The sequence below is a fragment of the Pithys albifrons genome, chromosome 7 (genome assembly GCF_047495875.1).
Source record: "Pithys albifrons albifrons isolate INPA30051 chromosome 7, PitAlb_v1, whole genome shotgun sequence".
In the NCBI taxonomy this organism is placed as follows: domain Eukaryota; kingdom Metazoa; phylum Chordata; class Aves; order Passeriformes; family Thamnophilidae; genus Pithys; species Pithys albifrons.
Window position 1 is genome coordinate 58,415,533 of NC_092464.1, and position 69,829 is coordinate 58,485,361.

At 52.2% G+C, this 69,829-nt stretch overlaps 4 protein-coding genes and 2 pseudogenes across 4 annotated transcripts in view; 3 read left to right on the plus strand and 3 right to left on the minus strand.

Annotated features, from left to right (window-relative positions):
- The first annotated feature begins 3,544 nt into the window (after window positions 1-3,544).
- On the plus strand, window positions 3,545-12,933 carry LOC139674682 (olfactory receptor 14J1-like). Its single transcript, XM_071561288.1, has 3 exons — window positions 3,545-4,495; window positions 10,304-10,355; window positions 12,272-12,933. Exons 1-3 carry the CDS (start codon window positions 3,545-3,547, stop codon window positions 12,931-12,933), a joined length of 1,665 nt encoding a protein of 554 aa, XP_071417389.1.
- Window positions 12,934-22,400: 9,467 nt separating this feature from the next.
- Window positions 22,401-23,683, minus strand: LOC139674683 (olfactory receptor 14J1-like; annotated as a pseudogene).
- Window positions 23,684-33,304: 9,621 nt separating this feature from the next.
- Window positions 33,305-35,221, plus strand: LOC139674684 (olfactory receptor 14J1-like; the record flags this gene model as incomplete). The annotated part of the gene is made up of 2 exons (XM_071561289.1): window positions 33,305-33,766; window positions 35,201-35,221. Coding segments are annotated over 2 exons (483 nt in total), but the record flags the coding sequence as incomplete, so codon positions are not given.
- A 5,949-nt stretch (window positions 35,222-41,170) lies between these two features.
- Window positions 41,171-41,848, minus strand: LOC139674685 (olfactory receptor 14J1-like). The gene has a single exon (XM_071561290.1). It carries the CDS (start codon window positions 41,846-41,848, stop codon window positions 41,171-41,173), a length of 678 nt encoding a protein of 225 aa, XP_071417391.1.
- Window positions 41,849-55,919: 14,071 nt separating this feature from the next.
- On the minus strand, window positions 55,920-56,505 carry LOC139674686 (olfactory receptor 14J1-like; annotated as a pseudogene).
- A 10,667-nt stretch (window positions 56,506-67,172) lies between these two features.
- Window positions 67,173-69,829, plus strand: part of LOC139674687 (olfactory receptor 14C36-like) — a 16,249-nt gene continuing 13,592 nt past the window's right edge. The window contains exon 1 of the mRNA XM_071561291.1: window positions 67,173-68,099. Coding sequence (XP_071417392.1) covers window positions 67,173-68,099 — 927 coding nt within the window. The remainder of the gene's footprint in view (window positions 68,100-69,829) is intronic.

A 69,829-nucleotide genomic window follows, 5' to 3' on the forward strand; every position in this document is an offset into this window, starting at 1 on the left:
TCTTTGGATCAGTAAGACTGTGCAGTGTCACACAGGGCCATTCATTCCATGAGTTTCCACAGTGTCACACTGGTCCCTTGTGCTCCACAAGGACCTGCACTGTTATAATGGCCCCCTAAATCCATGAGATTCCACAGTGATCCTTGGATTCCATGAGGTTCTGCAGTGTCACAATGTCCCTTTTGTTCCATCGTGCTCTGAGGAGTCACAATGATCCCTTGATTCCATGGGACTCTGCAGTGTCACAATTACATGAGGTTCCACACTGGTCCCTTGTGCTACTCAGGGCCCTGCACTGAGACAAAGGTCCCTTAAATTCATGAGATTCCACAGTGACCCCTTGATTCCATGAGGTCCTGCAGTGTCACAGTGGTGGTGTCAGAGATGGTGGAGCCTTTACTTTTGTGGTCAGAAATAGAATGAGAAAGAAATAATGTCACCAAGGGCAGCTGGGGGAGGTCCAGACTGGACTTGTGCAGAAAGGAATTTCCCTCCAAGACAACTGCTCCGATACAAAACCTCACCAAGAAAGAGTCTGGATCAGCCCAAGGCTTTGTGTGCCAAGGCAGAGCCAGGGAGGAGGGAGAGATGTCAGTGCAGGAAGGGGCCAGCAAGGTGGGGCAGCCGGGGGATGCCGACAGCCTGCAGGGATAGGGGCAGGGCATGGACACCGTAGGACAGCCTGGGCTGGAGAGGAGACAGGGATGTGCAGAAGCTGAAAGGCCCCAAGAGAGCCAAGTTGTGCAGGCCTTTGGCCATGGCTGCTGTGTGTGCCCCTGATGGCATGAGGAGACAAGTGAGCCTTGCAGCCCTGGGGCCTCATTGCCTCCTTGTCCCTGCTCAGCAGCCTGGGAGGTGCCACCCCATCCTCCTGCCCTTGGCATTGCACATCCAACATGTCAGTGCTCCAGGAAGAGCCCTGGGGAATGAGGGAGGGACAGGATCCCTCTTCCCGGGGTATGGGGGTCAGGGCTTGGACCTTTCAATTCTGAAACACAGCCAGTTTAACTCAGCATCAGAGACATCTTTGACTTGCTTGTCCCTACTTGCCATCACTGTCTGCAGTTTTATGATCTGACTGGAATCTGGGGACACTTTCTCAGTCGTGTCCCTCAGTGGGACCCATTAGCACTACAAGAAACTTCAGTGTTTCAATCTCACTGATACTTCTTGAGAAGTTGTTTGAAGTTACTCTGATGGACTGAGTCTGATGTAAACAACACAAACCCCCCAGAGGGCCATTAAATGCCCTGGGCTGTTGCTGTGCTGCTGAGCTGGGCCGGGCTCCTGGCACACAGGGAGCTCCTGGCAAGCGGGCAGCGCTGCAGAGAGACAGCTCTGCCCAGGAGCAGCTCCTGTGCACAGCCCAGCAGGGCTCAGGGCACTGCCAGGGCAGCTCAGGGACACCAGCAGGGCACAGACAGAGCTTAAAGGGGCTCAGCATTGGGAGGATGACTCAGAGCTCATGGAGGAGAAATCTTTGCAGTGCTGGACACGGTGAGTCTGTGGGTGCAGGGCAATGCAGGGGCAGCTCCTGGAGGCATCTCCTAAAGCTGGCCCAGCCCCAGCTGATGGGATGTGTGAGGAGGGGGCTGTTGGGAGGCACTTTGGAATAGCTGTGGAGCCTGGGGGTGCAGCCAGGGGTGCCCAGGGCTGTGGGGCAGGGCAGGGTCCTGCAGCCCAGGGTGCTGAGCTGGGGCAGGGACTCTGCTGCCTGCCAGGGTCAGCTCTCAGCCAGCCTGGGGAGCTGCTCACAGGGCTGGGGGAGAAGGGCTGTGGGTGGAAGGAGCAACCCTGAGCAGGGCAGGGTCCTGTTGCTGAGAGGGAACTGTGTGGGTCAGGGATGCTCACAGCTCCAGGTCTGTTTGGGGATGGGTCTGGCGGATGCTTCCCAAGAAGATGGTAAGTCAGGGATTACAGAAATGATAGGAAAATTTCTTGAGTATGTTTTCAATTTTCTTACTTGGAGAAGGGTGAGATGGTTTGGCAATGAAAGAAGAACAATAGGAGTTGCAGTCACAGAATCAGACAATCTTCTGACTTGGAAGAGATACACAAGTAACCTCAACACAATGTTTGAACATGTACTGAGACTGCTGATGTGTAACTTTGAGTCAGTCAGTTTTCTGGGAGCCTCCTGAAGTGCCTCAGCTGTGGACAGCACAATGATCACCTTTTCTGGGCCCATCAGGGATGGTCTGAGCTGCCCTTTCCCACCTGCAGACAGAACATGCCCCAGGCAGTGCCCTGCAGACAGGCAGGTTCCTGTAGGGCCAGGGTGAGTGCACAGAGGTTGGGATGGGACTGGGAGTGCTGACAGGGAAAAGGCACCTCTCAGGAGGAAATGTCCAGGCAGCAGGGACATGATCAAAGCATGAAGGGGAGCTAAAAAGAGAAATGCTGTGGGAAGGAGGGCACTGTTGGTGTCTGGCAGGTGGCACAGCTGGGTCAGGGTAACACTGTCCTCAGGGCCTGCTGTCTCTTCCCTGGCCTCTCACACAGAGCACCACAATACTTTTCCCTTGTCTCTCCACTACTCTGATATTGTTCTTGTTGCCTTGTTCTCTCAGTGAGACTCTGGGATTTGCAGCTCCTGAGTCTGGCACTGCCCTTGTGAATCCAGCCATGCAGGTGTGTCCTTAGGAATGGAATGTCCAAGCTTTCCTCTAACTGGTGAGCTGTGAGCCAACCAGTCTGTGTGACAGGGGAATGAGGTGACTATCCTTTAATGACATACCATCCTCAGGGCACTCAGGTATCTCCTTGTAATGTCCTAACGTTCTGTAGCACACTGATGTTACCTGAATGCCCCATGGTGATGTACAAAGATGTTACAGCTGCGGAAATGCTGCTGGGTTTGTCAAATGAACTTCGTACATCTTTGGCAGAACTGAGTCTTCCTCAGAGACCTTAAGTAAGGCTGAGACATTTAGTGATCCCTCTGCTCCCAGCAGGGTCTGGTTTCTACTCAGGGTAACGTGTGAGGGTGATTGACCTCTGATCCTCGAAGGTCAAACACATGGCAGTGGGGAACAAGCCTGTCCAGCCACTCACCTTGTCCTAAGCCACAGGAATCCCCTTGCCTCCCACACCTCTCAAGGTCTCCCTCCAAGTGGAGTAGAAAGGCATGGAAAGTGGGTAGGAAAAAATTCCCTAAATCCACTTTGTTCCACCCACCTGGTTTAGACCTGGGAGTGGAGATGCTAACTAACATGTCTGCGTTAGGAGTGATTCCATGTGACAAATTCTGAATATCCAGCCTAGTCCCTCTACACCATAGCCACAAACCCACTGCAGTGGGGCAGGGATGGCTCCTTCAGAGCCCACACACACAGGCCTGTCTGCTCATCGCACTCCCAGACAACAGAAAGGGAGCTCAAGTCAGGGAGCTGGGAAAAGGTTGTCCCCATAGTAGAAACGAGGGTGGATGAGTCAAAGTGAGAAAGTCTACAGGAAATGGCATCAGATTAGCTTAAAAGCAGCCTGTCCTGACTTGTCACTGTCTTTTTCTCCATGAACAGGTCCTTGCACCCCGAGGCAGCAAATGCCCAACAGCAGCTCCATCAGCCAGTTCCTCCTCCTGCCATTGGCAGACACGCGGCAGCTGCAGCTCCTGCACTTGTGTCTCTTCCTGGGCATCAACCTGGCTGCCCTCCTGGGCAATGGCCTCATCATCACCGCCGTAGCCTGCGACCACCACCTGCACACCCCCATGCACTTCTTCCTGTTCAACCTGTCCCTCACAGACCTGGGCTGCATCTGCACCACTGTCCCCAAAGCCATTCACAACTCCCTCTGGGACACCACAACCATCTCCTACATAGGATGTGCTGCACAGCTATTTTTTTTTATGTTGTTCATAACAACAGAGTTTTCCCTCCTCACCATCATGTGCTACGACCGCTACGTTGCCATCTGCAAACCCCTGCACTACGGGACCCTCCTGGGTAGCAGAGCTTGTACCCACATGGCAGCAGCTGCCTGGGCCAGTGGCTTTCTCTACTCTCTGCTGCACACAGTCAATACATTTTCCCTGCCCCTGTGCCATGGCAATGCTCTGGGCCAGTTCTTTTGTGAAATCCCCCACATCCTCAAGCTCTCCTGCTCACATTCCTACCTCAGGGAAGTTGGGCTTATTGTGGTTAGTGCCTGTTTAGCTTTTGGTTGTTTCATTTTCATAGTTTTCTCCTATGTGCAGATCTTCAGGGCTGTGCTGAGGATCCCCTCTGAGCAGGGACGGCACAAAACCTTTTCCACGTGCCTCCCTCACCTGGCCGTGGTCTCCCTGTTTGTCAGCACTGGCACATTTTCCTACCTGAAGCCTGACTTCATCTCCTCCCCATCCCTGGATCTGGCCCTGTCAGTTCTGTACTCAGTGGTGCCTCCAGCACTGAACCCCCTCATCTACAGCCTGAGGAACCAGGAGCTAAAGGATGCCCTGAGGAAAATGATGACTGGATGCTTCTCAGCAGCAAGAACCTGCCAGTTTTCTTCTGTACAGTGTTCACAATAAAACTCATGACAGGTTCAGCTTTCCTTCCCAGGTTTTTCTTAGTGGTCAGTGGGTTCTTTTTGTCATCATGTTGTGCTCAATTAAGTTATTTTATTCCTCCTCTTACCTAAATCACTGTATTGTTTAATTTGACTCTTTAAATATTTAATTGAGTAATTGTGCTATCTTTTTATTTAAACAAAATAAAAACTTTTGCAGTAGCCTTGCTTATCTAGGATTTTTCCTTTGAGACTTTCAGGCACCTACTGGGCAGTTTCATGTGTGCAGAGAAGGGCAAAGAGTCCCAGCACAGCAGCACTGCCAGGGAGCACCAGCACTGGGCCTTTGCTGACCTGCTCTCTTTCCACTTGTACACTCTCCTGCAGAGCCCCTGAGCTGGACTAAGGCCTTGGTCCTCTGCCAGCTGGGACACAGACCTGCTGCATGTCCATCCTGGCTCACAGGCAGGGACAGGCCATGGGCACTGCTGGGACACAGCTGGGCTCCACAACAGCAGCTCCATCAGGAAAGGGATTCTCCTTAGCTCAGGACATGCAGTCTTAGGGCTTTTTGCAAAGTCACTCTCAAGAACATGCCAAGGAAGAGGTTCTATAGAGACTCCTTGTTTGCTTGTTCTCCAGGGGCTCTAAACCTGCATGTGAACCAGCAAATAGAGCCCTGTAACTGCAGGGGCTACAGCAGGAAACAGGGAAAATGATCTGGTGAGTGTTCTGTGTTACCCTCAGTGAACACACTGCTGCTACCCATGACAACAATAGCAGTAATAAAAGCTGGAACTATAACAAAAAATCCCACAAGAAGCACATGAGGTGCACAACACCATTGCTCCACTGCTCACCACTCAGTTCCCAATGCCCAGCCCAGCCCAGACACAGATCAGCCCTTCCTGACCAACCCTCCATTAACACCCTGAGCACGGCCCTGCATCAAAGGGAACATCCCTTGGGCCAGTGGGCTCAGCTGTCCTGGCCCTGCTCCCTCCCAGTCCTGTGACCCTCAGGAGATCCTTGGAGGCCATGATTGTACAAACATCTCAGACACTCAGTGTGGAAAAGAAAACACAAAACACCTTAAAATCCTGAAGTATCTTGAAGCACTGAAGAGCCCTACTCAGCGTCAATACTGATAAAGAATCTCAAGGGACTAATTGAAGCACATTATTGGAGGCCATGATTGCACAAACCTCTAAGTGACACCAAATCAAAATCCAAACCCAAAACACCTGCAGTCGGCTGAAGATTTAAGGACCCCCCAAGGGCCAATCCTGACAAAGCCTCCCCAGGGACTTGCCCCAGCAGACCCTTGGAGGCCACGACTGCAGGGAGGCAAAGGCTCTGGGCAGCAGCTCAGGTGCTGAGCGAAGCCTGGCTTGGCTGGAGGCAGCAGAAAGGTCCAGCCCTGACTCCCAGCCCAGGGAAGGCACATCCTGTCCTTCACACCTTGCTCAGGGCTCTGCTGGGGGTATTCGCGTGAGGGAGGATGCTGAGGGCAGGACAAGAGAAAGAGAATCAGGAGGGGAGGGGGCAGGTCAAGAAGCCAATCTTTCAACAAAGAAATTGAAAGGAGTGACACAAATGAAAACAGGAAACCAAAGTTACCTGGTCCCGGAACTCATAAAAAATTTCAAACTTGTGAAAAGATTCCATCTGCCAGCCAGGTGAGTGGATTTCCACCTGGCTGCTTCCATGCTGGGATAGTGGGGCTGATAGTCAGCAGTTGCAAGGTCATAAAGCCCAAAAGATGAGATTCCTTTGCTAGAGATTAGGAAATTGAAAGAGGAATTGGAAAAGAAGGAGAAATTTACAGTTTCTGGAGATGACTCTTCTCAAACCTGAGGGGAAGAGATGCATTTCAGGAAGATGTTGGGAACTACCAAGGAAAGTGGAGCTCTGCAGATGAAGGTATCCAGTACTTGAGGGAATTAGCAGTGCTGGGAATCATCTATAGTGACCTAAAAAGTGAAAATACCCCTGAAGAACCCAGAGGGTGTTCCTTGCACAATGGCCATGAGGAGGTTCAAAGCACTCCTGGATCACATTCCAACAGCCTGATGGCATTGTATTCCCCCCAAATGGATACACCAGGAGATGGCACCCTCCTGGCTCTGAAATACAGAAGAAACTCTGGGCACTTCCTCACCCCCACGGGCCAGCAGCTCAGCTCTCAGGGGCAGCCCAGGAGATCAGTCCTCTCCTGCCCCAGCAAGAGGAAAAGGGAGTCCCAAGCACGGGCCACGTGGTGATCTCTGGTTCTTTCTGCGTGACGAGAAGGAGACAGGAGGAAGTGGGATGGTGAAAAAACTTTTAAGCTGGCAGTCCATGGGGCTGAACTGAGAGGGGAGAGAGCTGTGGAGAAGGGGTCACCCAAGGAGGATGTCCATGGAGTTGCTGCAGGGACACAAGAAGAAAATCAGGGATCTCCCAGATGTAAAAGGACCAAAATCACCTCCTGTGAACTTTGTGAGTGGACTTCTAATCTGGCATCACAGAGGTCAGACAGTGAATATTCTGGTCAAGAACAGGAATAGAGGGTCCCTGCCTTTGTCCAGGAGGAGGAAAGGGATGACCAGGCACACTGCACTGTGTGGATTCGATGGCCTGGCACAGCAGATCCACAGAGGTGTAAAGCTTTAGTAGACACTGGTGCCCAGTGCACACTGATGGCATCAGGGCACAGGAGTGCAGAACCCTCTGGATCTCTGGAGTGGCAGGGGATGCCAGGAGTTGTGTGTGTTAGAGACTGAGGTGAGTTTAGAGGGACAAGTGGGAAAAGCCTCCCATGGAGAGTGGCCCAGACTGGCCTTGTTTTCTGGACACTCTGCTCAAGGTGCTCCAGGAAACTCATCACAGACCAGCCCCTCCAAATGACCATTCCAGGCACTGGTTTGTCACCCACCTCTGAGAGGTGGTTTGTTCCTTCCCAGAGGGACATCAAGTGACTGGGTCAGAAGTGCAAGGAATCCCAGGTCTTTGTCCCCTCAGGCACAGCATCATCTCTGCCACCAAGGGCTGTGAGAAGACCTGTTGTGCTGAGGCTCTGGTGCCTCGTGGCCTTCTGGCACAGCCCCAGGAAGGCTGGGCACTGTTACCCCTTGTCCTGCCCTCAGCATCACCCCCCATGCCAGTGCCCCAGCAGAGCCCTGATCAAGGTGTGAGGGACAGGATGTGCCTTCCCTGGGCTGGGGGTCAGGGCTGGGCCTCTCTGCTGCCTCCAGCCAAGCCAGGCTTTGCTCAGCACCTGAGCTGCTGCCCAGACCCTTTGCCTCCCTGCAGTCGTGGCCTCCAAGGGTCTTCTGGGATGAGTCCCTGGTGAGGCTTTGTCAGGAATGGCCCTTGGAGGGGCTCCTTAAAGCTCCAATGGACTGCAGGTTTTTCAAAGTACTTTGACTTTTGCTTTTGGTTTGGAGTTTCTGAGAGGTTTGTTCAATTAAGGCCTCCAATTATCAGCTGTAACGGGCCCCTTGAGATTCTTAGTCAGTATTAACACTCAGTGTGGCTTGTTAATGCTTCAAGGGACTCAAAGCTTATTGAGGTGCTTCTTTTTGACACCCCGTCTGTGAGAGGTTTGTGAAATCACGGCCTGCAATGATCTGCTTTAATTAGTCCCTTGAGAGGCTTTGTCAGTAACAGCCCAAGGTGAGGCTTGTTAATGCTTCAAGGGACTTAACATTTATTAAGATACTTTCCCTTTTGAAACTGAGTCTATGAGAGGTTTGTTCAATCAAAGCTTCCAATTATCTCCTCCTACCAGTCAGTGAAGAGCCTGTATTGGGAATGGCCCTCAGTGGGACCCATTAGTGCTTTGAGATACTTTGTGATTTTCTTCTGACTTTGACTGGTGGAAAGGTTTGTGCAATCTCCTCTCAGTACCTGAGGTTCAAGGAATGAGCAACAAATGCACCACGGAGCTTGTTAAGATAAAGCAAAACTGAACAGATCATGGCTCTTTCTGAGTTTGCCCTCTAATCAAGGAGACTTAATTAAGTAATTTCCCTAATACAGTTTTGAAGAAAGATTTCAATGAGCTTCTAACAAATGTGTATTTCTATTTTAAATGATATGGATAATTACTTTTCTTTTTAGAGAAGAGGTGATTGCAGCATTCTCTGATTGATGTTGACCAAGGTTCCCTCCTGAAAAGGTTTGGACTAATTGGAGAGCAATCCCTTGAGGTCTGACAGTGTGGACAACCTTGCTCCACACCTCCCCAGCCCCATCATGTCCCTCATCAGTCAACTGGGACCTGCTTTGCTCTGAGAACTGGCTGAACACAGGCAAGAGGGATTTTTCCTCTATTTTTGCAGCAATCTGAAACTCATAAATTTCACCATTGAAAACAAACACACTCCTCGGACTTTCACCTCAAATCCCCCCAGTTTTACCCCAAATCCCCAGGATTCCACTCAAAATCCCATAATTACCCTCAAAATTCCTTTAATTCCACCGAAAGTTACCCTGATTTTCACCTCATACCACAATGGTTCTACTCCAAGTTGCTTTAATTCCAACTCATATCTCTATAAACTCATCAAAGTCCTGCTGATTTTGCCCCAGATCTCCTGTGTCTTCCACCCAAAATTCTATTAATTCAACATAAAACTCCTCTTATTTACCCCCAAATCCACTTAATTTTCCTGAAGATCTCCATTATTTTTGCCCAGAGTTCCCTTAATTCCATCTATACCAATCCCATATCCCCAATCCCATATATTTCACTAAAAATTACTTTAATTTCACCTAAAATTTCTCAATTCTCTTTATTTCCACCTCAAATCTTCTTAAGTACATGCAAAATTTCCTTATTTCTACCCAACATATCCCTAATTCCATCCCAAATCTCTGACCTCCACTCAAAAATACCTTGATCCCTCTTACAATCCCAAGTATTTCATTCCAAATCCTGAAGGTTCCACAGAAATCCCCTTAATTTCACATAAGGATTATTTAATTCCATCCCAAATTCCTTTAATTCCACCCAACCTCTCCTAATTTCACCTCAAATCCACTGAATTCCACTCTGAATGCCCTCAAATCCACAGAAAATCCCTTCCCCAACTCACCAGCCCCCCAAGTGACCCCAAATCCCCCTCAACCCCCAAATGTCCCTTTGGAGCCCCAAATCCCGGGAAGGGCCCATGGGAAGGGGGGGCTGGGGAGCTTTGGGGAGGTTGGGGTGGATTTGGGGGACTGGAAGGCACTTGGGGGGCACTTGGGGGTCCCATTGGGGTGTGAGGGGCATTTATGGGGCACTGGGAAAGAACTTGGGTGTCCGAGGGGACCCTTGGGGGTCACTCGAGTTTCCAGGGACAGAATCTGGGGGTCCAAAGAGGATTTTAGGGGTCACTTGTAAGTCCTGGATGAACTTGGGGGTCACTTGGGGGTCCGGAGAGGTGATCTGGGTGTCCTGAGTGGGTATTGGAGGAGCACTTGGGGGTCCTGGGGCCCTTCTGGTGCAGTTTGGGGTCCGGGGGACACTTGGGGGGCTGCAACGGGGGTGGGACCGACCCGATTGGGCGCGGGGGGGCGGGAGTTGTAGTCCCGTCTGTGATTGGCCAGAGCAGGGGCGCGGTGCTTGACGGGAGATGTAGTGCTGGACTCCATGAACCGCCACCGCCCGCTGCATCCCAATCAGAGGCGGCGCAGACGGAGGGCGGGACTGGACGGCACTGCTGGAGAGTTGAGCAATGGCGGCGAGTTTGGCTAATTTCTGAAAATTTGGGAGCATTTCGGGGGCATTCGGGGACTCGGGGCGGGTTTTGGGGGTCCCTCACCGCCCACCCACCCCCCACAGACCTCCCGGGACCCCCCCGGGGCCGTGTTGGCCGTGACGGTGAAGGAGCCGGGTAAGCCCCTCCCCCCACCCCGGGATGCGCCTCAGAACGCCCCAAATCCCCCCCGAAAATGCCCCTGAGACCCCCCTAACCCACCGTCTGGGACCCCCCAAACTGCCCTGGAGCCCCAGGACGCCCCACATCCCCTCCTGAACTCTCCGGAGCCCCTGAAACACCCCGGGCCGCCCCAAACACCCCAGAGATCTCCTAAACCCCTCCCAGACCCCCCAAACCTCTCCCAGACCGTCTAAACTGCCCAGGACCCCTAAAATGCCCCCATACTCACCTAAATTCAGCTCCCAGACCCCTCAAACCACCGCAGGACTCACCAAACCCCCTTCTAGGGCACCCAGACCTGCACAAATTCTCTCAACCTCCTCCCAGACCCCCACCCAGACCCTCCTAAACCTCTTCAGGACCCCCCCTATTCTTTCTCCCAGTCCCTCCAAACCACACCAGGTCCCCCAAACCGCTTCTAGACCTACCCCAACTATCCCAGGATCCCCCCAAAGCTCCCTCCCAGACCTCCCACAACAACTCCAGGGCCCTCCAAACCCCTCGAAGGAATGCCGAGGGTCCCAGGGGCGGCTTCTGCCCTGAGTCTCTGCTCGGGGTGCTCAGAGACCCCCCTGGGACACTAAAACAGGGAGCCTGGAGAGGGGGGACCCCCAATACCTGTAGGACCCCCAGCAAGCCCATTAGGGGAGACCCCCCAGATCCCAAAGTGGAGAGACCAGAGAGCAGGAACTTCTGGGAGGCTTTTTTGGGGCTGAATCTTTTGTTGTGCAGGGAGGACACAGAGCTGGGGAAGGGGGTTTTCATGGGGCCAGAGGTCCAAGGAAGGGGGGATGTAGCAGCTTGGAGAAGGGAAATGGAGGGTCCAGGGGAATCTGTGCCCAGGAAAGGGGGGTCCATGGGTCGGGGAAAGGGGAATCGTGGGGTAGGGAGATCCAGAGTGTCTAGAGAAAGGGATTGAAAGGGTCCCCCAGTGTTCCAAAAAGGGGGAGTCTGTGGTCTGGGAAATTCAGGAGTGGGGGTTCCAGGGGTCCCAGAGTGAAAAATACAAAAACAGCACAGGAGGTGTGGGGGCTGGAAGAGGTGGAATGGCCAGGAAAGGGTATGCAGGGGAGTATTGGTGCAGGATAAGGGGGTGCAGGGGGATCCCAGTGCCGGGGAGTGGGCGATCAGGAGGGTGCCAAGGTGAAGGACAGGCAGGACTGGGGTGGGGAGAGGGAGTTGGTGGGTCCAGGGGGTCCCTGTGCCCCTAAAAGGGGAGTCCAGGGGATGGCAGGTTAAAGGAAAAGGGAATGTGGGATGGGTGGGAAAGGGGTGTCAGGGTTGTCCTGGATTCACAGAATTAAGGGGTGTGGGGACAGGAAACCTGAGAATGGCCGGGCAGGGGTTTCTGGAGCCCCGGCAGCCTGGAGAGGGAGGACACTGAACAGACAGGAGACCCCCAGCAGCCAGGACAGGGGGTACCCCCAGAACCCCAAAATGGAGAGGCCAGAGAGGAGGAGTTCCTTTCAGTGTTTTCTCGGCTGAATCTTGGAATTTTGGAGATTTATATGGACACAGGAAACTCAACGAGTTCTAGAGATGGTCTTTGGGAGGAGGAACCCCCAACCCAAGGCACTCACACCTTATTTTTCCCCAGAAAACATCATTTCTCCTTCCCAAAGCCTCTCAGGATGGAGGAGGAGGCTGGGAGGAGGAGGAAGATGCCCCGGGACCCCCAGTCAGGTGAGGAGGAAGTCAGTGCCCCTTTGCCCCTCTCTTGTGCTGCATCTTCCAGCCCAGCATGGCCCCGGCTGCAGGACAACCCCGCTGCCGACGCCGTCCTGCCGGGGCCGGGTTTGGGGGGATGTCCTTGGCCTTCCCTGTGGGCCGGAGGCAAATGCCCTGCCTGTCCTTGTTCCTTCCTGCCCCAGGCCCCGAGCTGAGCACGGAGGACAAATCCCCCCGGCAGAACCTGCTGGCAGAGGCTGTTTTCAACGACTCCAGGGTGCAGGAAGTGAGTGGGGAGGAAAATCCACGGAGATACCCCAGGAGGAGAATCTCCAAAACTAGACCTGGGTGCTCTGAGGAGGAAAATCCAACCCAGTGCCCCGAAGGTGGCTGTAGCTTGAGCAGGTGCTCCGACCCAGTGATGGAGCAGCGACTTCACTCAAGGGAGAAGCGCTACAAGTGCTGGGAATCTGGGAAGAGCTTCAGCTTCAGCTCCCACCTGATCCGCCACCAAATGATCCACAGTGGGGAATGGGCGTACACATGTGGGGAATGTGGGAAGGGCTGCAGCTGCAGCTCTGAGCTGATCTGCCATCAGAGGATCCACTCTGGGGAACAGCCCTACAAGTGTTCGGAGTGCGGAAAGAATTTTAGGACCAGCTCACAACTCTTCTCACATCAGCGCACACACACAGAGGAGAGACCCTTCTGCTGCACCCACTGCAGAAAGAGATTCAAACAAAACTCCCACCTCGTCACCCACCGGCGTATCCACACTGGGGAGAGGCCCTACAAGTGTGGCGAGTGTGGGAAGAGCTTCACTGACAGCTCTACCTTGACCAAACACCAACGAACCCACCAATAAGGGAAGCCCTCAGAGTGCCCCAACTGCGGGGAGAGCTTCGTCTGCTGCTCCAGCTCCATCACCCATTGGAGTACCAATGTTGAATGATCCACAGTGACCCACATTGAGCACAGACCTGGTGACCCATGTTGGGTAAAGACCTGGGAACCCACTTTGGGTAGAGTCTTGGTGACCAACATTCCTGGTGACTCACATTGGGAAAACGCCTGGCTGGTGGTCTCCTCATCCTCCTGGTTCCCTGTAGGCACCTGGGTGAACAGAGTGGGAGGAACATCCATCAGGACACAGACCTGACCTTGAAAATCCTGTGGGATGAGGGGATTTGATGGCTTTAGGCCTGTGGCAAGACATCCCTCATTGGAATGTCCAAGCAAACAATGCCCTGTTTGCCAATGTATCAGTGGTTGGCTGAGGGGACTCCACTCTGGTTTCAACCCCAGATTAACATCCTGATGGTGAGGCAACCCCAGGAGTCAAATGGCTGTCAGTCAATCCCTTTATACTCTAAAGGTCCAGTCCCCTTTCACAGGGGCAGGTTTTTCCAACATATCCCTTCTTGGGGTGTGTGTGTGGAGATTCCTCCCTTAGGGTGGGAACCCCCACCAAGGTCACTCCTCAAGGCTGAGAGCAGAGATCTCCCCAGGTCCCTTGGGCTGGGTGTGTTCCATTAATCTCTACTTAATAATTCTTTCTTTTGTGATAGCTTTAGTAGAATTGCTTCATCAGTTGCTCTAGGATGGTGCACTGTCCTGTCTCACACTATACTGCTGGTAGGTTTAGCATTTATATTTTGTAGTAAATGATTTTGATTGACATCTTTTATCTGATCACTTGTAATAATAAATAAACCCTAAGCCTTCCATTATTCCCCTGCCCCAGGGTGCCCCCCCGCCCTCCAGCAGCCCCAGCACCCCACACAGGTTGGGAGCTCAGGGAGCCACCCCAGAGCCCCCTTTTCCAATCCCCCCTCTGCCCAAAGACCCCCATGGGACTGTCCATCCTGTCAGCCCAATCCCCATTTTTCACCCTTCTGCCTATTCCTCCCTTTTCCCATTGTCCCCTCAATCCCCAGCCCCCCCCACCAAGATCAGTTTGCTGGTCACAGCTCACACTTTCCCTCTTCTCCCGCCCTTTGCAGCTAATCCCCCCAGTGTCCATCCACCTCCTGATCAGTTTTGGGGGTCCAACCCTCCCTTTTTTCCCACTTTTCTGACCTCTCCCATCCCTTTTCCCATTGTCCCCAGTCCTCAGTTTCCAGCCCCCTCTGTTTTCAGAGGGGTCCCACTCCCCTCTCGCTCACTGTGGGAATCCAACCACCCCTTTTATCCCCTTCCCCTCAGACCTTTCCCACCATCCACTCCTCCCACCCCCCACCCTGCTCACCCAAGAGCTCCTCACCCACAGCCAGGAGGGTCCCAGCACCACCAGTGCCCTGAAAGGTCCCCCCAGAAGGGGGTTTGGTGGGGACTTTGGTGGGCTCTGAGTGTGTTTGGGGGGTCTTTGCATGTTTTGTGGCAGTTTAAGGGGGTGCAGCTAATTGAGAAGTATTTGGTGAGATTTGATGTATTTCTGGAGGATTGAGAGTTCTTTGAGAGTTCAGGGGATTTGGGGGGAGTTCAGTGGTATTTTGGAACAATTCAGAAAAATCTGGGAGACCTCAGGTATTTTTGGAGTATTTGGGGAAGAATGAAAGTTCTTTTTGGGAAGAATCAGGTAGTCCAGGAGGTTTCAGTTATTCTGGGAGAATTCCTATATTGGGGGAGGGATCAGAGTTACTGTGGAATGAATTCAGGGATATTTTTTGGAATAATTCGTTTCTATTGGGATACTCCCACATGTGAGTCTCTGTCTGTGCATCCCTCCCAGCTCAGATCTGCTCTGGCAGTCCCTGAGCCCTCAGTCCTGCCCCAAACTGCGGCCCTGGGGGCAGCTCTTTGGGTGACGTGGGGCAGCAGAGACCCCCCAAGTGCGGCTCTTTCAGTGCAGGAAAGCCCAGGAGGGGCTGGAATATCCCTTATCCCAGGCCGTGGGACGGAGGGCCTGGCACAGCATCCTCGGGGCTTTGGCAGAAAGGCTGCAGTGGGGAGGGACAGAGCGAGGGGGAGGGACTGACACACACCACTCATCTCTTGTTTGTGCCACTGGTGTGACACCCCCTTGTCCCTCTGAGCCCCGAGACAGATCCAGCAGCTCAGCGCCTGCTCCGCGCTCAGCCCCAAGCCCGGGATGGGCCGTGGGGTCTGGGACACAGCCCCGCTCTGGGGGGCAGAGCCGCTGCTGGGGGCACCGGGGGGACCGGGGAGCCTTTATCCCCCTGGTGCAGCTCCGAGCGCCCGAGGGCACAGCCCTGGTTTGTGGGGCTGAGTCACAGCAACCCACCCAGGGCCGCACTGTGAGCCAAAGTGCCTTTATTGACACCGTGGGCAGGCTCAGGGGCTGTGTCTGACACGATGCAGCTCCCCAGGAGTCAAATTTGGGCCGGTTTAGGAGGGGAATTTCAGTGAGGACACCGGACATTCTGTGGTGCAGATCCATCTGAGTGACATCAATCACTGCACATCCTTCCAAGCTACACAAACATCTTGTGAATCACCTGAGACACACATTTTTAGGGCTTAGGCAAATGGTTAAAAGACTGAATGTCTTGTGTCTATGCATTTCTTTTCTAACTAGACATAGTTTACTGGTTGCAGCCTCCGTCACAGAGAGGTCTTTTGTTTTATTTCTCACAGCTGTAGGATTAATCTTCTTCAAGGTTTTCTTTATCTAAACTTTGCATTGTTAAATAAATATATGTTTTATGGTATTTGTGCAGTTTGTTCAGAAATTCCTGTCTCCTGCGTATCTTCAATAGAAAAAACAGATAGAAAACATTTGTCTTTTCGCAGGATTCAGGCCAGTTCCTTATGAACAAACCCTTCTAAGTCGCTCTCAGCAAGTCCCACTATAGCAAGCCTGGCTTCAGGGCTGCCCTCCCACCCCCAGGTTCCAGCTGGTTTGGGGACTGCAGCCCTGCTGGGGCTCGGGGCTCGCTGCAGGTGGGGGGGGCAGAAGCGGGACTTGGGGGGCTCGGTCCCAGTGTCCCCCCGAGTCCCCTCCTCAGGGGCTGTGTTCCCCTGTTCCCCCCCGTATCCCCCTGTGTCCCCTCCGTATCCTCCCGTGTCCCCCCGTGTCCCCTCCCCAGATCCCGCACAGGGAGCGGCTCCCCGCCCGCTCCTTCCCGCGGACCCCCCGGCGGGCTCAGAGCGAGTTTGTGCCTCGGGGGTGGCCGCAAACATCGCGTTCCTTCCCGGGTGTGACAGGCCGAGAGTGACACTCTCGGGACAGACATCGATTCTTTGTTACTGCAGAGCTGGCCCGGGGCTGCTTCACAAATCCAGCACCAACTGGCAAAGCTTTTTACCATTTCTACATCTTGGCAAACAAAGCTAAACAAACTTGCAGGCAGCTACGAGACATTAAAGCTCAAAAGAACACTTGTTATTTCAGGCGCAGCTCTTTCCCTCCTGCAGGTTCTGGGAAAGGGGTCTCAAAGCACAAACTTTGCTCTGATCCTTCCAGGTGTTTCCTTCTTCTTGGAAAAAGCAGCTCCTGACCCTGAACAAGCTCCTGTGCCCTCGCAAACACTTCAGCTCCCTTTGAACTGTGAGCAGACAGTGACTTCTCTATTTATTTAAAATTTAAACTTGTCTTTTTTTATTCTCTCTTTGTCTTTTTTGCCTCTTGATCTTTTTCAATCTCTCTCCCTCCCCTCTCTTTCCCTCCCCTGCCTTTTCCCCTCCCTCTATTCTTTCTGCCACCTCCTCCCGGCAATGCCTGTTCAGCTCAGGGCAAACCCTGCCCTGCCAGGGCTTCCCGAGGTGCCTCTTGCCCCTCCAGCCCAGGGGCTGCAGAGCCCCAGCCAGGCTGTGCTGGCTCCATGGGATGTGGCACACACGGGGGCTCGGCTGCCTGCAGGTCTCCTCAGCCTCTGCCTTGGCACAGGCGCCCCAGAGGATTCACCTGCAGGGGCCGGGAACGCCAGCCCTGGGCTCTGAGGCTTCTCTGCCACAAAGGGAAAAGAAACCCAGGAGACAAATTGTTCAGGCCAAGAGGAAGCGTTGAACCCCTCCAGTGATCCAGAGGAACAGTCCAAGTGGGGCAATGCTGGGAAAACCAATGCCCTGGGGGAGGGCAGGGGGTGGGAAGAGCATCTCTCTCTTGGGAAGCACCAGTGGGATGGGGATGGAGCCCTGGGATTGGTGTGGAGCACTCAAATTCCAGGCTGTGGTCACCTCTGGAGGCTCAAGATTCATCTCCAGGTCCTCAGACACACCTTGGTGCCTGTGAAGGACCTGCCTCAGCTCTTTTGCCCTCCTGAGCCCCAAGAGGGTCCCTGTCCTGGATGGGGCTCAGGATGGACTGAGGATCCAGCATGGGAGGCCAAAGCAGAGGAAAGAGGACCCAGCCCAGCCTTGTTCTGCTCTTCCCTTCCCCAGGGTCAGACTGGCAAACATCCCACCCGGTGCGTGTTCTTCTCCCTCTGAGTGTGTTCCTGGGAAGCCTCAGCTTCAGCCTGGCTGTGGCCCTGACTGGTGAGTCCCGCCCAGGCACCCCCGTGGGGAGGATCCGGGCCAGGCACTTCCATTTTAGGGGATGGGAGAATCCCAGGATTTCCCCAGCATCAAGGCAGGCTCACCAGGCAAAGCACCCTTTGGGGTGACTCCCTTTTTGCCCTAAACTGTGGTCCAGGCATCTGCTCCTCACTCCATCACAAGATTATCATCCCCCGTTTCTGTCTTGCAGCTGCAAGGAAAAACCCCAGTAAATTAATCCCATTTTCCTGCTTTTTCAGGCTGCCCATGTGTCTCCCTCAGCTTTCTCTATTTCATTCCTTGGAGATGCCATTTCCCTCAACTGGAATTCTGCTGTGTGTGCCCAGACATGTGGCCTGGTTTCCAAGGAAAATGCTGATACTTTTTGGAGGCTGAGGGCAACTGGACCACAAGCCAGGAAAGGTACAAGGCCCTGGAAGTTTCACTGACCATCAGAAGCACCAGGGGTGAACTGGTGAGAACTGGGCTTGAACTCTGTGCCAGCACCAGAGTGGGAAATGTGGGGAAATGAAGAGAATAAACCCATCCCCAAATTTGCTTGGCCCCAAAATGGTCCCAGTGCTGGAGTCTGGAGCCAAACCCATGGGAAAAGCCCCATGTCTGGGTGGGGGATGGACACAGGTGGGAAAGAGGAGGTGGGGAAGGCCAGACTGGCCAAACTTGATGTTTCTTTGCTTTACACAAGTTCATTCTATGCTCTATTACTGGCTTATAATAACATAACTAAGCCCTAAGAGCCACAAAGATGGGCAGTTTATGTGCCACTAAATAGACATGGAATAATCACAAAGAAGTTCCCTCCCAGGGGATTAGCAGGAGGAATACACAGTGCTGCAGGACATGCTCACACAGAGGGTTGCTGGAGCAGTTCTGGGCTTAAATTTTGCAATAGAGAAAACAAACAGCTGGACTGACTTGAGCTCTGATTTGCCTGCGGTGATGTGGGGCTGATGGAAGACTTCCTGAGGTGCAGCTTGTATTCTTCAAGCTGCCTTCCAGCCCCAAAAGCTCAGCAGCCTCTGCAAAGCAGGATGTGAAGCACTGCAGAGCTGCTTCTGTGTGAGCAACGAGGGTGGCACTGTCAGCAAAAAGCAGCTCTGGACAAGGTGATTCAGGGGCTTGGTGTGGGCCTTCAGTCGCCTCAGGCTGAATGGGCTTCCATCGGTACGATATCGGATGGAGATGCCGTTTTCTTCATCGAGCTCTGCCGTGGCTCTTTGGAGCATCCTGCTGAAGAAGATTGTGAATAGAGTTGGTGCAAGAACACAACCTTGTTTCACAACACTGGTTATTGGAAAGGGCTCAGAGAGTGCATTGCTAGACCTGACTTGTCCACACTGATCCTCATGATCCTCAGATTGATCATTTGGAGAAACCTGGGGGGACATCCTAAACATTCCAAGATCTGCCACAGCCCTTTTCTGCTCACAGTGTCAAAAGCTTTGCTGAGGTCAAGGAAAATGACATGGAATCCTTTGTTCTGTTCCCAATACTTCTCTTGCGAATCAGAGCTTAAGTCAGTCCAGCAGTTTCCCTACCAGGAAGCATCATTTCCTCGGACAGTAAGATTGACAAAGAGACAGACAACAGGCCATCAATGGCTTACAGAGCCTTCTGAAAACTCCATAGAAGAGCCTGGTCCAACAAACACCTGAAGAAAAGTACAAAGATCAGTGTCTACAGAGCCATTGTACTGTCTGCTCTTTTCTATGGGTGTGAATCCTGGGTCATCTACCGCCACCACCTGCGGCTCCTCGAACGCTTCCATCAGCGCTGCCTCCGTTCAATCCTAAACATCCACTGGTCTGATTACGTGACCAATGTGTCTGTTCTGAACAGGCAGGGGTCACCAGTATGGAGGCCATGCTGCTGAGAACGCAGCTGTGCTGGGCAGGGCACGTCTCCAGGATGGAGGATCACCCACTGCCTCCCGAAGATTGTGCTCTATGGAGAACTCGCCACCGGCTGCCACAAGAGAGGAGCCCCGAAGAGGAGATACAAGGACTCCCTGAAACAACAGCTCAGCCTTGACCGTATTGCCTGCCCCAATGGTCCACTGTGGCCTCCAATCAGGATTCATGGAGACACACCATTCACGACGCTGCTGCTTCCTTTGGGAACGCAGCACAGTCAGTCTGGAGGAGAAAAGACAACGCAGACAGAACCGTTCCTTGCCAATATGGCCAAAGGAGACGTTCCCCTGTGCCTTTTGTGACCGGACCTGCCTACCCCGTATCGGCCTTTTTAGCCACCAGCAGCTTGCAGCAAGCGTGGGTAGTGCCCTTCCCAAATCTTTGTTCACAAAGCCTGGCCATGAGAATGCTTTTTGCTTCAGGACTGACCCCCAACACCCTTCTTCAATCAATCTCTTCAACAGTGCAAAGTCTCCCTGCTATCAGTCCAAGCTGTTTGTTCTGCTGCCCCTTTCTTCCTTCACTCAGAATGGAAAATTCCATTATTTCATATTTTTTGTGCCCAAGATTGCCCTGACCACCACATCACCCACCAGTCACAGAATCATAGAATGGTTTGGGTTGGAAAGGACCTTAAAGAGCATCTAATTCCCATCCCCTGCCATGGGCAGGGACACCTTCCCCTAGATGAGGTTGATCATCCCCCCTGGCCTTGAACAACTTCTGGGGATGGGGCAGCCAGAACTTCTCTGAGCAACCTGTGCCAGGGCCACAGCACTTTCCCAGTAAAGATTTTCTTCCTAATATCTCATCTAACCGTTCCCTCTATCAGTGTGAAGCCATTGTCCCTTGTCCTGTCACTCCATGCCCTTGTAAACAGTCTCTCTCCATCTTTCTTGTTGTCTCCTTCAGGTCCTGGAAGGCCACAATTAGGTCACCCCAAGACCTTCTGTTCTCCAGGCTGAACAATCTCAGCTCTCTCAGCCTTCCCTCATGGCAGAGCTGCTCCATCCCTCTGATCATCTTGGTGGTCTCCTCTGGACTTGCTCCAACAGCTCCATGTCCTTGCTGTGCTGGGACCCCAGAGCTGGAGGCAGCTCTGCAGGTGGGGCAACATCCAACCAGGTGTGTTCCAGCAAGGACGGTGTGGAACCTCCTGGAACCAACGGGGACATTGTGACACCACAGAACCTCCTGGTATGAAAGGGACACCATGACATGACACAACCTTTGCAAGCAAGAAGGAACCGTGCACACTGAAGAATGTCCTGGAATCAAGGAGCCCGTGAGGCACTTTAGAGCCTGGTGGGACCAAAGACATCTTTGGACACTCAGCACAGACCAGCCCCTCCCAATGACCATTCCCAGCACTGGTTTGTCACCCACCTCTGAGAGGTGGTTTGTTCCTTCCCAGAGGGACATCAAGTGACTGAGCCAGAAGTGCAAGAGATCCCAAGTCTTTGTCCCCTCGGGCACAGCATCGTCTGTGCCACCAAGGGCTGTGAGCAGACCTGTTGTGCTGAGGCTCTGGGGCCTCGTGGCCTCCTGACACAGCCCCAGGAAGGCTGGGCACTGTCACCCCTTGTCCTGCCCTCAGCATCACCCCCATGCCAGTGCCCCCAGCAGAGCCCTGAGCAAGGTGTGAGGGACAGGATGTGCCTTCACCAAGCTGGAGGTCAGGGCTGGGCCTTTCTGCTGCCTCCCAGGCTTTGCTCAGCACCTGAGCTGCTCCCAGAGCCTTTGTCTGCCTACTGTCATGGCCTCCAAGGCTCTGCTGGGGTGAGTCCCTGGAGAGGCTTTGTCAGGATTGGCCCTTGAGGGGCTCCTTGAAGCTTCAGGGCCTGCAGGTTTTTCAAGGTGCTTTCGGTTTTGGTTTTGACTTGGAGTTTGTGAGAAGTTTGTACAATCAAGATCTGCAATTATCTCCTTAGGGTCACAGGACTGGGAGGGAGCAGGGCCAGGACAGCTGAGCCCAACTGGCCCAAGGGATGTTCCCTTTGATGCAGGGCCGTGCTCAGGGTGTTAATGGGGGGTTGGTCAGGAAGGGCTGATCTGTGTCTGGGCTGGGCTGGGCATTGGGCACTGAGTGGTGAGCAATGGAGCAATGGTGTTGTGCACCTCATGTGCTTCTTGTGGGGTTTATTGTTATAGTTCCAGCTTTTATTACTGCTATTGTTGTCATGGGTAGCAGCAGTGTGTTCACTGAGGGTAACACAGAACACTCACCAGATCATTTTCCCTGTTTCCTGCTGTAGCCCCTGCAGTTACAGGGCTCTGTTTGGTGGTTCACACTCAGATTTAGAGCCCCTGGAGAACAAGCAAACAAGGAGCCTCTATAGAGTCTATTCCTTGGCATGTTCTTGAGAGTGACTTTGCAAAAAGCCCTAAGGCTGCATGTCCTGAGCTAAGGAGAAGCCCTTTCCTGATGGAGCTGCTGTTGTGGAGCCCAGCTGTGTCCCAGCAGTGCCCATGGCCTGTCCCTGCCTGTGAGCCCAGGATGGACATGCAGCAGGTCTGTGTCCCAGCTGGCAGAGGACCAAGGCCTTAGTCCAGCCCAGGGGCTCTGCAGGAGAGTGTACAAGTGGAAAGAGAGCAGGTCAGCAAAGGCCCAGTGCTGGTGCTCCCTGGCAGTGCTGCTGTGCTGGGACTCTTTTGCCCTTCTCTGCACACATGGAACTGTACAGTAGGTCCCTGAAAGTCTCAAAGGAAAAGTCCAATGATCTCCAATGATCTCCTCAGACACACAAGGCTACAGCAAGAGTGCTTATTATGTTTAAATGTAAAGCTGGCACAATTACTGAGTTAAAGACGTAAAGACTTAAATAAATGAACTAGAGTGTAATTTAGATGACAGGACGAAGAAAATAATTTCATTGAGCACAACATTATGAGCAAAAGCAAAAAAATATTGACAACCAAGAAAAACCTCGGAAGGCAAGTTGAGCTTTCATGAGTTTTATTATGAACACTGTACAGAAGAAAACTGGCAGGTTAGTGCTGCTGAAAAACATGTAGTCATCATTTTCCTCAGGGCATCCTTGAGCTCCTGGTTCCTCAGGCTGTAGATGAGGGGGTTCAGTGTTTGAGGCACCACTGAGTACAGAACTGAAAGGGCCAGATCCAGGGATGGGAATGAGATGGAGGGAGGCTTCAGGTATGCAAATGTGCTAGTGCTGAGAAAAAGGGAGACCACGGCCAGGTGAGGAAGGCACGTAGAAAAGGCTTTGTGCCGTCCCTGCTCAGAGGGGATCCTCAGCACAGCCCTGAAGATCTGCACATAGGAGAAAACAATGAACATGAAACAACAAAAACCTAAACAGATACTAAGGACAAGAAGCCCAACTTCCCTGAGGTAGGAGTGTGAGCAGGAGAGCTTGAGGATCTGGGGGATTTCACAGAAGAACTGGCCCAGGGCATTGCCATGGCACAGGGGCAGGGAAAATGTATTGGCTGTGTGCAGCAGAGCATTGAGAAAGCCACTGGCCCAGGCAGCTGCTGCCATGTGGGCACAAGCTCTGCTGCCCAGGAGGGTCCCGTAGTGCAGGGGTTTGCAGATGGCAACGTAGCGGTCGTAGCACATGATGGTGAGGAGATAAAGCTCTGCTGAGATGAAGAAGACAAAGAAAAAGAGCTGTGCAGCACATCCCATGTAGGAGATAGTTGTGGTGTCCCAGAGGGAGTTGTGAATGGCTTTGGGGACAATGGTGCAGATGCAGCCCAGGTCTGTGAGGGACAGGTTAAGCAGGAAGAAGTGCATGGGGGTGTGCAGGTGGTGGTCGCAGGCTACGGCGCTGATGATGAGGCCGTTGCCCAGGAGGGCAGCCAGGGAGATGCCCAGGAAGAGCCACAAGTGCAGGAGCTGCAGCTGCCGCGTGTCTGCCAATGGCAGGAGGAGGAACTGGCTGATGGAGCTGCTGTTGGTCATCTGCTGCCTCTGGGTACAGGGACCTGTTCATGGGGAAAAAGACAGGGAGAAGTCAGAACATGATTCTTTGAGCTAAACCGTGGCAAGTCAGGGTAGACATTTCTTAGATAAATCTAAACTATTTCTCAATACCCCTCTCCCTCCTGCACACATCCATCACTTTTCGTATTTCAGGAAACTGCTTCATATCCATGGCTGGAGCCGTGCTTGGTGCTCACTATATTTCCCATGAGGAGCAGCCCCTCTTCCCACTGGCTGTGAGGGTCAGCCCTGCTCTGCTCCACTGGGATGATGGCCATGATGGGGGCAGGGCCCATCCTGGTGTTCAGCTGTGTCAGATGAAATTGCTCCTGAAGCAAAAATTCTCATGGGCATCTGCACTCCCAGTTTTGAGAAGATTTCAGGATTCCAGAAGACAGTTTCAGAGGTTTAGGTGTTTTGTTTCTGACTCCCCTCATCTTCCCTGTGGAGTTCTCCTGGATGTCAGAACCCCTCAGCATTTGTGCTGCCCTGAGGAAGAGCAGAGCAGGGCTTCCCAAACAGGACCATGTCTGTGGCTTAGTGCAGAGTGAGGGGAGTTGCTCTGTCCCTCTGCCTTCTTCCAGCTGCCCTGGACTTGGACCTTCCTCAGACAGAGAGTGATCACACTCTCATTTTCATTTGAAATGCCACCAGACACTGTTGAGAGCAGAGAGATCCATCACAGACCACTCAATGTCTCAGCCTTGCTCAATGTCTCAAGGACACTCATGGCTCATCTCACCAACTCAACAGCATTTCCTGGGTTGGGCACAGCATCTCTGCCCCTCTGCACTGGGGATTTCAGGTAACACAATTGTGCTATGAAGGTGATTTCCATTCTTGAGGGCAGCTCCCACCTTGGAAGGACATCTCAGAGAAGAGCCAAGTGTCCTGACAATGGGGTTTGATTCTGGGAAACACACCTCATTCTCCAGGCACACAGAATTCATTACTGACAGCCCCACAGGTCAGAGGAAAATTGGAATGTCTCATTGCCAGGGACCCACCTGCCTGAGAGGGATCACAGGATTAGTGATTGACTCTGTAGCTTGAACTCCCATTCCCAGTGAACCTGACTGAGAGAAGGAGGAAACAACCCCAGCAACATGAGCAAGTTAAGGAAAAAGGAAATGCACACTGAGGGTCCGACTGGGAGAAGCCAGGGCAGAACCAGGTGGGCACTCAGGGCAGTGTCACCCTGAGCCAGCAGTGCCACCTCACAGACACGAACAGTGCCAGGTACTTGTTCTCAGCCACTTTTCAGATCCCCAGAGTTCCCTCTGCAACTCAAACCAGATGTGTGGCTTGAGAGCTTGATAGAAATCCCTCCTTTCACCTTCCCCTTGAAGTATCCCATGGAAAATATCCTGCAGTGCTCTGGTTCTGTAAGCAGTCCTCACCTATGAAACTCTCACTTGATAGCTGAATAAACCTGCCCTGCCCTGCCCTGCCCTGCCCTGCCAGGGTTTGCTCTTTCCACCCACAACCTCTCTCCCAGCACTGAGGGAGCTCCCCAGACCAGCTGAGAGCTGCCCCTGGTGGGTGGCAGAGCTTCTGCTCTGGCACAGCACCCTGGGGTGCAGGACCCTGCTCTGCAGGACAGTTTGGGGCAGCCTGGGTAGCACAGCCTGGGTTCAAACCATGCAGCCATCCCTAGGAGGAGGGAACCCTGCTGGGATGTCCCTGGGATGGTGCAGCAGAGAGTCCCTGCTTTGCAGCACATCCTCAACTTCAGAACAGAGACACTGTGATATCCCACTTTAGAGACCCCCCAGGCTGTGGGATGTGCCAGCGTTGGGAGATCTTCCCACAAACTGCACATACATTGCCCTTCATGCAGACTTACCTTGTGAAAGCCTGGAAAGATTCCTCTTCTGTGGATCTTCCTCTCAACTTTCCTCACACCCCAGACTGTGTGTAACCTCTCTCTGCCCTGCTTTTCTGCTCTCGGTGTGTGCAGGCAGTGCCCTGAGCCCTGCTGGGCTGTGCACAGGAGCTGCTCCTGGGCAGAGCTGTCTCTCTGCAGCGCTGCCCGCTTGCCAGGAGCTCCCTGTGTGCCAGGAGCCCGGCCCAGCTCAGCAGCACAGCAACAGCCCAGGGCATTTAATGGCCCTCTGGGGGGTTTGGTGCTGAGTCCCTGAACATCAGACCCTGAGGAAATTTGCGGGAACCTCTTGAGAAAGCAAAGTCAGAATCAAACTTTAAAGTTTCTTTTGTTCTTAATGGGTCTCTCTGAGGGACATAACTGAGAAAGTGTCCACAGATTCCAGTCAGAAAACAAAGAGACAATGATGACAAATATGGACTAGGAAAGAAAGCTCATTCTGATGCTGAGGAAAGTAAGAAGTATTTCATTAACCCAAAGGTCACAGCCGTGACCCCCAGCCCTGGGAAGGGAGATCCTGTCTCTCCCTCATTCCTCAGGGCTCTTCCTTGAGCACTGGGCTGTGGGATGTGGAATACCAGGGACAGGAGAATGGGGTGGCACCTCCCAGGCTGCTGAGCAGGGACAAGGAGGCAATGAGGCCCCAGGGCTGCAAGGCTCACTTGTCTCCTCATGCCATCAGGGGCACACACAGCAGCCATGGTCAAAGGCCTGCACAACTTGGCTCTCTTGGGGCCTTTCAGCTTCTGCACATCCCTGTCTCCTCTCCAGCCCAGGCTGTCCTACGGTGTCCATGCCCTGCCCCTTTCCCTGCAGGCTGTCGGCATCCCCCGGCTGCCCCACCTCGCTGCCCCTTCCTGCACTGACATCTCTCCCTCCTCCCTTGCTCTTTCTTCCCAGCTGCCCTTGGTGACATTATTTCTTTCTCATTCTACTTCTGACCACAAAAGAAAAGCTCCACCATCTCTGAAACCACCACTGTGACACTGCAGGACTAGGGGGTTTAACTCAGTGTGTCTGTGGACCCCCTAATGTCTGAGGTAATTGATTAAGAGATTGATGTGGAACAGTTCAGAGTGTATTCTTGAATGAAAGAAGTTTGCAGGAGACCTTTTGGCCAGTAGAATGTTTCCATGGATGCTTAACTGAGCTGACTGACCAGTTCTGAGATGACTTGCTGTGGAAGAAAGTAGATAAAAGTAAAGCTGTAACTGAAAATAAAGTCCTTTGTCTTCAGTGTAAGCCTTCTCATTTAACTGCTGCCTGGGTTTGTCTCTGCCTCCTCTGACCGCCATAAATCAACCTTACCCCGACACAGGACCTTGTGGAATCACGAGGTCTCTGTGGAATCTCATGGATTAAAGGGACCTTTGTCACAGTGCAGGGCCTTGTGGAGCACAAGGGACCAGCGTGACACTGTGGAACCTCACGGAATTGTGACACAGCAGAGTCTCATTGATCCAAAGGGATCATTGTCACTCTGTGCAACCTCATGGAATCAAAGGGTCATTGTGACTCTTCAGATCCTGATGGAAAAAAAGGGACATTGTGACACTGCAGAACCTCATGGAATCATGGGGTCACTGTGGAATCTCATGGATTTAGGGGGCCATTATAACAGTGCAGGGTCTTGTGGAGCACAAGGGACCAGTGTGACACTGTGGAACCTCATGGAATGAATGGCCCCGTGTGACACTGAAGAGTCTTACTGATCCAAAGGGATCATTGTTTGTCTGCAGAACCTCATGGAATCAAAGGGTCATCTGGACCCTGCAGGGACTCAGAGAACCAAAAGAACTTTGGGACTCCGTGGAACCTCATGGGGTGATGGTGGAAATAGAAATCTCAGATAACATTTACTGGAGAAGCTGCCTCATTGAGCTGTGAGGGGCAGAAAGGACCTCTTGCTTTCTAAACTCCTTCTCAGAGAGGAGCCTGGTGTGACTGGATCCAATCTTAGCCTCAGAGTTACACTGCAGTGTAAATTATAGAGGTGTGATTGAATCACTTTTCCCCACAGGTTTTAGTGATGGCAAATCAGATATACTTATGTAAAATGAATTACTTATTATGGGAAATGAGTAGAAAAAAGAACAGACAAGTGAACAGATGAAAGATCTTAATAATTTACTTAAATATGTACTATCCAGTGGAAAAGCTAAAAATCACCTAGTGTCAAAGCAGTTATTTAAAACAGTTGTATTGAAACCAGCAAAAAGAAACTATCATTAAGCAGTGAGTGATGTAACTCTCACACAACTAAAGAGGGCAGATCTCTCTCCTTCCCTTAACCCCTGGGCAGTGACCATGAAGAGCCGTCCCTGCTTCATGGGAGAAGCTCCACACACTTCAAGACAGTCTGTGAAAGGATCTGCCATATGGAAGTTGGACTGAGCTTTTAGAGCTATACAGTGAGGGATTGGTAGTCACAAATTTCCAGGCCAGTGAGCAGCTTATCTGTCAGATCCTGTTCCAAAAAGCAGGATGTGCATTTGCAGTTTAGTGCCCCAGGCTGGTTTTAGCAGAATTCAACACCCAAACAGCCCCTTGGTGCCAGCAGTAACTCAGCACAGAGAGCCTGCATTGTTTGCATTCTCTGAGTGGATTCTGGGCCTGATCAGGGCAGAACATCCTGTCATGGTCCATAAGCCTCTGCAGTGCCACAATGGCCCCTTGATGCTATGAGGTTCCAAAATGTCTTGAGGTTCCTTTGGTTCCAGAAGTCCCCACAAGTCACAAAGGCCCCTTGGTTCCATGAGATTCCACAGTGCCCCGGGGTCCCTTTGGCTCCACAAGGCTCTTCAGTGTCAAAATGGCCCCTTGATTGCAGGAGGTTCCAGTTTTCCAGGGTTCTTTCAGTTCCATTAACCCCTGCAGTATCACAATGGACTTTTGATTCCATGGTGTTCAGCAGCGGCCCCAGGGTAGTTTGGGCTCCATAACCCTCTGCAGTGTCACAAAGGCCCCTTCATTCCTGGAGGTTCCAAAATATCTCAGGGTTCCTCTGGATCCCTGAGGCCCCATTTGTCACAATTGCCCTATGATTCCATGAGGGTCTGTCATCTCATAATATCCCTTGAGTTCCAGAAGGTTCTGTGGTGTCACAATGGCCCTTTGTTTCCAGGAGGTTCCACACTGTCCTTGCTGGAACACACCTGGTTGGATGTTGCCCCACCTGCAGAGCTGCCTCCAGCTCTGGGGTCCCAGCACAGCAAGGACATGGAGCTGTTGGAGCGAGTCCAGGGGATTCCACCAGGATGATCAGAGGGATGGAGCAGCTCTGCCATGAGGGAAGGCTGAGAGAATTGGGATTGTACAGCCTGGAGAAGAGAAGGCCTTGGAGTGACCTAATTGTGACCTTCCAGGACCTGAATGCAACCAAGAAGAAAGATGCAGAGAGAGTATTTACGGAGGCCTGGAGTGACAGGACAAGGGGAAATGGCTTCACACTGATAGAAAGAAGGGTTAGATGAGATATTGGTAAGAAATTCTTTATGGTGAGGGTGGTGAGGCCCTGGCACAGGTTGTTCAGAGAAGTTCTGGCTGCTCCATCACTAGAAGTTGTTCAAGGCCAATCAGAATGTGGCTCTGAGCAACCTGGTCTAGTCAAAGGTGTTCCTGCCCCTGGGGTTGGAATGAGAAGCTCTTTAAGGTCACTTATGACCCAAAGCATTCTGTGATTCTGTGTCTGGTGGGTGATGTGGTGATCAGGGATCTCTTGGCACATTTCATGGGCACAGAGACCATGAAATAATGGGGATTTCCATTGTGGGTGAAGAAAGGAGAGGCACCAGCAGAGCTGACACCTTGGATTGACAGCCGACAGACTTCGGCCAGTTTGGGAAACTGATGGATGGAGTCCCCTGGGAGTCAGTCCTGAAGGAGAAAGGAGTGCAGGATGGATGCAGGTGTTTTAAGAAGGAAATCTCAAAGCTCCAGGAGCTGTGCCTCTGTGGCCTGAGACAAGCCAGGGGGCAAAAAGTGTGGCCTGGTGAAACACAGACCATGGGTTGGATGTCAGGGAATAAAAGAGAGTGTATCGCCTCTTGAAAGAGGGACAGAAATCATGGGGGCACCACAAGGATATGGTGAAGTTATGGAGGGTTAAAATGTGAAGGGTCAAAGACAAACTGGAACTGAATTTGGCCACTGCAGTTAAAGACAGCAAAAAATGTGTCTCTGAATCCATGGGCAGCAAAAGGAGGGCTCAGGAGAGTCTCCATCCTTTGCTGGATGCAGAGGCAGCACAGGGTCAGGGCAGGAGGAAATGGCTGAGAGAATGAATGTCTTCTTTGCCGTGGTGTTTAACACCAAAACTTAGTTGTCTTTTGGATACCCAAGTTCCCTGACAAGAAGTTGGTGATGGGAGTCTGAATGAAGCCCCTGCAATCCAGGAGGAAAATGTGAGTGACCTGCTCTGCCAATGAGACCCCCACAAGTCCCTGCCCACATGGGATGCACCTGAGGGTACTGTGGGAGCTGGAGAAAGAGCTGGCCAAGCCACTTTCACTCATTGCCCAGCACTCCTGGTGAACCGGAGAAGTCCCAGCTGATAAACTGTGATGCCCATTTGCAGACAGGGCCAGAAGGACCTGAACAACTCCAGACCTGTCAGCCCGAGCTCAGTACCGGGTTAATCCATGGAGCAGATCATCCTGAGTGCCATCACACGGCACGTGAAGGAACCCAAGGAATAAGGGTCAGTCACTGTGGGTTTGGGAAAGGCAGATCCTGCATGACCATACTGATCCCCTTCTATGACAAAATGACCCACTCAGGAGATGAGGGAAAGGCTGTGGATGTGTCTCTCTGGAATTCAGTACAGCCTTTGGCACCACCTCCCACAGCATCTCCTGCAGAAAGTGGCTGCTCATGGCTGGGATGAGGGAACTGTTTGCTGGGTGAAAAACTGTCTGATGGCCCAGAGAGTGGTGGGAATGGAACTAAATCCAGGTGGGGCTGGTCACTAATGGGGTTCCCCAGGGCTCAGTGTTGGGGCTGGTCCTGTTTAACATCATTATTGAGGATCTGGACAAGGAGATGGAGTGCACCCTCAGTAAATTTGTGGACAACACCAAGGTGACTGTGATTGTGGGTCTGCTGGAGGGCAGGAAGGCTCTGCCGAGGGATGTGGAGAAGCTGGATTGATAAGGCCAAGAGTCAGATCCTGACCTTGGGTCACAACAACCCCATGGAATACTCCAGGCTGTGGGCAGTGTGGCTTGAGAGCTGCTCAGCAGGAAGGGACTTGGGGCTGCTGCTGGAGAGTGGCTGGATATGAGTCAGTGTGCCCAGGGGGACAAGAAGGCCAAAGGCATCTGGCCAGTGTCAGGAATAATGTGGCCAGCAGGACCAGGACAGGGATTGTCCCTCTGCACTGGGCACTGCTGAGGCCACACTTTGAGTGCTGTGTCCAGTTCTGGGCCCCTCCCTGCAACAAGGACACTGAGGGGCTGGAGTGTGTCCAGAGAAGTGAACAGAGCTGGAGAAGGGTCTGGAAAACATGTTGGTTGAGGAACTGGTGTTCTTGAATCTGGAGAAGAGGAGGCTCAGGGAGGACCTTGTTGCTCTCTTCAAAGACCCAAAAGGAGGTCTTAGTGAGCAGGGGTCTCCCTCTCTTCTGCCAAGCCTATATGGAGGGAAAGAGAGGAAACAGACTTGCCTTGCATAGGTCAAGGTTCAGATTAGATATTAAAAAATTTTTTTACAATGAGAGTTTCTTTAGGCAATGAAATAAGTAGCCAAAGGAGTTGATGGTATCTTGAAGTGCTCAGGTGTTGGTTGGATTTGGCACCTTGGAATATGATTTTGGGAGGATTGTAGTGGTGCTTGGATGACAGTTGGACTAGAAGATCTTGAAAGTCTTCCAGCATTGATGATCCTGTGATTCTCTGACCTGTCATCCCTGTTTACACGTTTCTGCTCAAAAAAATCCTGGGGATGTTTTCTCAGTTGTGTCCCTCAGTGGGACCCATTAGCACTGCAAGAAAGTTCACAGTTTGAATCTCACTTCAACTTTCCTCAGGGTCTGATGTTCAGGGACTCAGCACCAAACCCCCCAGAGGGCCATTAAATGTCCTGGGCTGTTGCTGTGCTGCTGAGCTGGGCCGGGCTCCTGGCACACAGGGAGCTCCTGGCAAGCGGGCAGCGCTGCAGAGAGACAGCTCTGCCCAGGAGCAGCTCCTGTGCACAGCCCAGCAGGGCTCAGGGCACTGCCTGCACACACCCAGGGCAGAAAAGCAGGGCAGAGAGAGGTTACACACAGTCTGGGGTGTGAGGAAAGTTGAGAGGAAGATCCACAGAAGAGGAAGCTTTCCAGGCTCTCACACGGTAAGTCTGCATGAAGGGCAATGTATGTGCAGTCTGTGGGAAGATCTCCCAACGCTGGCACATCCCACAGCCTGGGGGGTCTCTAAAGTGGGATATCACAGTGTCTCTGGTGCTGAAGATGAGGATGTGCAGCAAAGCAGGGACTCTCTGCTGCACCATCCCAGGGACATCCCAGCAGGGTTCCCTCCTCCTAGGGATGGCTGTAGGGTTTGAACCCAGGCTGTCCCAAACTGTCCTGCAGAGCAGGATCCTGCACCCCAGGGTGCTGTGCCAGAACAGGAGCTCTGCCACCTGCCAGGGGCAGCTCTCAGCTGGCCTGGGGAGCTCCCTCAGTGCTGGGATAGAGGCTGTGGGTGGAAAGAGCAAACCCTGCCAGGGCAGTGCAGTGTAGTGCAGGGCAAGGCAAGGCAGGGCAGGGGAGGGAAGGGCACGGCAGGTTTCTTCTGCTATCTAGTGAGAGTTTCATAGGTGAGGACTGCTTACAGAACCAGAGCACTCCAGGATGTTTTCCAGGGGATACTCCTAGGGGGAGGTGAAAGCAGGGATTTCTATCAGGCTCTCAAGCCACATGCCTGGTGGCTTGAGTAGCAGAGGGAACTCTGAGGAGCTGAAGAGGGGCTGAGAACAACTACCTGGCACGGCTGGTGTCAGGGAGGTGGCACTGCTGGTGTCTGGGAGGTGGCACAGCTGGCTCAGGGTGATGCTGCCTTGAGTGTCCAGTGAACTCTGCCCTGGTCTCTCCCCACTGGATCTTCCCTGTGTATTTCCTTGTTTCTTAACTTGCCCTTGTTACTGAGGTTGTTTCCTTGTTCTCTCAGTCAGGCTTACAGGGAAGGAGAGTTCAAGCTACAGAGTCAATCACTCATCCTGTGATCCCCCTCAAAATTTTCTCCCTGGGAATGAGACATTCCAATTTTCCTGTGACCAGTGGGGCTATAGGCAGGGAAGTATGTGGGCCTGGAGAACGAGGTGTTTTTCCCAGAATCAATCTCCTTTGTTAGGACATCTCTTCTGAGGTGTCCTTCCAAGATGGGAGCTGCCCGCAAGAATGAAAATAATCCTCATGGCACAATTGTTTTATCTGAAATCCCCAGTGGAGAGGGGCAGAGATGCTGAGCCCATCCCAGGAAATATTGTTGGGTTGGTAAGATGAGCCATGTGTGTCCTTAGGACCTTGAGACCTTGAGGGAGGCTGAGATATTTAGTGGCCTGTGATGGCTTTGTCTGCTTTTAACAGTGTCTGGCACATTCAGAACCCTCTCCCCTGACTTGTCACTCTTATTTCCTCCTTGGACAGTGCCTCCGCTTCCAGAGGCAGCAAATGCCCAACAGCAGCTCCATCAGCCAGTTCCTCCTCCTGCCATTGGCAGACACGCGGCAGCTGCAGCTCCTGCACTTGTGGCTCTTCCTGGGCATCTCCCTGGCTGCCCTCCTGGGCAACGGCCTCATCATCAGCGCCGTAGCCTGCGACCACCACCTGCACACCCCCATGCACTTCTTCCTGCTCAACCTGTCCCTCACAGACCTGGGCTGCATCTGCACCACTGTCCCCAAAGCCATTCACAACTCCCTCTGGGACACCACAACCATCTCCTTCGTGGGATGTGCTGCACAGCTCTTTTTTTATTTCTTCTTCTTTTCAGCAGAGTTTTCTCTCCTCACCATCATGTCCTACGACCGCTACGTTGCCATCTGCAAACCCCTGCACTACGGGACCCTCCTGGGCAGCAGAGCTTGTGCCCACATGGCAGCAGCTGCCTGGGCCAGTGGCTTTCTCTACTCTCTGCTGCACACAGCCAATACATTTTCCCTGTCCCTGTGCAAGGGCAATGCCCTGGGCCAGTTCTTCTGTGAAATCCCTCAGATCCTCAAGCTCTCCTGCTCACACTCCTACCTCAGGGAACTTGGGCTTATTGTGGCTAGTTTTTTTTTATTTATGGGATGTTTCATTTTCATAGTTTTCTCCTATGTGCAGATCTTCAGGGCTGTGCTGAGGATCCCCTGTGAGCAGGGACGGCACAAAGCCTTTTCCACATGCCTCCCTCACCTGGCCGTGGTCTCCCTGTTTGTCAGCACTGGCACATTTTCTTACCTGAAGCCTCCCTCCATGTCCTCCCCATCCCTGGATCTGGTGGCGGCAGTTCTGTACTCGGTGGTGCCTCCAGTAGTGAACCCCCTCATCTACAGCCTGAGGAACAAGGAGCTGAAGGATGGTGTGAGGAAAATGATGACTGGATGCTTTTTAGCAGGAAGAGACTGCCTGCTTTGCTCTGTCAGTGACACCCAGTTCATTTCATGAGAGACCAAGTCTCTCCTCTTATACAGTTTTCCTTTCTTCTCCTAACTTTACTGTTATTTAAAAAAAAAAGTAACTATTCATTTTATCCCAGTTTGTTAGTCCAGTCTTGTGACCAAGGCCAAGGACTGCCCCAGGCATGCCAACAGATGGGCCATTCCCCACCATGGATGCTCCTGCCCTGGGCTGGGGCTGCACAGGGGGCTGTGGGACCAGCTGTGGGGCAGTGGGGCACAAAGGGGCCATGGAACATTTGCCAGGGGGTGACAGCAGGGCCAGGAACAAACAAACAATTCCTGGGCATGGTCTCTGCTGTGCATGTGGGACTGTGGGGAAGGCAAAGCTCCCTTGGAGTTGGTGGCTGCAGGAAAAGTCAAGAGCCAAAAGAGCCCCAGTGGCTGTGCTGGAGACCAAGGCTGAAGGAGGGAAATGCAGGGCTGCTGTGGGATGGGGAGGGGGATTTAATTCCAGCAGACACTGCTGTGGGGCTGAGGGACTCCAGGGCTTCTCTGCCTGAGTCTTCATTGGAAAGGTCTCTCAGACCTCTGTGCTCAGGGAAAGCTTCAGGGATGAGTAGATCCTGTCTTGGCAGGACCCTCCTGCAATGGCAGAGGGACACATGGCAGTGTGTGCCCCTGCAGGGCACTGCCCTGGCCATGGCACAGGCTGGGAGCTGCCTGGCTGGGAGCAGCCCTGTCAGGCAGCTGTGGGTGGGCAGGAGCTGGGCAGGAGGCAGGCGTGTGCCCTGGCAGCAAGGGAGGCCAGGAGCACCCTGGGCTGTGTGACCAGCACAGCAAGGACGTGGCTTATCCTGGTTGCTGGGGCTGAGGAAAGCTGCACAAAGAGCTGTGGAGTTTAGAAATTGTATCCTGTTTAATTTGTACTGTGGGCAATGAAGGGAGACCTTCTGTGTCTCTAAGTGTCACCAGTTCCTGGTCCCCTAAAGAGCACAAACCTGATGGATTTTGGTTCCACTCCAGTGCCACTTGGATCTTGTCCCACATCCAGAGCACAGAGCTCCCTTGTCCAACAGAGTTCTTGGAAATGAAGGGATTAGAGACACACGACAGGCTGTGGGGTTCAGTTGCAGGGCATGGCCAGGGATTTGGGGTGGTTGTGACCCCAGGGCAAGACCCAGCACTTGGCCTTGTTGAACCTCATCCAACTGACCAGGGCCCATTGATCCAGCCTGTCCAGACCCCTCTGCAGAGCCTTCCTGCCCTCCAGCAGATCAGCAATCCCACCCAGCCTGGTGTGATTTGTGAGCTGACTGAGTGAGGCGCACTTGATGTCCTCATCCAGATCATTGATAAAGGTGTTTAACTGAGCTGACCCCAATACTGATCCCTGGGAATACCCCTGGGTGTAACTCCATTCCCCACCATTCCTTGGGCTTGGCCATCCAGACAGATTTATCCCCAGTGAACAGATGTTGCAGAGAATGTTTGATAAAGTTCCTGTAGCCCCAGAATATTGGGGTAAGTGCATATTTAGCTCTGTACAATAGGTAATTTCATTCACTTTTTCTCTTTTCCTCCCTTTGTGGACCAAGGGACCTTGTGACCACTGAGTGTGACTTGCTTGTGAAAGAGCAAATATGGGCAGAACTGGTGACAGGGAGTGTTTGAGGGGACCTTGGGATTTGGGCTTGACACAGAAAGTGTTTGCCATTGATCTAAGGTGTGGCAAGTGGACTTCAGGGGATGCAAGGTAGACTTAATATACATCAGAGGAAGGACTTTTACTTTTTACTGAGCTGTGCCTTCCTTTGGTTTTGTTTGCTGACAATACATGAACATCCCTGTGTGTCTCCTGCAGCTCTTTCTCCAAGTACAGCAGGTGGGAGTTGGTGCCCAGGAGCTGAAACCTGCAGGTCCAGCCTTTAGTGGAGGAAGCTCAGATTCCAAAAGGCTGCTTTGAGTGCCAGGGATGTGATGAGGGAAATGGTGGGGTGGGGATTAGGGATAAAGTCTGATGGATTATCAGACAAAAAAAGGTCTTGATTTTCATATCTATTCACACTGAATTAGAAGATGCTCTGGGTCAATATCAATAGGGAATTGCTGATAATAATGTATAAACAGGCAAAAATAAACAGGCCACACAAAAGACATATTTTTGCTGTGTGAGGTTTTTTTTTAAAGTATAAGATGTTCACTTTGAATGCATTTCTGAGATCTGTGTAATTGACCACAGATGATTTGAAAATGTAAAAGTAAATTATTCCCAGGGGTTTGATTTGTTAAAATGCCATCAGTGAAAAGAGACCATGAAGGGAATGAGCAGACAAGGATACCATCCCTGGTGCTTGGGAAAAATATCAATTAGGGTTTGCTGCTCTCAGCGTATAAACAGGAAAAAGGAAATGGGACAAAAAGTTATATTTCTTCATTTTTTTGTCACTGTACTACACTGACATTGAATACACTTCTGGTATCTGTCTAATGAAGCAAAAAAGAATTGAAGACTTAATATTAAATTATTCCCAAAGGCTTGTCTTGTTAGGATGTTTTGAATGTTAATGAGCACTCTGGCACTGAATTCCTGAACTGAAGATTTGAAAACTGAAAAAACCTCTAAAAAAGCAAAATTCATCATCAAACCTTCAAGTTCCTGAGAGTGTCAGCAAGCCCCACTGAGGCCATGACTGAAAAGAGACCCCAGAGGGAATGAGCAGACAAAAAGACCCTCCCTGGGGCTGGGGAAGCAGCAGCTCAGAGTCACTGGTTACAGGTGGAAAAGGGACTGTGGAATGTGGCTGTGAAAGGGCCTGATGGACTTTGCCAAGCAGGGCAGCCAAGACCTGCCACCCATCTCTGGTTCCTCACAGGATGCTCCTGGAGCAGAGTGATGTGGGGTGTGGAATGGGGAGTGCAGGAGAGCAGTAGGACACCTCCACAGCTCTATGGAGTGGGTGAGGAGGTGACAAGCCCTGGGGCTGTAAGGAACTGGTGTCTTCTCATAGGCTGTCAAGAGCCAGGAAACTGCCCTGTTGCAGAAAAGCACAGTGAAGAGCCAAAGTGTGTGAGAGCAGGAGAGGGCACAGCAGTGTCCCTTCCACAGCCAGGCCTCCAGGGACACACCTGAAGGAGCAGCAGAGCAGGGTCTGGGCTTTGTCTTTGTTTCCTGGACACCCTGGGCAAGGGGCCCCAGGGCAATTGTCACAGATCACCCCCTGCAAACACCATTCCCAGCACTGGCCTCTCACCCACCACTGACAGGTTGTTTGTCACTCCATGAGGACACCAAATGAGCAGCTCACAAGGCCATGCTGCAATTGTACAGAGGAGACTTCAGCATGCACAGTGTGTATGTGGGGGAGATGAACCCAAGAGAACACAAAGACCATCAGCTAATCCTGGAGATGCTGGGAAGGGCTGTGGGACACACAGTGTCTCGAGGTCACTTCACTGTGGGCCCCACATCCCCTGGAAAACCCCCAGGATGCAGCACTGGGATGTGCTTCTGAGCACAGAGCTCCCCCTGTGTCCATCCCTCAGGCCGTGGGGCATCTCAGAGAGGGGCAGAGCAGGTGACACCCCACAGGGCTGAGGTGCCTCCAGCCCCCAGCAGTGGCAGTGAGAGCCCAGGGAGAGACTGTGACTCCTGCAATGATCTCCCCATGGGTGTAAAAGGGAAAGACTCTCTGATCACCCCTGGGTGCATGAGAATCCCACAATCCCAGTTCAGAGGTGGATGCCTTGCTGGACCTCGACATTTCTGTGAGTGACTCCAGGAACAAACTCCACTGGCCAAGTGAGATTCATCTCTGTGGGCTTGGACAGTTCATTGCAAGTGCTCCTGAACTGCTGCATCACCCTTGCCTGGGATTCTGGGCTGTGCTCTCAAAAGGGCCAGAGCAATCTGAGAGGTTCTGGGGTCCTTGGAAAAGGCAGATGCCAAGCCCATCTTTAAGAAGAGGAAAATGAGAATGGGGAAAATTTCTGCAGTGTCCCAGGGTTGCTTGGAGTCCATGAGGCCCTGGAGTGTCACAATGATCCCTGGATTCCATGAGGCTCCACAGGGTCACAGTGGGCTTCTGTTTCCTTGAGGTTCTGCAGAGTCACAATGGAACTATGATTCCATGAGGTTCCCAAGTGTCAGAATGGCCCCTTGGTTCCAAGGCTTTCCGCAGTGTCCCAGGGTTCCTTTGGTTCCTGAGAGAAGATTGCTGGGTGTGAAATTAGGAGTATCAAGTTATCCTCACAGAAGTTGCAATGGTACACAAATTATAGGTAAAGGTCCATCAGGAGTGTTTGCACAGTCAGTGTTTCAACACCCTCAGCATTACCTGAACTTGGTTTTACCTCACCAAAATCTTTCCTCTCTGTTGGCCAAGCCCCTCTTTCCTCCCCCAAATATCCCATCCCTTTTGTCCCACTTTCATCTGACCTCCCCAAATCCTTCAGCTGGTTGGGCTCAGCTTTGTGACACCCTTCATGATCCCTGAGCATCTGCCTGCCCAGCTTGGCCAGTCAGTTCTGGGAACACACCTGACAGCCCAGCCCCCAAGGGGACAGGATGTTCTGCTGTGCTGGAGAGGACCCTCCTCAGCCTGGCCAGCAGTGCTGCAGGGGGGGATTCCCTGTCCCTCCCCAGCTGGTCCTTCCTGCCCAGCAGCTCCTGCTCCAGAAGGGCTCACAGACACTCTGGGGGACTTTTCACACTTGGGTCCTTGAGCTGCCCTGGGGCATCTCTGGGGCAGTGGCCAACTCTGACTGCTCTGGGAAGTCATGGCCTGAAGCCAGGAGTGTGGGTTTTAGGAGGTAGTTGAAACCTCTGCAGACAAGAAATCCTGGTAATTGTTGAAGACTTCCTTGCCTATCATTATGATGTGCTGTTAATTTTTAATTTCAAGATTTTTTCATAATTTTCTTTTTACTGACAACACCACACACTTGTTCTATTAATCTGATTCACTCTCTGTTTATGTGAAAATATTTGTGCAGCTATTTATCAGAGTACATTTCCTACCAGTGTTTTGAATGCAGAAACATTGCTCAGAGGAGCTACTGAACTTCTCTGGGATGGTTTCATATCCCTAATTTTGCCTCTTCTCTTCTTCCTCTCCCAATTTGCCTTCCAAGATCTCTCCAAGCTGTGTGTGCCTGGGAATGTTTTCACAGTCCTGAGCTCTGGACCATGTCAAAGGGGACAAATGCATCTTCTGGAGAACACTGTCACTCCTGCTCATGGAGCCTCTCTGACTGCACAGGGGAGATTCCCCCAGGCTGTTTCCTGGTGTGGGAAGAAAGGGACATAAAGGCAGAGGAGAGGGATGGAGGAGACATGGACATTTGCAATGGGCATGCTCAAGGCTGGTGAGATGAATGTCCCTGGGACAGGGAGGTTGTTCCTGCAGTCACACCCAGAAATGTCAGGGCTCTGGCAGGTTCCCACACCTGAGCTGGGCTCATGCCCTGCTCACACTCCCAGGGCTGTTCAGAGACACGAGTCCTTCCCTTGCACACACACAGACAGTTCCTGGCAGCAGGTGCAGTGTCTCCCTGGGCTCCTGCTGCCACTGCCCGGGGCTGGAGGCACCTCAGCCCTGCAGAGCCCCCACCCTGCACACTCACACACTTCAGCTCAACACTGGGGTTTCCCTCTCCCTGGCATGGCCCAGTCCAGCCCCTCCCTGGTCCCAACAATCCACTTCCCCATCCCCAGCCCCACAGAGCAGCACAATCATGTCTGGCCCTGCAGCAAGAAATGGAGGCAATGGAGATCAGGGACAGTGACTCTGTGTCTGGAATGTTCAGGAGACCATCATCTCAGGCATCTCCTGCAGCCCCAGGGCCAGCCCCACTCCCCAGGACTGCAGGAGAGAATCAGTGCTGGGGCTCCTCAGGCATCACCTACAGCCCCAGGGACAGGACAGACTCTTTCCATGGCTCCTCTGCACACACAGCCTGTCCTGCTCTTCTCCTGGCACATCTCATCTCCCCACAGAGCCTTTCCCCAGGGAAACACGTCTGTGCTGGCCTGACCAGCCATTCCTGCAGCCCCTCCCCGTGCTCCCCACAGCCCCTGAGCTGGGGGTGCTGCTCTGCAGGGCACAGGGACTGTGGTGCCCGGGGCCATGGGGGGGCTCTGCTGGGCTGTGCTGGTCAGGCTGGGAGGCAGAGCCAACTGACGGTGGTCCCTGCCACTGACCCCCTGCCACACAAGCTCTTGTGTGGCCATGGAGGGTGCTCAGAGGGGCCCTGCCTTGTTCCAGTGCTGGGAGATGGGTTTGGGGGCTGCGCTGGATCCAGACCATGAATGCTTATGGAAAGTAAAATGAATCACAAGACTCCTTTCCCTTAACCTGCTGTATTCCCTGGGGTTGCAGGGCTCTTTTTTTTCAGTTCACACTCAGATGTAGAATATTATCTCTGGGTGACTCCGAGCTGGACAGGCCTGTTCTCATTGGGCTCTATTCACTGTCAGCTCCTGCTCACACTGTTGCTGCAGGTCTCATGTTCTCCTGGCAGCTCCAAAGTGTCTTAAGCAAAGCACTTTCCTGCCATCAGCCCTGTCACAAGCTGTTGAGCCCCAGGAAGGTTAATCTCATCTGCATGGTCTCTGGCCACCAACAAGTAAAACCTGAACCAGAACTAAGTCCTTTGAAAGTCACACTGGGACCCTGATCTCATCACACTGAGCCATGGGCAGACAAAGCAGCACAAGGAACCTCTTGAATGTCTCTTCCTTAGGCATGTTCTTAAGAGCAACTTCGGAGAAAGCCCAAAGCCTTCCTGCCCTGCCCTCAGGAGAACCCCTTTCCTGATGGAGCTGCTGTTGTGCAGCCCAGCTGTGTCCCAGCAGTGCCCATGGCCTGTCCCTGGCTGTGAGCCCAGGATGGACATACAGCAGGATGTGACCAAGCTGGCAGAGGACCAAGGCCTTGGACCAACACAAGGGCTTAGGAGAGTGTGGAAGCAGAAAGGGCAGCTCTGAACAGTCCCCTCCTCTCTGTAAACATGCACTGTCCTGCAGTGAGCTGTCCTTTGTGAATGCCTAAGAAGAAGGATCAAAAAAGTCACTGCACTGTCCTTTATTTTGTGTAACTACTCAAGTGGAACAAATCCTCATTTAGACAATCTCTGGGTCAAACTCCAAAGAAACATACTAGATTATAATGGAGGTTAATTAAAATTTAATTTTGCACAAACTTATCACATGACCCCCACCAAAATACTGAGAAACCAGAATGGGGCTGTAATGAGTTCCAGTCCGAATGCTATGCAGACATCAACAGAAACAACAGTTTTATGCTTCTGGAGAGCATCAAGTCATCATTTTCCTCACAGCATCCTTGAGCTCCTGGTTCCTCAGGCTGTAGATGAGGGGGTTCAGTGTTGGAGGCACCACCAAGTACAGAACTGACACCACCACATCCAGAGATGGAGAGGACATGGAGGGAGACTTCAGGTGGGCAAACAGATCAGTGCTGAGAAACAGGGAGACCACAGCCAGGTGAGGGAGGCACGTGGAAAAGGCTTTGTGCCGTCCCTGCTCAGAGGGGATCCTCAGCACAGCCCTGAAGATCTGCACATAGGAGAAAACTATGAAAACAAAATAACCAAACACTAAACAGGTACTAACCAAAAGAAGCCCAATTTCCCTGAGGTAGGATTGTGAGCAGGAGAGCTTGAGGATCTGTGGGATTTCACAGAAGAACTGACTTAGGGCATTGCCCTGGCACAGGGGCAGGGAAAATGTATTGGCTGTGTGCAGCAGAGCATTGAGAAAGCCACTGGCCCAGGCAGCTGCTGCCATGTGGGCACAAGCTCTGCTGCCCAGGAGGGTCCCGTAGTGCAGGGGTTTGCAGATGGCAACGTAGCGGTCGTAGCACATGATGGTGAGGAGGGAATACTCTGTTCCCATGAATAAAATAAGGAAGAAGACCTGTGCAGCACATGCAGTGAAGGAGATGGTTGTGGTGTCCCAGAGGGAGTTGTGCATGGCTTTGGGGACAGTGGTGCAGATGGAGCCCAGGTCTGTGAGGGACAGGTTGAGCAGGAAGAAGTGCATGGGGGTGTGCAGGTGGTGGTCGCAGGCTACGGCGCTGATGATGAGGCCGTTGCCCAGGAGGGCAGCCAGGGAGATGCCCAGGAAGAGCCACAAGTGCAGGAGCTGCAGCTGCCGCGTGTCTGCCAATGGCAGGAGGAGGAACTGGCTGATGGAGCTGCTGTTGGGCATTTGCTACTTCTGGAGGTGGGGCACTGTCCAAGGAGGAAATAACAGTGACAAATCAGATGAGATACTTTTGAGAATAATCACAGCCATATCCCAATACCCCTTTCCCTTCTGCTCACACTCCCCACTTTTCCTTTTTCAGGAAACTGCTTCATATTCATGGCTGGAGCCCAGCTTGTTGCTCACTACATTTCCCATGAGGTGCAGCCCCTCTGCCCACTGGCTGTGAGGGTCAGCCCTGCTCTCCTCCAGGGGGGTCATGGCCATGGTGGGGGCAGGGCCCATCCTGGTGTTCAGCTGTGTCAGATGAAACTGCTCCTAAAGTAATTGGCATCTGCACTCCCAGTTTTGAGAAGATTTCACGATTCCAGAAGGCAGTTTCAGAGGTTTGGGTGTTTTGTTTCTGACTCCCCTCATCTTCCCTGTGGAGTTTTCCTGGATGTCTGAACCCCTCAGCATTTGTGCTGCCCTGAGGAAGAGCAGAGCAGGGCTTCCCAAACAGGACAATGTCTGTGGCTTAGTGCAGAGTGAGGGGAGCTGCTCTGTCCCTGTGCCTTGTTCCAGGTGCCCTGCATTTGGGCCTTCCTCAGACAGAGAGTGATCACACTCCCATTTTTGTCTGAAATGCCACCAGACACTGTTGAGAGCAGAGAGATCCATCACAGACCACTCAATGTCTCAGCCTGGCTCAAGGTCTCAAGGACACACGTGGCTCATCTCACCAACTCAACAGCATTTCCTGGGGTGGGCACAGCATCTCTGCCCCTCTGCACTGGGGATTTCAGATAACACAATTGTGCTATGAAGATTATTTGCATTCTTGAGAGCAGCTCCCAGCATGGAAGGACATCTCAGAGAAGAGCCAAGTGTCCTGACAATGGGGTTTGATTCTGGGAAACACACCTCATTCTCCAGGCACACAGAATTCACTACTGACAGCCCCACAGGTCAGAGGAGAATTGGAATGTCTCATTCCCAGGGACCCACCTGCCTGAGGGGGATCACAGGATCAGTGATTGACTCTGTAGCTTGAACTCCCATTCCCAGTGAACCTGACTGAGAGAAGGAGGAAACAACCCCAGTAACATGAGCAAGTTGAGGAAAATGGAAATGCACACTGAGGGTCCGGCTGGGAGAAGCCAGGGCAGAACCAGGTGGGCACTCAGGACATTGTCACCCTGATCCAGATGTGCAACCTCCCAGACACCAGCAATGCCAGGTAGTTGCTGTCAGCTCCTGTTCAGCTCCTCAGAGTTCCCTCTGCTACTCAAACCACCAGGCATGTGGCTTGAGAGCCTGATAGAAATCCCTGCTTTCACCTTCCCCTTGAAGTATCCCTTGGAAAATATCCCTGAGTGCTCTGGTTCTGTAAGCAGTCCTCACCTATGAAACTCTAACTTGATAGCTGAATAAACCTGCTCTGCCCTGCCCTGCCCTGCCAGGGTTTGCTCTTTCCATCCACAGCCTCTCCCCCAGCACTGAGGGAGCTCCCCAGACCAGCTGAGAGCTGCCCCTGGCAGGTGGCAGAGCTCCTGCCCTGGCACAGCACCCTGGGGTGCAGGGCCCTGCTCTGCAGGACAGTTTGGGACAGCCTGGGTGGCACAGCCTGGATTCAAACCCTACAGCCATCCCTGGGAGGAGGGAAACCTGTTGGGATGTCCCTGGGATGGTGCAGCAGAGAGTCCCTGCTTTGCAGCCTGTCCTCCTCTTCAGCACCAGAGAAACTGTGATATCCCACATTAGAGACCCCCCCAGGCTGTGGGATGTGCCAGCGTTGGGAGATCTTCCTACAAACTGCACATACATTGCCCTTCTTGCAGACTTACCGTGTGAAAGCCTGGAAAGATTCCTCTTCTGTGGATCTTCCTCTCAACTTTCCTCACACCCCAGACTGTGTGTAACCTCTCTCTGCCCTGCTTTTCTGCCCTCGGTGTGTGCAGGCAGTGCCCTGAGCCCTGCTGGGCTGTGCACAGGAGCTGCTCCTGGGCAGAGCTGTCTCTCTGCAGCGCTGCCCGCTTGCCAGGAGCTCCCTGTGTGCCAGGAGCCCGGCCCAGCTCAGCAGCACAGCAACAGCCCAGGGCATTTAATGGCCCTCTGGGGGGTTTGGTGCTGAGTCCCTGAACCTCAGACTCCGAGGAAAGGTGCAGGAACCTCTTGAGAAAGCAAAGTCAGAATCAAACATTAAAGTTTCTTTTGTTGCTAATGGGTCCCTCTGAGGGACATAACTGAGAAAGTGTCCCCAGATTCCAGTCAGAAAACAAAGAGACAATGATGACAAATATGGACTAGGAAAGAAAGGTCACTCTGCTGCTGAGGAAAGTAAGAAGCATTTCATTAACCCAAAGGTCACAGCCCTGACACCCAGGCCCTGGGAAGGGAGATCCTGTCTCTCCCTCATTCCCCAGGGCACTTCCTTGGGCACTGGGGTGTGGGATGTGGAATAGCAGGGACAGGAGGATGGGGTGTCACCTCCCAGGCTGCTGAGCAGGGACAAGGAGGCAATGAGGCCCCAGGACTGCAAGACTCACTTGTCTCCTCATGCCATCAGGGGCACACACAGCAGCCATGGCCAAAGGCCTGCACAACTTGGCTCTCTTGGAGCCTTTCAGCCTCTGCACATCCCTGTCTCCTCTCCAGCCCAGGCTGTCCTAAGGTGTCCATGCCCTGCCCCTTTCCCTGCAGGCTGTCGGCATCCCCCGGCTGCCCCACCTCGCTGGCCCCTTCCTGCACTGACATCTCTCCCTCCTCCCTGGCTCTGCCTTGGAGCACAAAGCCTTGGACTGATCCAGACTCTTTCAGGGGGATGTGTTGCACCACAGCACTGCCCTTGGGCAGAAATTCCTTTCTCCTTGTGTGCAGTCTGGACCTCCCCATTTGCCCTTTAACTGCCCTTCAGCCCTCTCAAACGTCTCCTCAGTCTCCACACCACTGGGTCCAGGACTTGTGCTTGAGGCCTCTAAACCCCTCCATGGGATGTTTCTGGTCCCTCTCCAAGATGTTTAGCCATGAAAATGTTGTGCTCTTAGTGCAGGAGAGACACAGTGACATTTTCTGCCAAGGGTTTTATTGGCAAAACAAGGCACAGGAACTGGAACTGAATGAGGGGAGATTTCCATTGGATGTCAGAAAGAAATATTTTGTGCTGAGGGTGGCAGGAACCTGGGCCAGCTTATTAAGTAACTGAAAACTCCATCCCTTGCTCTGTCCAAGTTTGAGAATTTTGTACAGCCTGAACTTGTGGAAGGTGTCCGTGGCTAATGCAAAGGTCCTTGGACTAGTGTCTGGTTTAGGTCTCTTCCAATCCAAACAGTTTATTAGTCTTTTATTCTTATATCCCCAACTCCTTCTCCACAGGGTTGCATATACTGACATGCACCATGTTGGCATTTTAATGTGACCTAATCCCCAACACTTTATGAAAATGGAAAAACAGTCCTTTTAGGGACATGAATTTCAATGACGTTGGAGGAGCCTTTCAAAACTCAAAAGTTACAAAGGAACTAATTGAGATTTCCAAAGTCTCCCCAAGTGATCAGTGACAGCCACCCAGGATGACATTGCAGCTGAGGTTGGGGGTTTTCTCAGTCAGGTACAGAGACTCAGGATGGGCAGTCAGAAAGTCCATTTAGGGACTGTACAAGACTTGCCATGGGTTGTCTAGGAAATGACCAAAGAGATTTGTGGAGGAACAGGCATGAGAAAATAGAGCAAAAAATGGATGAAAGAAGCTGAACATGTTTAAAGAGGTGACTGGTCAGTGCCTTTCCCTGGCCATGCCCTGCAACTGACTCCACTGGCTGTTCCATTTTCCTAATCCCTCCATTGCCAGGAATTTCCTGGAACAAGAGATCTCTGTGCTCTGGGTATGGAGGGAGATCCAAGTGCCTGCCACTGGAGTGGAAGCCACAAATCATCAGGTCTTATGTTCTTTGGGGGCCCAGACACTGGTGAGACTGGTGTGTGTGCACAGAACACTGGTGGTGTGGGTGGGTGTAACCACCAGTAACCATCAAACCAGAGTAACCAGTGACTGACAGAGGCCTGGGAGCCACTGTCTGAGATCATCTCTTGAGGGATCCACATTGTCTGGGTGTCTCTGCAGCTCCACATCTTCTCCTGACATGACAGAGCACACAAACAGCCCAGCCTTGTGTCCATTTCCCCACTCACTGTGCTTTGGTTTGGCCCAGAAACCTCCTGAGGTCCCTTCCAGGATGAGTCCCTGTGCATTTCCCTCCCCCATGGACCTTCCCTTCCTGATGCAGCATCTGTGGGGCAGCAGAGCTGGGTCAGTGCAGGGCCAGGGCTGGCTGTGACAGGGGCCATGAAGCCACTGCCAGGAGGTGACAGCAAGGACAGTCTGCAAAGAAAAAAATTAGATGTGGGGACTTTGTTTTTTAAGGAAAGGAAGGTTTGGCTGAGCTGGCACGTGAAGAGGATGAAAGACAAGGGGTGTTGAGGGAAACAGGGAATGTTCAGCCTGGAGATGAGGATAAGATTTTTCCCCAGTTTCAGGGCCAGTTCAGAGCAGGGTGGCCATGAGCCCAGGCTGCCTTCCTGCCTGCCAGGGTTGGTGGGGCTGTGTGACAGAGCTGCCCCCAGAATCAGAACCTTAGGGGGCTCTCCCACCTGCCCCACTCCTTCAGCTCCCCAAGGATGGAATTTCTGTTGTGTGGGTTCCCTGATGTGCTGGATGACCTCACAATGCTCCCTGGCCAGAATGTCTCCTGAGGGCCACCCAGGCTGCTGCAGTGGAAGTGACCTCACAACCACCACGTTCCAGCCATATCTCCTTGGCCTGAGTCTCCTCTTTCCTCTGCCACCCTCAGGTCTGTGCTTAGATTGTAGGAAATGATATAACTTTTCTAATATCATCATGGTTTTAATTAGCCTTTTAATGAACTGCTTGAATTAAAGACAAGTTGTGTGTTGGGCCTTAAATCTCTTTCAGCCAGCACTCAGCAGAATTTAACCTACCACTGTGAGAACACAGCTTGGGAAAAGTACTAATTCTCTAAGTTTTGTTAAGTGAACCTTGATATGCTTTGATGAACAAAGCCTGGGATAGAAAGATGTACTGTTGATGTTGGACATCTGGAATGCAGAATTTATGGACCACAAGGACATTTGCAGAAACCAGTAGATAAAGAAGATGAGTAACAAGGATTTAGTAGATGTGATGGAAAGTCCCAACCAGGAGAAAAAGACTAAAAATATGGACTAATTAGAGAGAGAGAGAAATCCATAACCAATAGAAGATAAAAATTAATTCAATATTAATTCAAAATTAGTTCAATAAAATATGTCATTTAGAACCAATGAACATTGATTTGTTTGCTAAAAATGTATAAATAGGTGAAAAAGTGATGCATTGGTGTCTGTGTGAAAGGATTTCTGTTGGACACACACAGAGCACTGGGAATAAAGTGATTCCTTCCTTTCTAACACCAAACATGCAGTGTTAGGGGGTTTTCTTACCCCAATCATTTCAGAGGGGTTTGGCAACAGCATGAGCAGGTTTTGATTAATATCTTGTCTCCAAGTTGCTGGGGCCCAATTGCTTCCCCATGAGGCTCCTGTAGCAGAAGTGGCTTTGCAGAGCCCAGCAAGAAAGAACACCCTTAACCAGCAGCTCTGCAGGGCTGCCCACCAGGCTGGGCTGGCAAGGGAGGGCTCCTGGCCATGGACTGGCAGGACCTGCTGCTGCCAAGATGCATTTGGGGTTTCAGGCTCTCCCTGGCAGAGGTGCCACCAAGTCACTCTGCAGTTGTGCCCATGGCCTTCAATGTGCTGGGGCTGGCCTGGGGCTTTTCCTGCAGTGGGATGTGCCCTGGTCCTGGCACAGGAAAGGCAGTTCCTCCCCCAGCAATCTGCTCCTTCTGCATGTCAGGCCCCCACTCACTGCCCCTCACTCTGCTCAGTGTTTGCCTTGCCTCGTGGGTGCATTGATCAGATCTGCTTGAGTGTTCTGAGGCACAACCCAACACCTACTGCCTTCTGCACCCAGAGCATAAGAAATATCACTTTCCTTTTCTATGGGGCTGGACCTGATGGGTCTTTTTGCATTCCTGCTTTTAATTCCCCTTTTTGGAAGGTGACATTTTCCCCAATGAGATCAAAATGTTGGGGTCTTTCACAGTTGCCTCAAGAAACTCAGAATGATAAAATGTCCTGAATTTCAGGGACCTTAAAATATCACCGAGTTCCATCCCCAGTGACATGAACAGAAGAACCTTCCACTAGACCAGGTTACCCAGAGCTCTGCCCAGCCTGGCGTTGAACACTCCAGGGATGAGGCAGTCACAGCTTCTTTGGGAAACCTGTGAAAATTCCTCCGCACCCTTAGAGGAAAAAATTACTTCCTAAAGTCTCATCTTAACCTACTCTTTGTCAATGTCAAGCCATTCCTCCTTGTCCTGTCACTCCAGACCCTGCTAAACAGTCTCTCTCCATCTCTTTGTTGGCTCCTTTCAGGTCCTGGAAGGCCAAAATCAGGTCAGCCCAAGGCCTTCTCTTTTTCGGGCCGAACAATCCCAGCTCTCTCAACCTTCCCTCATGGCAGAGCTGCTCCATCCCTCTGATCATCTTGGTACTTCTTCTGGACTCACTCCAACAGATCCAAGTCCTTGCTGTGCTAGGACCCCACAGTTGGAGACAGCACTGCAGGTGGGGTCTCACCTGAGAGGGCAGAGGGGCAGAATCCCCCTCCCCTGCTGCCCAGGCTGCTTTGGAGGCAGCCCAGGACACCACTGGTCACCACTTGCCTGGGTGACCAAAGATCCAGTAACACATCCCCCCTGGAAAGGCCTCCTATTACCTGGGTCAGGAAGTTTTCCTTCATGCATTCCAGGAGTCTCCTGGAGTGTCCAGAGCCCTCCATGCTGCTTTCCCAAGAGATTTCGAGCAGGTTCCCTCAGCAGGACAAGGGCCTGTGAGCTCGATGCCTCCTGTGAGCTCCAAGTGAGACCATTCCCACCTATTTCATCTCCTAAGTCAGTGTCACACATCCTGTACCCTGGAGGGGATGGAAAGGAAAAGTGTTTTGATGATTTAGGGAGTCTTACAGGAAGCCACTGTAACAGATGTGTGAGATGAGTGCAAAGCTGATCATCCAAACCCCAGGGGTGTCACTGACACTGGTCACTGCTCCCCTGTGTCAGGTGAGAGAGCTCCACCTCAGAAACCTCAGGGAACTCCTTGTGTGAGGTGGGGCAGGGGCAGTGCTGGGCAGGAAGGTTTTAACTGGGGCAGTGGGCACTTTCCTAAGCAGAAAGGTATCCAAAAATCATCCAAAGGGAAGAAAACTTTAAGCTTTTAATATTCTTTTGTGTTCTTCTTCTTGTGTTAGAGGGACACAAATACCTGATACTCTTATGTAGTTTCCCTGGGACCCTCTGCCCAATTTCCATCTGCAGCTCCAAAGGGCTCCTGATGTCCTGCAGGTCCTCTGTGACAGCTGCCAGTGCCAGGCAAGGACCTCAAATACATCTAGGCCTCCAGTCACTCTGGGTGGTGATGGTAAGTCAGTGCAGCTCAGTCTGAAAACCAAAGATTTTCTTTTGATATTTTGAGTTTTAAATAACATATTTTTATCAATTGAAATGATTCAATACATTCAAGGAAATGTCAATACCATTTCCATCATATCAGAATGTGATTGCAGGAGAAAAATTATCAGAATCATAGAGTTGATGAGTCATTGCATCATAGAATCACTGAGGTTGGAAAAGCCCTCCAAGGTCACTGAGTCCAACCACAATGCAGCACTGCCAAGTCCACCAACAAACCATGTCCCCAGGTGTCACATCCACACCCCTTGTAAGCCCCTCCAGGGATGGTGACTCTGCCAGGTCCCTGGGCAGCCTGTTCCAAGGCCCAGCCCCATCCTGGGGCCTGACCTCAGAAGTTCCTCCTAAGCCTTGACTGACCCAGCTGAGCAGGAAAGCGTCCCTGGCCTGTTCCAGTCAAGCCAGGAGGGACTCCGTGATGGCACCAGGAGCTCTTGCATGATAGAGGTGGGAACAGGCAGAAACATCAAGTGCTAAACCAGAGTGGGAAACAAAGGATGAGTCATTAGCCCTTATAACCCTGATGAACTGTTTACCTGACTTGTAGCCCAAGTGGATCAGCACCACTGGGAATTGTTTTCACTGGAAATCAGGGAGATTGTGGTGCAGAGCCAAGGCTTGTGGAAGGGATTGAAGACATGAGAGTGTCAGAGAGGAGGGACAAATGCTTCAACGGATATTTAAAGGCCCCAAGGGATGATCTTCCCTGAAAGAGCTGCCAAGCATTGAAAGAGTCTGCCCAGGGAAGGGGCTGAGTCACCATCCCTGAAAAAGTCCAAAAGATGTCTGGACATGGCACCTGGGGACATGGTTTAGTGGTGACGGTGACAGTTATGATAACTTGGGCTCCATGATCTTAGAGGTCATTTCCAACCTTAACTACTCTGATTCCATGGTGACTCAGTCACTTCCCTGGACATTCTCCTCCAATGCTCTACAACCCTCAGTTGCACAGACCCCACAGGCAGTCAAGCCCTGTCCTGCCAGCCTGCACAGCCCAGCTCTGCATCTCTCTGGCCCTGGGGACAGCAGGGATTACTCCTTGGGGACACCTCAGTTGATCTTTCATTGCCACCCACCCCAGCAGGCTCTGGAGCAAACCTGTTGCTTGCCTGGGATTTTGGGCACTTGGTACCAGCTTTCTGTGTTCCAGTGAGGAGTGACAAAGAGCCTCAGTGGGCACCTGGAAGTCACATCAACCTCCCAGTCCCTTGACAGTCACAGCTGGGCTCAGCACAATAGCTCCTTTAGGTCTGGAGGTTCTTTGCAGCAGCTTTTTAGCAGACCTGCCACCTGGGCCAGTAAAGGGGATGCTGAAACCTGTGTGAGCCTTGTCAGCCTTGGCTCCTGTAGGACAATAAGGAACTACAGAATCATAAACAGTTTGAGTCAGAAGGGCCCTTATAGGTCATCCAATCCAGACCCCTGCAATGAAAAGGGGCATTTTCAACTAGATCAGGTTGCTCAGAGCCCCATCCAAGCTGCCCTTGAATGTTTCCAAGGGTGGGGCACCAACCACCTCTCTGGGCAACCACCCTCAGTGTAAAAGTTTCTTCTTTATATCTAGTTGGAATCTGCCCTCTGTAAGCTTAAAACCATTATCTCTTATCAAGCCCATCAAGCTCATCTGCCCAGGACCTACTGAAAAGTCTTTCAGGTGCTCCTGACAAGCCTTGACCAAACCAGATGAGCCATGAAAGGTCCCTTGACTGTTCCAGGTGTGTGGTGAAGTGTCCTTGTTTGGGCCAAGTGCTCCTGTATGATAAAGGTGGGGACAATCCTGACCATAACAGGTGGGGATCACAGGACAATCACCCACTCCCTGAAAGCCTTGGAACATTCCCTACGTGAATTGTATGTAGCACAAGTGGAACAATTCCCAAACATTTTGGAAACTCCAGTAATTACTGACATGAGGATGGAAATTCAGCAGAGAACTAAAGCCAGTCACCCTGTGACCCCACAAACAGAGGTCCTGAGGGAGGCCCCTGGAGCTCCCCAGCACCTCCCTCTCAGTGGGCACCTCTGGGAGCCTCTTGGAGCTCGGGAACCCTCAAGTTTGCAACACTCCAAAGAGCGTCGCTGATGCCCAGGACAATTCTGATCCCCCCTCAACAAACACACCCCTCCAGGTGACCCCCTTGTCTCTTGGGAAACACAAAGGGATGGGATGGGAGTGTTTCACTGACAACCAGGAGAATTGTGGATGGGCACCTTTACACACACAGATATTGATGTGTCCAAACATCTCTGCCTGTGTGTGTGTGAATTGAGTGTGGTGTGAATGTTACTGCGAATTTATAATTAATTCACTGTTAACATTGCTAATCAATGCTATTGAATCACTTGAGAACTGTTCAGTTGGTCAGTGATTAAGTACTACTAATTTCTTTTGCTCCCTTTTGTATCCAAATCCTTTGTACCCTGATCCTCTTTCATCCCATGTCTCTGTGTAAATCATTCCCTTTCACTAAAAAAAGAAAAAGAAATAAATAGTTTTTCTGTGTTTTAATGAGCCCCACTGTGTATTTGGAGATGAGTCCATGATCCTCAAGTAGTGAGACAAAATTTGAAATACTGCTCAAGAAGTCAGAAGCCAAACTCCAAGTTCCTTGAAGCACCAATGACCCCACTGAGGGCAGGCACTGACAAAGCCTCCCCAGGGACTCCTTAGAGCAGATCCTTGGAGGCCCTGATTGCAGGGAGACAAAGGTTCTGTGCAGGCACCTGCAATGCTGAGAAAACCCTGGGCTGGTTGGAGGAAGCACAAAGGCCAAGGCCTGAGCCCCAGGTCCTGGGACAGCAGGTCCTGTCCCTCACTGGTGGCTCAGGGCTGTTTGTGGGGCAGTGGGATGGGAGGGGGAGGAACAACAAATGTCAAAACCTGTGCAACCCCTCCCAGCCTCCTCAGGGAGAGGTGAGAAAGAAGCAAAGTCCAGAACTTCCAAAGAAAGTTCCTTCTGGTGGCCTCAGTGGCTGAGGCAGCTGCCAGAGTGCAGGGGACAAAGGCCTGGGTGCCTTTGTGCCTTCCAGCCCTGCCAGAGCCCTTGGTCATCTGTCCTGCAGCCTGTCCTGCCCTGTCCCTGCTGCTCCTCTGGCCTTGCAGGCTGCACACACCCATCCTGCTTTGCCACCAGCCCTCCCAGCAGCATTTCTGTGCCCTCACTGATGTCTCTGCACCATCTCTGGCTGTTCCCTGGAACACAAAGTCATGGGATGATACTGACATCCTCTGGGTGACCTCTTGCACCTCAAGACTACACTGTGAATTACGTTTCTTTCTCCATACCCCTACTGTAAATCATCCAAGTTTGACTTTGTGGGTTTCCTTCCCATTCCACTACCAAGAAAAGCTCCATCTTGGCAGATCTCCTCTGGACCCTCTCCAGTTCTTTCTCATTCTTCCACAATGGGAAACATCACTGACAGACAGACCAGCCCAGCTGTGGTGACACCAGAGCTGAGTCCAGGGAGGTGACAACTCCCTTGTCTGGTTTGTCACACTGTTGCCGGGACAGCCCCATGTCCATCTGTCCTTACTAACTTTGATCCTGAGCCCCTGTGCCTCAGGACATCCCTCACACAGGCCAGGGCCTTCTCCTCAGGGTCACTCCAGAGCTGTTCAGGTCCCTGCCCTCATCTCTGGGTCATTGTGCCCCCAGGGCAGGACTGGCCTCTTTTCCTTCTAAAACTCCAGCAGGTTTGTGTTGGCAGAGCCCAGAGCTCCTCAGGGCCCCTGAGAGGGACTCTCAGCTGGGGCAGCTCTCAGGGTGTGTGCACAGGTGGCTCAGCTGCCTCTGGGTGCCCAAGGCTGCTGCTGCCTGTCAGGGAGGTGACAGATGTGACCTGGCAGCCCCTTCCCAGCCATGGCCCCCTGGAGATGCTGAGGCCCAGCTGACTCCTCACAGCATTGCCACCCATCTGCTCCTTGTGTGCCATGAGCTGATCAGGTCCAGGTCACCTCACATTCCTCTCCCAACACCTTGTGCCTGCTCTGGGCCCTCAAGGTCCTTGTCCTGCTCCCAGGGGCTGTGTGGGGGCAGTTAATGGTCAGGGGTTGGGGTTTAGAGCTCAGAGTAGGGATTAGGCAGAAATTTAGGGAAGCTTGGTGTTTTACTGACACTGACTGGTTCATATTTAGAGACCAAGTTTTTGGTCTGGGTTAGGATTAAAGCTTGGGGTTCCATACTAATACTACAAATGTGGGATTGGGATGGGTATTAGAGTACAAATAAGAGTCTGGAATGCTTGGTTTGGCCTTTTCCTTTGAGGTCAGGTTGAGGTTGGGATTACAGCAGTGGTGGTGGAGCTGGAGTAGGTTTGAAAGTTTTCCTCCAGCAGCCCCATGATGAGGCTGTTCCCAAGCACAGTCATGGGGCAGATCAAGAGAGAGAGGAGAATGAGATTTTCTGAGGGTTCTGGACAGTCCTCATTTCAACCAGCAAGAACTGCAAGGATGATGTCTGAATTTCCTAGTCCCTTTTATCAATGGAAATATTTATTCTTCCCTTTAACTTCTTTATCTCCTTTAATCTTCATGTCCCCTCTGCCCTGCTTGGACACCTGTGACTGAGAGCATTTGTTTCTCTGTTGGGTGCTCACTGAAGCTGTGCAGGCAGCTCAGAGGGGTGACCCATGGAGGTGTGTGTTCCTCTGGCTGCATCCCACTGCCCAGCTGTGCTCTGTGCTCTGGGAAAGGGCAGGAATGCTGCCTGCTGGAGGGCAAAGCTGCTGCTGCCTGCAGAGCCCTTTCTGCCTGCACAGGGGAAATGCTGCCCAGCCAGGCTGCTTTGCTGCTGGGCAGGGAAAGGGACAGGCCAGAATGGAGGGCTGGGGGATAGAACAGACAGGGGCATTTGCAGTGAACTGGATGAGGCAGGTGGGAGAAAGCTGATTGGGATATTGGGGCTTGTTCCAGAAGTCACACCCAGGAATGTCAGGGCTCTGACAGGTGCCCACACCTGAGCTGGGCTCATGCCCTGCTCACACTCCCAGGGCTGTTCAGAGACACGAGTCCTTCCCTTGCGCACACCCAGACAGTTCCTGGCAGCAGTTGCAGTGTCTCCCTGGGCTCCTGCTGCCACTGCCAGGGGTTGGAGGCACCTCAGCCCTGCTGTGTGTCACTTGCTCTGCCCCGTCTGAGATGTCCCATGGCCTGAGGGATGGACATGGGGAGCTCTGCATTCAGAAGCACATCCCAGGGTTGCATCCAAGGGGTTTCCCAGAGGATGTGACTCTCAAAGTGAAGTGACCTCACAACACTGCCTGTCCCACCCCCAGGAATAGCTGATGTTGTTTCTACTCACTGAGGTTCATCTCCCCCCCACACACAATTCACATGTTGAAGTCAACTCAGTACAAAGCAAACATGGACTTCTGACCTGGTTACTTGATGTCCCTCCAGGGAGAAACAACCAACTTCTTGCAGGTGGTGTGAGAGGCGAGTGCCGGTAATGGGAGTTGCAGGGTCACCTGCCCAGGAGTACCTTCCCAGGCTGTCCATGGAACAAAGACAGAGCCCAGGCCCTGCTCTGCTGGTCCTTCAGGTCTGTCCCAGCAGCTCTGGCTGTGTAAGCAAACTACTGCATGCCCACATCCTGCACACTCACACTCTGCAACTGGGCACTGGGATTTGCTTTGCCAGGGAACTTCCTTGGGCACCTTCCTGACAGTGACTTTGGAGAAAGACCAAAACCTTCCTGCCCTGCCCTCAGGAGATGCCCTTTCCTGATGGAGCTGCTGTTGTGCAGCCCAGCTGTGTCCCAGCAGTGCCCACGGCCTGTCCCTGCCAGTGATCCCAGGATGGACATGCAGCAGGATGTGACCAAGCTGGCAGAGCACTCAGGCGTGGCACCACCAGCAGGGCTGGAAAGGAGAGTGTGGAGTTGGAAAGTGCAGATGTGGAAGGAGCAAGTCCCCTTGGCCCTGGTTGTGCTGCTGTGCTGGGAGTTTCTTAGTCCCATCTCTGCACACAGACACTGACGCTGAAGTCAGGGGGCAAAGGAATCTTGGACACACAGAAAGCAGGGAAGGGTATTTATTTAATTCAAATGAGTAAAAACCACGTCCTTTGAAAGTCTTTGCATTACGAAAGAATGGTAGATATTGATGTAGAAATTCTGAGTAATGACATACATTTGTGAATAATATTATAAACGTAGAAAAAGAACAAGAAAATGCAAAAAAGAATAAAATATTGAATAAAAATAATAAGGCTGAGATTGAAATGCATTAAATTCTGAATGCTCTGCAGAAGAAAAAGAAACAGTTTATTTCATCTGAAAAAGTACAGTCATTGTGATCCACAGAGCATCCTTGAGCTCCTGGTTCCTCAGGCTGTAGATGAAGGGATTCAGTGTTGGAGGAACCACCGAGTACAGAACTGACAGTGCCAGATCCAGGGATGGGGAGGAGATGGAGGGAGGCTTCAGGTGGGCAAACAGCAGTACTGAGAAACAGGGAGACCACGGCCAGGTGAGGGAGGCACGTGGAAAAGGCTTTGTGCCGTCCCTGCTCAGAGGGGATCCTCAGCACAGCCCTGAAGATCTGCACATAGGAGAAAACTATGAAAATGAAACAACCAAAACCTAAACAGGCAGTAACCACAATAAGCCCAGGTTCCCTGAGGTTGGAGTGTGAGCAGGAGAGCTTGAGGATCTGTGGCACTTCACAGAAGAACTGGCCCAGGGCATTGCCCTGGCACAGGGGCAGGGAAAATGTATTGGCTGTGTGCAGCAGAGCATTGAGAAAGCCACTGGCCCAGGCAGCTGCTGCCATGTGGGCACAAGCTCTGCTGCCCAGGAGGGTCCCGTAGTGCAGGGGTTTGCAGATGGCAACGTAGCGGTCGTAGCACATGATGGTGAGGACACAATACTCTGTTGTTATGAACAACATAAAGAAAAAGAGCTGTGCAGCACATCCCATGTAGGAGATGGTTGTGGTGTCCCAGAGGGAGTTGTGCATGGCTTTGGGGACAGTGGTGCAGATGCAGCCCAGGTCTGTGAGGGACAGGTTGAGCAGGAAGAAGTGCATGGGGGTGTGCAGGTGGTGGTCGCAGGCTACGGCGCTGATGATGAGGCCGTTGCCCAGGAGGGCAGCCAGGGAGATGCCCAGGAAGAGACACAAGTGCAGGAGCTGCAGCTGCCGCGTGTCTGCCAATGGCAGGAGGAGGAACTGGCTGATGGAGCTGCTGTTGGACATCTGTTGCCTCAGGGTATGGTTATCTGTTGAGAATGAAAAAGCAGAACTGAGTTAGGCCAGACATCATCAGCAAAACATATTGACTCTGTCATGGCAACTCTACATTCAGGGTGTTTTTTTCTTAAGAAGCCCTCTCTGCATCCCCCTCTCCTGAGCTCTGGTCTTTTCTGCCTGATGGGGGCATTGGGAGCAGGGACCATGTGATGGGCTCCTGAGGAGTCTTTGCTCTGCAGAGTGGGGGAACTTGAAATGCAGAGTCATCTCAAATTAAATGGACTTGGAATTCATCAAAGAGCTGTTCAAATTTTGTCCAAATTTAGAATTGATTTTAAGGATTTCTTTGTATTTGTTGATTTAATTCCACCCACTACATTTAGCAGCTGTTGTGGATGTTTGATATCCCTGAAATTTCTACTGCACTGCAGGTCAAGTCATGTGGGTCCTGAGGGTCAAAGGAAGGCTCCCTTAGGGCAGAGAGAAGAGCTGCTCTGCCTATCAGAGCTGTTCTCAGTTGCCCTGGGCTGACAGCTTGGAGCTGGATGAGCATCATGCTGGACTGTTCTCCTAAAACAAAACTGCACACTGCTGAGAGCAGAGGAATCCAGGAATCCAGGGTCAAAGAGCAGAATGACAGACTCCTCACCTCTTTCATCCCTCTGCTCCCAAATTGAGACTCAGAGCAATCCTTGCAGTTGCCAATCAGCCTTTCCATGGATTTAGCACAGAGGTGTTTTTGCATGGGGATCAAAGGCAGCACTTTGTGAGACCTCTGCCCTTCTAGAGTGCACCCTGCAGCCCTGCAGGACACCCAGGGAAGCAGCTGAATGTCCAAAAGTTGCCTGGAGGGCACTTGGGCACTTTTCTCCCACAGACATATTCCTCCCACAGGTCCAAAAGGGTTTGTGTCTGAACAGGAATCTGCCACCCCCAACCGCCCTATATGGGCTCAGAAAAGCCAATGGTGAGAACAAGGACAGCACAGACAACAGGGGATGGCAGTGAAATGCCACAATGCCCCTGCCAAGGGAGGAGGGACACACAGAGACAGATGGAAATCAGAGGCTTATCCTTCCCTGGGCTCTGGCTGCTGCAGAGCAATGCCCACCTGAGCCCCCACAGGCCTGAGGGCAGAGGCTCTGCTTAGGCTGGGAAAGGAGCCCAGGGAGGAGTTGGCCAGGGGAAGGTGTCTGTGCCACAGGGCCAGCAGGGAGGTGCCCACATGCCCCTCCCCAGCATTTGTGGCAGCAGCTCTCTCTCCCTCCCTGCCTGTCTGTGCTGTGAGGAGTTGTTCCTGCCAGCAGCCACCTCCCTGTGCCCAGCTCAGCTCCCTCCAGTGCTCACACAGCCCATGCCCAACCCACTGCCCAGGGGCAGCTCTGCCTGTGCAGGGGCTGGAGAGCAGATCCCAGACAAGCTGAGGTGTCTGGGGAGGGGAAGGTGTTCTGAGTGGATGTGCTTCCTGAGAAGTGCCCTTGGACATGGCAGGAGGTAGAGCTGAAGCTGAGAGAAGCCCAGAGCCATTGTAGCTGAAGGACCCTGCCCTGCCCTGCTCATCCCTGCCCTGCTCATCCCTGGCCTGCCAGGAGGGGGTCACTCCTTCCACCCACACCTCTTCCCGGCAGGGCCATGGGGAGCTTCTTGGCCAGGCTGAGGTGTTCCTGGCAGGCAGAAGAGCCCCTGCCCCAGTACACAGAGCCCTGGGCTGCAGGACCCTGCCCTGCAGGACAGCCCTGGGCACCCCTGGCTGCACCCCCACCCTCTGCCACATCCCACTGCCATTCCTGCCAGAAGGGAAACTTCTTGCCCTGTGCCTCTGATGCTCCACACCAGGAAATCCGGGAGAGCCATCCTGGCAGGTCTTCTCAGTGGTAGCATTTGGCAGGTGTAAGAGACACTTCTAGGAACTCACCTGCACTGGTCTGCAGCCAGAGACTTACCCTGGCAAAGGGCTGTGAAGATTCCTCTCCTGATGAGCTCTCACCTCTCCTCCCACTCCAGGACAACTTTAAACTGTTTCTTACTTCCCTTGTCTGTCTTTAATGCCTGCAGGTCCTGCCCTGCTCTGCCATATGGCCACCTCCTCTCCACTGAAGAACTGTGGGAGTCCTTCTGAAAGATCCTGGATGCTGTGGGATGTGCCAGCTTTAGGAGATCCTTGCAGGAAAGGAAGGTTAACTTTCCTATAGCAAGAGAATTCTTCTTTCAAATACTGTGGAGGTTTCTCCTTTAATGAGAGCTCAGTCTCCTCCCAGCCCAGGCTGCCTCTCACCTCTGTCACTTCTCTGCTGTGCCCTCGGTGTGTGCAGGCAGTGCCCTGAGCCCTGCTGGGCTGTGCACAGGAGCTGCTCCTGGGCAGAGCTGTCTCTCTGCAGCGCTGCCCGCTTGCCAGGAGCTCCCTGTGTGCCAGGAGCCCGGCCCAGCTCAGCAGCACAGCAACAGCCCAGGGCATTTAATGGCCCTCTGGGGGGTTTGGTGCTGAGTCCCTGAACATCAGACCCTGAGGAACCTCCTGAGAAACCAAAGTCAGAATCAAACTGTAAAGTTGCTTGTAGTGCTAATGGGTCCTTCTGAGGAATCCAACTGAGAAAACATCTCCAGTTTCTTGTAAAAGCACAAACCCGGAGACAGTGATGACAGGTCACAGAATCACAGAACCATCAGGGTTGGAATAGACCTTCAAGATCCTCTTGTCCAACTCTGAATGAAAAACCGCCATAATCACCCCTAAACCACTTCCCAGAGTGTTACATCCAGGTGCCATGTGAACACTTCCAGGGACACCACAACCTCCCTAAGCTACTTATTCAAATGCCTATATACTTATTGAAAAAATATTTTTAATATCTAACCTGAACCTCAACTGAGGCATTTAAGGGTCATTTCCTCTCATCTGGTCACTACAGCCTTGATAGATTAGAGAAAATCCCACCCCACCCAAACCTCATTTTGGGTATTTGCAGAGAGCAATGAGGTCCTGTCTGGGCATCTTCTCCTCCAGACTCCAGAACACCAGTTCCTTTAGCCATTCCTCATGACACATTATTTCCAGACTCTTCCCAAGCTCCATTCCCTTCTCTGGACACACTCCAGGCCCTCAAAGTCCTTTTTGCAGTGAGGGGCCCAGAACTGGACACAGGACTTGAGGTGGGGCCTCACCAGTGCCCAGTGCAGAGGGACAATCAGTGTCCTGGTCTTGCTGGCCACACTATTTTCCACACAGGCCAGGATGCCTTTGGCCTTTGCACCCACCTGGGCACACTCTGACTCATATTCTGCTGCTCTCCAGCAGCACCCCTGTCTTGGTTTGAGATAAGCAGCTGCCAGCCTCCCCCAAGTCCAGAGAGAAAAGCCTCCCTCCTAACACTAAGGGAAGGGAGGAAAAGAGAGGGGAAAGGAGAAAACCACTTCAGACCACGTTTATACTAAAACTACATATATTTCTACAGGAAGGAAGGGAGAATTAAAAGAGAGTACAAATATACACTCACAAAAGTCTGCAACAACACATTCCCCATTTCTCAATGAACACATTACTTAAGAAAGAACTTATTCCCCAGGGAGGCAAACTCAAGCAGAAAGGAGAGACCCAGAACAACACATTTTACTTTCCTGAGATACCCAGTGAGCCAGTGGTGGGCCTGGTCCTCTCCATCCCCCCTGGGACAGCATCGTGTGTCCTCCCAAGAGGAGGGCTGAGAAGCGACTGCCTTAACCACTCCCACACTGGTTCCTACTTCCCTGGAGATGATGTCATAATGTGGTATGGAATACAAAATTACTGGCTAGAAGAGGTCAGCTGTTAGCTCAGCCCAGCTCAAGTCAGCTGACAGCTTCGGCCTAGTCCAGACTTCAGAGCCCAAATCTAGGCCCACCTAGGTGAGTCCATAACAACCCCCAAGTCCTTTCCTGCTGAGCAGCTCTCAAACAACTCTGCCTCCAGCCTGGAGTATTCCATGGGATTGTTGTGACCCAAGGTCAGGACCTGACACTTGGTCTTATTGATCCAGCTTGTCCACATCCCTCTGTAGAACTTTCCTGCCCTCCAGCAGACCCACAATCACACCCACCTTGGTGTTGTCCACCAATTTACTGAGGGTGCACTCCATCTCCTTGTCCAGATCGTCAATAATGATGTTAAACAGGACCAGCCCCAACACTGAGCCCTGGGGAACCCCACTAGTGACCAGCCCACCTGGATTTAGTTCCACTCCCCACCACTCTCTGGGACATCAGACAGTTTTTCACCCAGCAAACAGTTCCCTCATCCCAGCCATGAGCAGCCAGTTTCTGCAGGAGATGCTGTGGGAGGTGGTGCCAAAGGCTTGACCGAATTCCAGACAGACACATCCACAGCTTTTCCCTCATCTCCTGAGTGGGTCATTTTGTCATAGAAGGGGATCAGGTTTGTCAGCCAGGACCTGCCTTTCCCAAACCCACACTGACTGGGCCTGATCCCCTGGTTGTCCTGTTTGTGCTGTCTGATGGCACTCAGGATGATCTGCTCCATGGACTTCCCTGGCACCAAGGTCAGGCCTGACAGGGCTGCAGTTGTCCAGATCCTTCTGGCTTTGCCTGCAAATGGGTGTCACTTTGGCTGATTTCTTTTCAGCTGGGACTTCTCCAGTTCACCAGGACTGCTGGGCAATGAGTGAAAGTGGCTTGGCCAGCTCTTTCTTCAGCTCCCACAGTACCCTCAGGTGCATCCCATGTGGGCAGGGACTTGTGGGGTTCTCATTGACACAGCAGGTCACTGACCATTTCTCTCTGGGTTATGGGGGCTTCACTCAGCTCCCCATCACCACCTTCCAGCCCTGGGATCTGGGTATCCTGAGCACAACTGTGTTTGGTGTTAAAAGACTGAGACAAAGAAGTCATTAATTTCCTCAGCCATTTCCTCCTGCCCTGACCCTGTGCTGCCTCTGCATCCAGCAAAGGATGGAGACTCTCCTGAGCCCTCCTTTTGCTGCCCATGGATTCAGAGACACATTTTTTGCTGTCTTTAACTGCAGTGGCCAAATTCAGTTCCAGTTTGTCTTTGGCCCTTCACATTTTCCCCCTCCATAACTTCACCATATCCTTGTAGTTCCCCCAAGATTTCTGCCCCTCTTTCCAGAGGTGACACACTCTCTTTTTCCTTTTGAGTTTTAGCCCATGTTCTCTGTTTAACCAGGCCATAATTTTTGCCCCTGACATGTCTCAGGCCACATGGGCACAGCTCCTGGAACTTTGAGATTTCCTTCTTAAAACACCTGCAGCCTGGCCAAAGTCTGTCAGCTGTCAGTCCAAGGTGTCAGTTCTGCTGGTGCCCCTCCTTCCTTCACCCACAATGGAAATCTCCATTATTTCATGGTCTCTGTGCCCAAGCCAGCCCTGACCACCACATCACCCACCAGCCACAGAATCACAGAATGCTTTGGGTCATGAGGGACCTTAAAGAGCATCTCGTTCCAAGCCCATGGGCAGGAACACCTTTGACTAGACCAGGTTGCTCAGAGCCACATTCTGCTTGGCCTTGAACGACTTCCAAGGATGGAGCAGCCAGAACTTCTCTGAGCAACCTGTGCCAGGGCCTCACCAGCCTCACTAAAAAGAATTTCATACCAATATCTCATCTAACCCTTCCCTCTATCAGTGTGAAGCCATTTCCCCCTTGTCCTGTCACTCCAGGCCTCTGTAAATATGGATGGAGCTGCTCCATCCTTCTGATCATCTTGGTGCCTCCTCTGGACTCACTCAACAGCTCCATGTCCTTGCTGTGCTGGGACCCCAGAGCTGGAGGCAGCTCTGCAGGTGGGGCAACATCCAACCAGGTGTGTTCCAGCAAGGACAGTGTGGAACCTCCTGGAACCAAAGGGACATTGTGACGCCACAGAACCGCCTGGAATCAAAGGGGATATTGTGACACCACAGAACCTCCTGGAACCAAAAGGACACTGTGACACCACAGAACCTCCTGGAACCAAAGGGGACATTGTGACACCACAGAACCTCCTGGAACCAAAGGGACACTGTGACACCACAGAACCTCCTGGAACCAAAGGGGACATTGTGACACCACAGAACCTCCTGGAACCAAAGGGGACATTGAGACACTTTAGGGCTTCATGGGAACAAAGGAATCCAGGGAGACTTTGGAACCTCATGGAATCAAGTCATTGTGACACTCCAGGGCTTTTGGAACCCAAGGAAACCTGGGACACTGTGGATCCTCATGGAGCCATGGGGAAATTGTGACATGTGGGAACCAAAGGAATCCTCAGATAGTTTGGAACCTTCTGGAATCAAGGGGCCATTGTGACACTTCAGGGCCTCATGGAACCAAAGGAACCCTGGAATATTTTGGAACCTCATGGAATGAAGAGGCCACTGTGACACCTGAGGCCTCATCAAACCAAATGAACACAGGGACACTGTGGAACCTCTTGCATATAAGAGGCCATTGTGACACTGCAGGGCCTCAGGGAACCCAGGGAACACTGAGACATTTCAGAACCTTCTGGAACAAGGGGCTGTTGTTACACTGAGGAGCCTGATGGAATGAAGGGGCTTTGTGACACTGCAGGGCATCATGGAGCCAAAGGGGCTCTGGGGCACTGTGGAGCCTCATGGAATCAAAGGCCGTTGTGACACTGCAGAGATTAATGGAACCAAAGGAACCCTGGGAGACTGGAACCTCATGGAATCAACGGGCCATAGTGACTTGTGAAGAGCCTTATGGAGCCAAAGGGACCCTGGGGCACTGTGGAATCTCATGGAACTAAGGGCCCTTTGTGACTTGTGGGGAATGCTGGAATCTAATGAACCTCAGGACATTTTGGAACCTCATGGCATCAAGGGACCATTGTGGCACTGCAGAGCCTTATGGACCATGACAGGATGTTCTGCCCTGATCAGGCCCAGAATCCACTCAGAGAATGCAAACAATGCAGGTTCTCTGAGCTGAGTTACTGCGGGCAGCAAGGGGCTGTTTGGGTGTTGAATTCTGCTAAAACCAGCCTGGTTCACCAAACTACAAATGCCCATCCTGATTTTTGGAACAGGATCTGACAGATAAGCTGCTCACTGGCCTGGACATTCATGACTAGCAATCCCTCACTGTATAGCTCTAAAAGCTCTGTCCAACTTTCATATGGCAGATCCTTCCACAGACTGTCTTGAAGTGTGTGGAGCTTCTCCCATGAAGCAGGGATGGCTCTTCATGGTCACTGCCCATGGGTTAAGGGAAGGAGAGAGATCTGCTCTATTTAGTTGTGTAAGAGTTACATCAATCTCTGCTTAATGATCATTTCTTTTTGCTGGCTTCAACACAACTGTTTTAAAATAACTGCTTTGACACAGTGCACTGCACTATTTTATGCTATAATATACTCTACTAGGTGGTTTTTAGCTTTTCCACAGTGTACTGAATATTTAAGTAAATGATTAAGATCTTTCATCTGTTCACTTGTCTGTCCTTTTGTCTGTTCATTTCTCATAACAAATAACTCATTTTATGTATCTGATTGGCCATCATTAAAACCTGTAGGAAAAAAAGTGATTCAATCACAACTCTATAAATCTGCACAGTAAATCTGAGGCTAAGATTGGATTCAGTCACCCCCAGGCTCCTCTCTGAGAAGGAGTTTAGAAAGCAAGGAGTCCTTTCTGCCCCAACAGCTCAAAGAGACGTCTTCTCTAATAAACTCTGTCTAAAACTTCTTTTACCTCTGTTACACCATGAGCTTCCACACTGTCCTAGGACTCCTTTGGTTCTATGAGGCCCTGCAATGTCACAGTGATCCCTTCATTCCATGAGGTTGCAGAGTTACAATGATCCCATTGTTTCAATAAGACTCTGCAGTGTCACAATTCCATGAGGTTCCACAGTGTCACACTGGTCCCTTGTGCTACTCAAGGCCCTGCACTGAGACAAAGGTCCCTTAAATCCATGAGATTCCACAGTGACCCCGTGATTCCATGAGGTCCTGCAGTGTCACAGTGGTGGTGTCAGAGGTGGTGGAGCTTTTCTTTTTGTAATTATAAACAGAATGAGAAAGAAATAATGTCACCAAGGGCATATTGGAGGTCCAGACTGGACATGCAAAGAAAGGAATTTCCCTCCAAGAGAAATGCTCTGATACAAAGTGTCACAAAGATGGAGTCTGGATGAGCCCCAGGCTTTATGGAGGAGCCAGGGAGGAGGGAGAGATGTCAGTGCAGGAAGGGGCCAGCGAGGTGGGGCAGCCGGGGGATGCCGACAGCCTGCAGGGAAAGGGGCAGGGCATGGACACCGTAGGACAGCCTGGGCTGGAGAGGAGACAGGGATGTGCAGAAGCTGAAAGGCCCCAAGAGAGCCAACTTGTGCAGGCCTTTGGCCATGGCTGCTGTGTGTGCCCCTGATGCCATGAGGAGACAAGTGAGCCTTGCAGCCCTGGGGCCTCATTGCCTCCTTGTCCCTGCTCAGCAGCCTGGGAGGTGCCACCCCATCCTCCTGCCCTTGGCATTGCACATCCCACATGCCAGTGCCCCAGGAAGAGCCCTGACCAATGAGGGAGGGAATGGATCTCCCTTCTCAGGGGCTGGAGGTCAGGGCTAGGACCTTTGAATTCTGAAACACATCCAGTTTAACTCAGCATGAGAGACATCTTTGACTTGCTTGTCCGTAACTGTCATCACTGCCTCCAGTTTTCTGCTCTAGCTGGAATCTGGGGACACTTTCTCAGTCCTGTTCCTCAGTGGAACCCATTAACACTACAAGAAACTTCAGTGTTTCAATCTCAATTTGATTTCTTGAGAAGTTGTTTGAACTTACTCTGATGGACTGAGTTTAATGTAAACAACACAAATCCCCCAGAGAGCCATTAAATGCCCTGGGCTGTTGCTGTGCTGCTGAGCTGGGCCGGGCTCCTGGCACACAGGGAGCTCCTGGCAAGCGGGCAGCGCTGCAGAGAGACAGCTCTGCCCAGGAGCAGCTCCTGTGCACAGCCCAGCAGGGCTCAGGGCACTGCCAGGGCAGCTCAGGGACACCAGCAGGGCACAGACAGAGCTTAAAGGGGCTCAGCATTGGGAGGATGCCTGAGAGCTCATGGAGGAGAAATCTTTGCAGTGCTGGACACGGTGAGTCTGTGGGTGCAGGGCAATGCAGGGGCAGCTCCTGGAGACATCTCCTAAAGCTGGCGCAGCCCCAGCTGATATGATGTGTGAGGAGGGTGCTGTTGGTGGGCACTTTGGAATAGCTGTGGAGCCGGGGGCTGCAGCCAGGGGTGCCCAGGGCTGTGGGGCAGAGCAGGGTCCTGCAGCCCAGGGCGCTGTGCTGGGGCAGGGACTTTGCTGCCTGCCATGGTCAGCTCTCAGCCGGTCTGGGGAGCTGATCACAGGGCTGGGGGAGAAGGGCTGTGGGGAAGGAGCAACCCCTGGTAGGGAAGGGCAGGGTCCTTCTGCTTTCAAAATTGTGCTGTAGAGGCAAGGGCTACTTATAGCTCCAGATTAATGCAGAAAAATTCCCAGGGGCATTTGCAGGAAGCACAGCATGAGGGAGGTTGCCTTATGGGGAAAACTCCTTTTCTTACAGTTTTCCCCTCTGGATTGTCTGGGTAGGAAATGAGACAGAAATTCATCTCTGAGCTGAGCAAGAGACTCTAAAACCTGTAAACTGTTGCTTTTAGAGGTGCAGAAACCAGGGACTACCACAAACCACCACACTGTGGCTCACAGGCAGCATCAGTGTTGCTTTTGCAGACTCCTCAGGGTTGCTCTGACACTGGCATCAGAGCCTGCCCAGCCAGAGCTGCCCCTGGGCAGTGCCCTGTCCTGGGAGAGCTCTGCAAGGCAGAGCTGAGCACCCAGGACTGGGATGGGCTCTAGGAGCACTGCCAGGGGCCAGCCCTGGGCACAGGGAATCAGCTGCTGGCAGGAACAGCTCCAGGCAGCAGAGCCCTGGGCAGGGATTGGGGGGAAAGTTCCCCCAAGCACCCCTGGGGGAGGGGGCATCCAGACAGCTCAGGGCATCCTTCCCTGCAGCTCTGCTGGGCACTCTGTTCTGGGCCATGAAAATGAGGATTCCTCCAGGGGAACAGAAACTTCACCAGATGTGTCTTCTGAGTCATGAGTGCAGAGGTGGAACTTTTGCATTCAAGGTGAGTTCCATCTGAATGTCCCTTTTGAATGTCAGAGCTGTAATAAAAAATTTCCATGTCAGCAGTCTGACTCCTTGGCAGAACATTTGGCAAAATTTGACTCATTGATTTTGGATAAAAATCAGACTGGTTTTGTCAGAGAGCTTTAGGCTTAATTAATCCCTGTGTTTTCCTTTTCGGAACAAACCGTCTTCTAAGAAACAACACATGTCCAACAGCAGCTCCATCAGCCAGTTCCTCCTCCTGCCATTGGCAGACACGTGGCAGCTGCAGCTCCTGCACTTGTGGCTCTTCCTGGGCATCTCCCTGGCTGCCCTCCTGGGCAACGGCCTCATCATCAGCGCCGTAGCCTGCGACCACCACCTGCACACCCCCATGCACTTCTTCCTGCTCAACCTGTCCCTCACAGACCTGGGCTCCATCTGCACCACTGTCCCCAAAGCCATGCACAACTCCCTCTGGCACACCACAACCATCTCCTACATGGGATGTGCTGCACAGGTCTTTCTGATTTTTTTCTTCCTTGGAGCAGAGTATTCTCTCCTCATCCTCATGTGCTACGACCGCTACGTTGCCATCTGCAAACCCCTGCACTACGGGACCCTCCTGGGCAGCAGAGTTTGTGCCCACATGGCAGCAGCTGCCTGGGCCAGTGGCTTTCTCAATGCTCTGCTGCACACAGCCAATACATTTTCCCTGCCCCTGTGCCAGGGAAATGCCCTGAATCAGTTTTTTTGTGAAATCCCTCAGATCCTCAAGCTCTCCTGCTCACACTCCTACCTCAGGGAACTTGGACTCATTTTGGTTAATGTCTGTTTAGGCTTTGGCTGTTTCATTTTCATAGTTTTCTCCTATGTGCAGATCTTCAGGGCTGTGCTGAGGATCCCCTCTGAGCAGGGACGGCACAAAGCCTTTTCCATGTGCCTCCCTCACCTGGCTGTGGTCTTCCTCTTTATCAGCACTTCTGTGTTTTCCTACCTGAAGCCTCCCTCCATCTTCTCCCCATCCCTGGATGTGGTGGTGTCAATTCTTTACGCAGTGATTCCGCCAGCACTGAACCCCTTTATCTATAGCCTGAGAAACCAGGAGCTAAAAGACGCCCTGAGGAAAATGATGACTGGATGCTTTTCTGCAGCAAGAACCTGCCAGTTTTCTTCTCTACAGTGTTCATATTAAAACTCATGACTGCTCAGTTTGCCTTCGTGGTCAGTGGTTGGGTTTTTTTCCTAATGTTGTGCTCAATGAAATTATTTTACTCATCCTGTCATCTAAATCACTGTCTCATTTATTAATTTAACTCTTTCAATGTTTAATTGAGTAATTGTGCTATTTTTATATTTAAACAAAATAAACTCTCTTGCAGTAGCCTTTTGTGTCTGAGGAGATCATTGGAGATCATTGGATTTTTCCTTTCAGGCACCTACTGGGCAGTTCCATGTGTGGAGAGAAGGGCAAAAGAGTCCCAGCACAGCAGCACTGCCAGGGAGCACCAGCACTGGGCCTTTGCTGACCTGCTCTCTTTCCACTTGTACACTCTCCTGCAGAGCCCCTGGGCTGGACTAAGGCCTTGGTCCTCTGCCAGCTGGGACACAGACCTGCTGCATGTCCATCCTGGGCTCACAGGCAGGGACAGGCCATGGGCACTGCTGGGACACAGCTGGGCTCCACAACAGCAGTTCCATCAGGAAAGGGCTTCTCCTTAGCTCAGGACATGCAGTCTTAGGGCTTTTTGCAAAGTCACTCTCAAGAACATGCCAAGGGATAGACTCTATAGAGGCTCCTTGTTTGGCTTGTTCTCCAGGGGCTCATTCTGATGTGATCAGGGTTCCAGTGTGACCTTCAAGGGACTCAGGTCTGTTTCAGGTTTTGCTTGTTGGTGACCAGTGAGCTTGGAGATGTCAAATCATCCTTTTTATTCTCTCAATGGCTATAGAGAAGGTGACAGAGGTGGTGGGAGGTGAATGTTTAAGTGAACCAAGTTGGGAGCTGCCAGGAGAACACAGGAGACCTTCAGGGACAGTGTGTGCCAGGGATCAGCAATAAATGGAGGCCAGTGAGCAGAGACCTGTCCAGGGTCATGATGCCCACAGATAAAACTCTAAATCTGGGTGTGAACCAGTAAACAGAGCCCTGTAACTGCAGGGGCTACAGCAGGCAAAGGGAAAAATACCTGGTGAGTTTTCTGTGCTACCCTCAGTGAAGACACTACTACTACCCATGACAACAATAGCAGTAAGTAAATAAACCCCACATGAGGTGCACAACACCATTGCTCCACTGCTCACCACTCAGTGCCCAATGCCCAGCCCAGCCCAGACACAGATCAGCCCTGCCTGACCAACCCCCCATTAACACCCTGAGCACGGCCCTGCATCAATGGGAACATCCCTTGGGCCAGTTGGGCTCAGCTGTCCTGGCCCTGCTCCCTCCCACCCCTGTGACCCTCAGGAGATCTTTGGAGGCCATGATCTCACAAACCTCTCACAGATTCCAAGTCAAAACCCAAACCCAAAGCACCTTGAAAAACCTGCAGCCCCTGAAGCTTTAAGGAGGCCCCCAAGGGCCAATCCTGACAAAGCCTCCCCAGGGACTCGCCCCAGCAGATCCTTGGAGGCCACGACTGCAGGGAGGCAAAGGCTCTGGGCAGCAGCTCAGGTGCTGAGCAAAGCCTGGCTTGGCTGGAGGCAGCAGAAAGGCCCAGCCCTGACCCCCAGCCTGGAGAAGGCACATCCTGTCCCTCACACCTTGCTCAGGGCTCTGCTGGGGGCACTGGCATGGGGGGTGATGCTGAGGGCAGGACAAGAGAAAGAGAATCAGGAGGGGAGGGGGCAGATCAAGAAGCCAGTCTTTCAACAAAGAAATTG

Bases quoted from the DNA above. Each gene is read 5' to 3' on its own strand.
- LOC139674685 (XM_071561290.1), bottom strand. From the start codon at position 41,848: ATGCACAACTCCCTCTGGGACACCACAACCATCTCCTTCACTGCATGT.
- LOC139674682 (XM_071561288.1), top strand. From the start codon at position 3,545: ATGCCCAACAGCAGCTCCATCAGCCAGTTCCTCCTCCTGCCATTGGCA. The intron at 4,496-10,303 runs GTACAGTGTTCA...CACCCCCCACAG, and splicing joins GAACCTGCCAGTTTTCTTCT to ACCTCCCGGGACCCCCCCGG. The intron at 10,356-12,271 runs GTAAGCCCCTCC...TTCCTGCCCCAG, and splicing joins CGTGACGGTGAAGGAGCCGG to GCCCCGAGCTGAGCACGGAG.